General features: G+C 32.4%; 3 protein-coding genes and 1 long non-coding RNA gene across 5 annotated transcripts; 1 reads left to right on the forward strand and 3 right to left on the reverse strand.

Annotated features, from left to right (window-relative positions):
* Positions 1 to 928: 928 nt before the first annotated feature.
* LOC132253667 (uncharacterized) lies at positions 929 to 3,545 on the forward strand. Its single transcript, XM_059736566.1, has 2 exons — positions 929 to 1,562; positions 1,658 to 3,545. The coding sequence occupies exons 1-2, from the start codon at positions 1,216 to 1,218 to the stop codon at positions 3,543 to 3,545; spliced, it is 2,235 nt and encodes a 744-aa protein (XP_059592549.1). The 5' UTR covers positions 929 to 1,215.
* Positions 3,546 to 19,167: 15,622 nt separating this feature from the next.
* LOC132253634 (uncharacterized) lies at positions 19,168 to 29,252 on the reverse strand. Its single transcript, XM_059736307.1, has 12 exons — positions 29,062 to 29,252; positions 23,981 to 24,560; positions 23,727 to 23,867; positions 23,542 to 23,637; positions 22,865 to 23,445; positions 22,668 to 22,752; positions 22,508 to 22,588; positions 22,313 to 22,405; positions 21,960 to 22,195; positions 21,791 to 21,866; positions 20,420 to 21,697; positions 19,168 to 19,502 (listed from the first exon to the last, which is right to left on the reverse strand). Exons 2-11 carry the CDS (start codon positions 24,551 to 24,553, stop codon positions 21,584 to 21,586), a joined length of 2,076 nt encoding a protein of 691 aa, XP_059592290.1. The 5' UTR covers positions 24,554 to 24,560; positions 29,062 to 29,252; the 3' UTR covers positions 19,168 to 19,502; positions 20,420 to 21,583.
* A 10,569-nt stretch (positions 29,253 to 39,821) lies between these two features.
* Positions 39,822 to 40,476, reverse strand: LOC104878278 (uncharacterized). Its single transcript, XR_785201.3, has 2 exons — positions 40,287 to 40,476; positions 39,822 to 40,131 (listed from the first exon to the last, which is right to left on the reverse strand). It is a non-coding gene; the product is annotated as an uncharacterized LOC104878278 (long non-coding RNA).
* A 23,455-nt stretch (positions 40,477 to 63,931) lies between these two features.
* LOC100246105 (uncharacterized) lies at positions 63,932 to 67,116 on the reverse strand. Of its 2 annotated transcripts, none has more exons than XM_010648390.2 (2): positions 66,696 to 67,116; positions 63,932 to 64,865 (listed from the first exon to the last, which is right to left on the reverse strand). In XM_010648390.2, exons 1-2 carry the CDS (start codon positions 66,787 to 66,789, stop codon positions 64,168 to 64,170), a joined length of 792 nt encoding a protein of 263 aa, XP_010646692.1. In that variant the 5' UTR covers positions 66,790 to 67,116; the 3' UTR covers positions 63,932 to 64,167. The 2 variants fall into 2 exon arrangements, with proteins under 2 accessions (XP_010646692.1, XP_010646693.1); XM_010648391.2 differs by having other exon boundaries at positions 63,932 to 64,943; positions 66,696 to 66,784.
* Positions 67,117 to 72,089: the final 4,973 nt, after the last annotated feature.

Raw genomic sequence — 72,089 nt, forward strand, 5'->3', positions numbered from 1 at the left:
TGTTGTTTAATGTTGTTTATATGGGATTCGAGATGTTTTGTTGTTTAATGTTGTTTATCTGGGATTCCAAAATGAGTAATTTGAGTGATCTTTTATAGTTGTTAATTGGTGAATCTAATGCATGGGAAAAGAATTCATGTTTAGTCATGAGTAGATGAGTATAAATTTTAAAAATGATTGGGATTAAAGTTTGAATAAATTTCTTAATAAAAGTTTTGAATTTGTAATGAATAAGGATTGAATTGAAGAAGAAAATAAAACAAATTTAGTAAAGCGGACATGAATTTATGTGGGAATTAGGGAAAATAGTATTGGAGCCTTAGGTTCAAAATTGATGGTCACAACCACAAATATGAAATTTGTTTTGTTTATGTGTGTAGTAGTCATAGTAAGGGTCTACCCTTAGATGAAGGGGTTGGCCGTAATCCAGTTAATGACATTTGGATGAAATTATTGTTTTCGTAAGAGGTTGCAGTAAGTGAATTAAAGGCTGACCCATTTGTTTGGAGGTAGGCCCTTAGTTGTAAATATTGTTGTGGTTTAATCTGGATAGTAGGCAAAATAAAGGCTGACCCATTTGTTTGGAGGTCGGCCCTTGGTTGTAAACATTGTTGTGGTTTAATTTGGGCAGTGGGCAAAATAAAGGTTGACCCATTTTTTTGGAGGTCGGCCCTTGGTTGTAAACATTATTGTGGTTTAAGTTGGGCAGTAGGCAAAATAAGGGCTGGCCCAATTGTTTGGAGGTCGGCCCTTGGTTGTAACATTGTTATGATTAAATTTGGGCAGTGGGCAAAATAAAGGTCGACCCATTGTTTGAGGGGGTGGCCCGAAGAGAGTGAAATTAGCACAATTTGGCTTGAAGAGTTACCAAAACAATGGTTAGCCCATGAATTAAGAGGTTCACTCCCTAACTTATATAACATAACAAATTACTACGAAGTAAAATAGAATAATTGCATTGCTTAATGTTAAGTATACACTATGCATGTCTATATTTACACCATTAATTGTAAACTATGAAATGTAAATGAAGCTCGTTTGTAAAGTTTCAAAGATAAATGATGTATTAATATATGATGGTCATAGGCATGATAATCAGTTTTGTTATAAGTAAGTTGGTTTATGCAGTGTTATTAAGAAATTAGTTAATTGTTTCAGCTTGACTAAAGGTTCATGCTTCTAAACAGGGGCTGCACATGATCGAGTAGCATTTAAATGGATCCAAATAATACAATTTATTGTTATCTGCACATTGGAGGAGAGCTAGTAAGGGATGAACATGGCAATGTGGAATATATGGGTGGGAGACGAGAGGGTCTAAGTTTAGAACGATCAATGACATATAATGATTTTGTTTCAAGGATTTGTGGGAAAATGAACATCAATATAGTGGGACCAACATTTTCATATACTCTCCCGTTTGATTTATATGCACTTCAACCATTGAAAAATGATGAAGACTTGACAAACATGTTTCAATTTAGTGACCGATGTGCACGTGTATATATATGTTTAGCATCAACAGTTGAAGACGATGAAACGATTGAGAATGGAGGACAAGGGTAAGTTATATCAAAAAAATATATAATCTTAAATGATTCCATGTATTTATTTATTTTGTAATATTTATGCTTATTCATTAGATGTTATAATGCAGCTTGAACGAAACAATCGTAGGGTCTAACTCACTGGTCCCATATTCAACAAGAGATGTTGATATTAGAATGCAATCACGAGGATTTCATCAAAGATGTGCTGAATCACATGTTGGTCCACTAGAGTCAAGCCGTTTTGAGAGTGCAATATTGGGTAGTGGGCATACCTTCTCAACTGCAAATGAATTTCGGGATGCAATATATCTCATGTCAGTAGGAGGCCGTTTTAGATATAAGTTTAAGAGGAATTGTCTTAAGCATATGACTGTAATATGTGTTGTTGAAGGATGCCCTTGGAAAGTAACTGCTCGTGCTGTTGGGAGAACAAAAATAGTTCAAGTGCATACATTTAGAAATGAACATAACCACTCTTTAGAAGATGTGTCAATTTCCGAACCAGTAGTTCGTTGTAATCGAGCCACAGCTATGATTGATGATGTTATTCGTTCAAATCCAGATTACTTACCCCGTCAAATATGTAAAGACTTTCGTCGACAATACGGAATGCAATTGAATTATTGTCAAGCATGGAACTTGAAAGAGAAGGCTAAAGAACGAATTCATGGTGTGCCGCAATGTTCGTATAAGTTGTTACCTTGGTTATGTACAAGGCTTATTGAAACAAATCCAGGGACGATTGCTGAATATAGATGTTCGGATGATGGTCATTTTATGCAATTGTTTGTTGCCCTTTCAGTGTCAATACATGGGTTTCAACTGGGATGTCGGCCTATTATATCAATAGATTCATCCCACATGAGTGGGCCATACAAGGGTGCTTTATTTTCAGCTTCTTCCTATGATGCTGACGATGGCATGTTTCCACTTGCTTATGGCTTATTTAGCTCTGAGAATTACGAGGATTGGCTTTGGTTTTTAGAGAAATTGAAGATGGTCATAGGTGAAAGAGATGTTATAATAATATCTGATAGGCACCAAGGGATTATCCGTAGTGTTTCAGAGGTATTTGGTAGTGAAAACCATGCACATTGCTATCGTCACATTAAAGAAAACTTCAGTAGCTTTCTAACAAAGCTAAACACTAAAGGGAGGAAAGGAAAGGAAAATGCTTTGCAAATGCTTGATTCTATCGCCTATGCTAGGTTAGATTGTGATTATGAGGTTGCAATGGATACTTTAAGGACATTTAATCATGATTTGGCGAAGTGGGTTGAAGAAAATAACCCTCAACATTGGGCAATCTCTAAATTTAAGAAGATGCGTTGGGATAAGATGACAAGTAATTTGGCCGAGTCTTTCAATTCTTGGTTAAGACATGAACGACACCATAACATTTGTGTTTTCTTCATCGAGCATATGGATAAGTTAGGATCTCTTTTAGTCGAGCATAAAAATGGACTTGTAAAATGGAATGGGTGTATTGGTCCTAAAACAGAAGAAAAGATTGCATTGAACATTGGAAAAGGTGAAAATTATATCACTTATTTACACTTGGGTAGTTCGATGAAAGTATCCAATGGAAAAGCATTCCTGGAAGTGAACTTAATGAAGCGAACTTGCACATGTAAAGCATGGCAAATGTCTGGAATCCCATGTGATCATGCTTGTGCAGCTATACGGCGAATGGGGTTTGATGTATCTGATTATGTTGATGACTGGTATAAGTACAATTTGCAAGAGAAGATATACTCTGGAAGCATGCGTACTTTGGTAACGCATGACATGCCAATGATTGATGAAGATGGAACCGTTCGTGATGCCTTGGGTCATACTTATCCCTTTCTTAATCCTCCAACCACAAAGCGACCTCCTGGAAGACCTAGGAAACGTCGAATCGAGTCTCAATTCATGTCAAAAAAAACAGTTCATTGTTCTCGTTGTAATCAGCCTGGGCATAATCGTGCGACATGTAACAACCCATTGCTGTAAGTTTTTTATTTATTAAACTTCATAATGTAAGATCGACTTTATATTAGTATGAAATAGTTTGGTAATCTTCGTTATTGTTTTCTTGATTATAAGCAATGAGTAATTTATTGGATTTGAAGTGTTTGGTGTATATATATTGTGATTGTATGTTGTTCTTCAATATTATGGGATATGTTACATGATAATGTAATTGTAATAGCAAAATATGTACCTTGGTCATTATTGTTCAAAGATGGCATTGAAGTGACATAGATTCATATGGCGTCCTTGGCAAAAAAACGAGATTGTTAACTAGTGGGCATAATCTTGGCGAACCTTTACATGTAGGGGTTGCTGCTTTTTGGCTGATGACCCTTAAGCATATTATTTAGTTTTGTGTGAAATGGGCAGTAGCCAAAATAAGGTTGTGCCTGTTAGATCATAGGCAACCCTATCGTTTTTCATCTTTAAAATTGGTTTCGTGTTATGTGAGGTGTCTGTAAAAGGGAGGTTGAACCATTAACACCATGGGAAGACATTTAAACATTAGTTTAGTATGTTATGTGCAGAAGGCAATCTAGGGGCGCACCTTCCATTTGAAAGGCATGCCTATGTGTTAATGATATTATATAACTATACTACATGCAGAAGGCAAAGCAGGGGTGCACCCTTGGTTGCATAGGTATGCCCATGGGTATGATAACTTTATTGGGAAATTCTATATGCAGTATGCAAAGTAGGGGCACACCCTGATTTTAGGGGCATGCCTATTGCTAAAACCATTATATTGGTAGGCTATGTGCAGTAGTCAACCTAAGAGCAAAAGCTTTATGGAAGACACATAAATGTGGGTAAAAAACTTCTTTTTGTTAAGCTACTTGCAGTAGGAAAAAGAAAGACATGACTCTCTGTCAGAGGCATGCCTTTAGGATGACTAGAGTTGAGGTGTGGGTTGGGCAGTAAGGCAAATGGAGGCATATTGATAGCTTAAAGGTTGGCCCTTGATGTTCATATGAAATAAACGTTGGAAATGATTCCTTGTTTATTCAAAATCATAGATTTTTTCTAAAAATTTAATTGTTCAATTTTTAATTTATTTTTTATTATCTTAATTTTTTTAACTACTTTTTTTATTTAGCTCATTAATAATTTTTTTTATTTATCCGTTTACTTTTATTTAATTTCAAAATTTTGTATTTTTAAATATTACAAAAATAGTTGTGCTTAGAATATGTTACAATATAACAAAAAATATAATGAAGTCCAAATATTTTATAACTAAAAATTAATTTGATTAGATAAATGATTAATAATTTTAATTATTTAAATAAATTAATTTTAATAGAAAAATTGCCACAACATATTTGTAATAAATTTTTAGAAATCATATCTCAAATCAAATATTTGATATAAATCAATTTAGTTTTTATTTAAAATTTAATAAAATATATTTTAATAAACGTATTTTTTAATTTTAAAATAAATAACTTAAATATATTAAATGTAATTATGACCCATCCATGCTCAGATGGGGGTCCCGGAATCACTAGACTTGGATGTACCAAATTTAATGAAGGATGTACCAAATTTAATTAAGCATGTACCAAATTTTGTTAAAGATGTACCAAGGGCTCCAAAGTGTGATCCGAAGTGGGGATCGGCTCCAAATCACTCTGTTATGGGTTTCTAAATAAAATAGTGGCTCATCCATGGTCAGAAAGGGGTCCCGGAATCACTAGGCTCGGATGTACCAAATTTAATGAAGGATGTACCAAATTTTGTGAAGGATGTACCAAGGGTTCGAAAATGCGTTCCGAAGTAGGGATTGACCCCCAATCACTTTTTTATGGGTTTCTTAAAGAAATTATAGACCATCCATGTTGAAATGGGGGTCTCGGAATCTGTCGGATCGGATGTACCAAATTTAATGAAGAATGTACCAAATTTTGTGAAGGATGTACCAAATTTTATGAATGATGTACCAAGGGTCCAAAAATGCTTTTCGAAGTGGGGATCGGACCCAAATCACTTTGTTATGGGTTTTTAAATGAAATTGTGACTCGTCCATGGTCAGAAGAGGCTCCCGGAATCACTAGTATCGGATGTACCAAATTTTGTGAAGGATGTACCAAGGATCCGAAAATGCGTTCCGAAGTGGGGATCGACCCCCAATCACTTTATTATGGGTTTCCTAAAGAAATTATGGACCTTCCATGTTGAAATGGGGGTCTCGGAATCTGTCGGATCGGATGTACCAAATTTAATGACGAATGTACCAAATTTTGTGAAGGATGTACCAAATTTTGTGAATGATGTACCAAGGGGCCAAAAATGCTTTTCGAAGTGGGGATCGGCCTCAAATAACTTTGTTATGGGTTTTTAAATGAAATAGTGGTCCATCCATGGTCAGAAGAGGGTCCCGGAATCACTAGGATCGGATGTACCAAATTTTGTGAAGGATGTACCAAGGGTCCGAAAATGCGTTCCGAAGTGGGGATCGACCCCCAATCACTTTGTTATGGGTTTCCTAAAGAAATTATGGACCTTCCATGTTGAAATGGGGGTCTCGGAATCTGTCGGATCGGATGTACCAAATTTAATGAAGGATGTACCAAATTTTGTGAAGGATGTACCAAATTTTGTGAATGATGTACCAAGGGTCCAAAAATGCTTTTCGAAGTGGGGATCGGCCCCAAATCACTTTGTTATGGGTTTTTAAATGAAATTGTGGCCCATCCATGGTCAGAAGAGGGTCCCGGAATCACTAGGATCGCATGTACCAAATTTTGTGAATGATGTACCAAGGGTCCGAAAATGCGTTCCGAAGTGGGGATCGACCCCCAATCACTTTGTTATGGGTTTCTAAATGAAATTATGGACCATCCATGTTGAAATGTGGGTCTCGGAATCTGTCGGATCGGATGTACCAAATTTAATGAAGGATGTACCAAATTTTGTGAAGGATGTACCAAATTTTGTGAATGATGTACCAAGGGTCCAAAAATGCTTTTCGAAGTGGGGATCGGCCCCAAATCACTTTGTTATGGGTTTTTAAATGAAATTGTGGCCCATCCATAGTCAGAAGAGGGTCCCGGAATCACTAGGATCGCATGTACCAAATTTTGTGAATGATGTACCAAGGGTCCGAAAATGCGTTCTGAAGTGGGGATCGACCCCCAATAACTTTGTTATGGGTTTCTAAATGAATTATGGACCATCCATGTTGAAATGTGGGTCTCGGAATCTGTCGGATCGGATGTACCAAATTTAATGAAGGATGTACCAAATTTTGTGAAGGATGTACCAAATTTTGTGAATGATGTACCAAGGGTCCAAAAATGCTTTTCGAAGTGGGGATCGACCCCCAATCACTTTGTTATGGGTTTCTAAATGAAATTATGGACCATCCATGTTGAAATGTGGGTCTCGGAATCTGTCGGATCGGATGTACCAAATTTAATGAAGGATGTACCAAATTTTGTGAAGGATGTACCAAATTTTGTGAATGATGTACCAAGGGTCCAAAAATGCTTTTCGAAGTGGGGATCGACCCCCAATCACTTTGTTATGGGTTTCTAAATGAAATTATGGACCATCCATGTTGAAATGTGGGTCTCGGAATCTGTCGGATCGGATGTACCAAATTTAATGAAGGATGTACCAAATTTTGTGAAGGATGTACCAAATTTTGTGAATGATGTACCAAGGGTCCAAAAATGCTTTTCGAAGTGGGGATCGGCCCCAAATCACTTTGTTATGGGTTTTTAAATGAAATAGTGGCCCATCCATGGTCAGAAGAGGGTCCCGGAATCACTAGGATCGGATGTACCAAATTTTGTGAATGATGTACCAAGGGTCCGAAAATGCGTTCCGAAGTGGGGATCGACCCCCAATCACTTTGTTATGGGTTTCTAAATGAAATTATGGACCTTCCATGTTGAAATGTGGGTCTCGGAATCTGTCGGATCGGATGTACCAAATTTAATGAAGGATGTACCAAATTTTGTGAAGGATGTACCAAATTTTGTGAATGATGTACCAAGGGTCCAAAAATGCTTTTCGAAGTGGGGATCGACCCCCAATCACTTTGTTATGGGTTTCTAAATGAAATTATGGACCATCCATGTTGAAATGTGGGTCTCGGAATCTGTCGGATCGGATGTACCAAATTTAATGAAGGATGTACCAAATTTTGTGAAGGATGTACCAAATTTTGTGAATGATGTACCAAGGGTCCAAAAATGCTTTTCGAAGTGGGGATCGGCCCCAAATCACTTTGTTATGGGTTTTTAAATGAAATAGTGGCCCATCCATGGTCAGAAGAGGGTCCCGGAATCACTAGGATCGGATGTACCAAATTTTGTGAATGATGTACCAAGGGTCCGAAAATGCGTTCCGAAGTGGGGATCGACCCCCAATCACTTTGTTATGGGTTTCTAAATGAAATTATGGACCTTCCATGTTGAAATGTGGGTCTCGGAATCTGTCGGATCGGATGTACCAAATTTAATGAAGGATGTACCAAATTTTGTGAAGGATGTACCAAATTTTGTGAATGATGTACCAAGGGTCCAAAAATGCTTTTCGAAGTGGGGATCGACCCCCAATCACTTTGTTATGGGTTTCTAAATGAAATTATGGACCATCCATGTTGAAATGTGGGTCTCGGAATCTGTCGGATCGGATGTACCAAATTTAATGAAGGATGTACCAAATTTTGTGAAGGATGTACCAAATTTTGTGAATGATGTACCAAGGGTCCAAAAATGCTTTTCGAAGTGGGGATCGACCCCCAATCACTTTGTTATGGGTTTCTAAATGAAATTATGGACCATCCATGTTGAAATGTGGGTCTCGGAATCTGTCGGATCGGATGTACCAAATTTAATGAAGGATGTACCAAATTTTGTGAAGGATGTACCAAATTTTGTGAATGATGTACCAAGGGTCCAAAAATGCTTTTCGAAGTGGGGATCGGCCCCAAATCACTTTGTTATGGGTTTTTAAATGAAATAGTGGCCCATCCATGGTCAGAAGAGGGTCCCGGAATCACTAGGATCGGATGTACCAAATTTTGTGAATGATGTACCAAGGGTCCGAAAATGCGTTCCGAAGTGGGGATCGACCCCCAATCACTTTGTTATGGGTTTCTAAATGAAATTATGGACCTTCCATGTTGAAATGTGGGTCTCGGAATCTGTCGGATCGGATGTACCAAATTTAATGAAGGATGTACCAAATTTTGTGAAGGATGTACCAAATTTTGTGAATGATGTACCAAGGGTCCAAAAATGCTTTTCGAAGTGGGGATCGACCCCCAATCACTTTGTTATGGGTTTCTAAATGAAATTATGGACCATCCATGTTGAAATGTGGGTCTCGGAATCTGTCGGATCGGATGTACCAAATTTAATGAAGGATGTACCAAATTTTGTGAAGGATGTACCAAATTTTGTGAATGATGTACCAAGGGTCCAAAAATGCTTTTCGAAGTGGGGATCGGCCCCAAATCACTTTGTTATGGGTTTTTAAATGAAATAGTGGCCCATCCATGGTCAGAAGAGGGTCCCGGAATCACTAGGATCGGATGTACCAAATTTTGTGAATGATGTACCAAGGGTCCGAAAATGCGTTCCGAAGTGGGGATCGACCCCCAATCACTTTGTTATGGGTTTCTAAATGAAATTATGGACCTTCCATGTTGAAATGTGGGTCTCGGAATCTGTCGGATCGGATGTACCAAATTTAATGAAGGATGTACCAAATTTTGTGAAGGATGTACCAAATTTTGTGAATGATGTACCAAGGGTCCAAAAATGCTTTTCGAAGTGGGGATCGACCCCCAATCACTTTGTTATGGTTTTCTAAATGAAATTATGGACCATCCATGTTGAAATGTGGGTCTCGGAATCTGTCGGATCGGATGTACCAAATTTAATGAAGGATGTACCAAATTTTGTGAAGGATGTACCAAATTTTGTGAATGATGTACCAAGGGTCCAAAAATGCTTTTCGAAGTGGGGATCGGCCCCAAATCACTTTGTTATGGGTTTTTAAATGAAATTGTGGCCCATCCATGGTCAGAAGAGGGTCCCGGAATCACTAGGATCGCATGTACCAAATTTTGTGAATGATGTACCAAGGGTCCGAAAATGCGTTCCGAAGTGGGGATCGACCCCCAATCACTTTGTTATGGGTTTCCTAAAGAAATTATGGACCTTCCATGTTGAAATGGGGGTCTCGGAATCTGTCGGATCGGATGTACCAAATTTAATGAAGGATGTACCAAATTTTGTGAAGGATGTACCAAATTTTGTGAATGATGTACCAAGGGTCCAAAAATGCTTTTCGAAGTGGGGATCGACCCCCAATCACTTTGTTATGGGTTTCTAAATGAAATTATGGACCATCCATGTTGAAATGTGGGTCTCGGAATCTGTCGGATCGGATGTACCAAATTTAATGAAGGATGTACCAAATTTTGTGAAGGATGTACCAAATTTTGTGAATGATGTACCAAGGGTCCAAAAATGCTTTTCGAAGTGGGGATCGACCCCCAATCACTTTGTTATGGGTTTCTAAATGAAATTATGGACCATCCATGTTGAAATGTGGGTCTTGGAATCTGTCGGATCGGATGTACCAAATTTAATGAAGAATGTACCAAATTTTGTGAAGGATGTACCAAATTTTATGAATGATGTACCAAGGGTCCAAAAATGCTTTTCGAAGTGGGGATCGGACCCAAATCACTTTGTTATGGGTTTTTAAATGAAATTGTGACTCGTCCATGGTCAGAAGAGGCTCCCGGAATCACTAGTATCGGATGTACCAAATTTTGTGATGGATGTACCAAGGATCCGAAAATGCGTTCCGAAGTGGGGATCGACCCCCAATCACTTTATTATGGGTTTCCTAAAGAAATTATGGACCTTCCATGTTGAAATGGGGGTCTCGGAATCTGTCGGATCGGATGTACCAAATTTAATGACGAATGTACCAAATTTTGTGAAGGATGTACCAAATTTTGTGAATGATGTACCAAGGGGCCAAAAATGCTTTTCGAAGTGGGGATCGGCCTCAAATAACTTTGTTATGGGTTTTTAAATGAAATAGTGGTCCATCCATGGTCAGAAGAGGGTCCCGGAATCACTAGGATCGGATGTACCTAATTTTGTGAAGGATGTACCAAGGGTCCGAAAATGCGTTCCGAAGTGGGGATCGACCCCCAATCACTTTGTTATGGGTTTCCTAAAGAAATTATGGACCTTCCATGTTGAAATGGGGGTCTCGGAATCTGTCGGATCGGATGTACCAAATTTAATGAAGGATGTACCAAATTTTGTGAAGGATGTACCAAATTTTGTGAATGATGTACCAAGGGTCCAAAAATGCTTTTCGAAGTGGGGATCGGCCCCAAATCACTTTGTTATGGGTTTTTAAATGAAATTGTGGCCCATCCATGGTCAGAAGAGGGTCCCGGAATCACTAGGATCGCATGTACCAAATTTTGTGAATGATGTACCAAGGGTCCGAAAATGCGTTCCGAAGTGGGGATCGACCCCCAATCACTTTGTTATGGGTTTCTAAATGAAATTATGGACCATCCATGTTGAAATGTGGGTCTCGGAATCTGTCGGATCGGATGTACCAAATTTAATGAAGGATGTACCAAATTTTGTGAAGGATGTACCAAATTTTGTGAATGATGTACCAAGGGTCCAAAAATGCTTTTCGAAGTGGGGATCGGCCCCAAATCACTTTGTTATGGGTTTTTAAATGAAATTGTGGCCCATCCATGGTCAGAAGAGGGTCCCGGAATCACTAGGATCGCATGTACCAAATTTTGTGAATGATGTACCAAGGGTCCGAAAATGCGTTCTGAAGTGGGGATCGACCCCCAATCACTTTGTTATGGGTTTCTAAATGAATTATGGACCATCCATGTTGAAATGTGGGTCTCGGAATCTGTCGGATCGGATGTACCAAATTTAATGAAGGATGTACCAAATTTTGTGAAGGATGTACCAAATTTTGTGAATGATGTACCAAGGGTCCAAAAATGCTTTTCGAAGTGGGGATCGACCCCCAATCACTTTGTTATGGGTTTCTAAATGAAATTATGGACCATCCATGTTGAAATGTGGGTCTCGGAATCTGTCGGATCGGATGTACCAAATTTAATGAAAGATGTACCAAATTTTGTGAAGGATGTACCAAATTTTGTGAATGATGTACCAAGGGTCCAAAAATGCTTTTCGAAGTGGGGATCGACCCCCAATCACTTTGTTATGGGTTTCTAAATGAAATTATGGACCATCCATGTTGAAATGTGGGTCTCGGAATCTGTCGGATCGGATGTACCAAATTTAATGAAGGATGTACCAAATTTTGTGAAGGATGTACCAAATTTTGTGAATGATGTACCAAGGGTCCAAAAATGCTTTTCGAAGTGGGGATCGGCCCCAAATCACTTTGTTATGGGTTTTTAAATGAAATAGTGGCCCATCCATGGTCAGAAGAGGGTCCCGGAATCACTAGGATCGGATGTACCAAATTTTGTGAATGATGTACCAAGGGTCCGAAAATGCGTTCCGAAGTGGGGATCGACCCCCAATCACTTTGTTATGGGTTTCTAAATGAAATTATGGACCTTCCATGTTGAAATGTGGGTCTCGGAATCTGTCGGATCGGATGTACCAAATTTAATGAAGGATGTACCAAATTTTGTGAAGGATGTACCAAATTTTGTGAATGATGTACCAAGGGTCCAAAAATGCTTTTCGAAGTGGGGATCGACCCCCAATCACTTTGTTATGGGTTTCTAAATGAAATTATGGACCATCCATGTTGAAATGTGGGTCTCGGAATCTGTCGGATCGGATGTACCAAATTTAATGAAGGATGTACCAAATTTTGTGAAAGATGTACCAAATTTTGTGAATGATGTACCAAGGGTCCAAAAATGCTTTTCGAAGTGGGGATCGGCCCCAAATCACTTTGTTATGGGTTTTTAAATGAAATAGTGGCCCATCCATGGTCAGAAGAGGGTCCCGGAATCACTAGGATCGGATGTACCAAATTTTGTGAATGATGTACCAAGGGTCCGAAAATGCGTTCCGAAGTGGGGATCGACCCCCAATCACTTTGTTATGGGTTTCTAAATGAAATTATGGACCTTCCATGTTGAAATGTGGGTCTCGGAATCTGTCGGATCGGATGTACCAAATTTAATGAAGGATGTACCAAATTTTGTGAAGGATGTACCAAATTTTGTGAATGATGTACCAAGGGTCCAAAAATGCTTTTCGAAGTGGGGATCGACCCCCAATCACTTTGTTATGGTTTTCTAAATGAAATTATGGACCATCCATGTTGAAATGTGGGTCTCGGAATCTGTCGGATCGGATGTACCAAATTTAATGAAGGATGTACCAAATTTTGTGAAGGATGTACCAAATTTTGTGAATGATGTACCAAGGGTCCAAAAATGCTTTTCGAAGTGGGGATCGGCCCCAAATCACTTTGTTATGGGTTTTTAAATGAAATTGTGGCCCATCCATGGTCAGAAGAGGGTCCCGGAATCACTAGGATCGCATGTACCAAATTTTGTGAATGATGTACCAAGGGTCCGAAAATGCGTTCCGAAGTGGGGATCGACCCCCAATCACTTTGTTATGGGTTTCCTAAAGAAATTATGGACCTTCCATGTTGAAATGGGGGTCTCGGAATCTGTCGGATCGGATGTACCAAATTTAATGAAGGATGTACCAAATTTTGTGAAGGATGTACCAAATTTTGTGAATGATGTACCAAGGGTCCAAAAATGCTTTTCGAAGTGGGGATCGACCCCCAATCACTTTGTTATGGGTTTCTAAATGAAATTATGGACCATCCATGTTGAAATGTGGGTCTCGGAATCTGTCGGATCGGATGTACCAAATTTAATGAAGGATGTACCAAATTTTGTGAAGGATGTACCAAATTTTGTGAATGATGTACCAAGGGTCCAAAAATGCTTTTCGAAGTGGGGATCGACCCCCAATCACTTTGTTATGGGTTTCTAAATGAAATTATGGACCATCCATGTTGAAATGTGGGTCTTGGAATCTGTCGGATCGGATGTACCAAATTTAATGAAGGATGTACCAAATTTTGTGAATGATGTACCAAGTGTCCAAAAATGCTGTCCGAAGCGGGGATCGGCTGCAAATCACTTTTTTTGGGGTTTCCGAGTCGCTCCCCACTTCGGAACGCATTTTAGGACCCTTGGTACATATTTCACAAAATTTGGTACATCCGATCCTAGTGATTCCGGGACCCTCTTCTGACCATGGATGGGCCACTATTTCATTTAAAAACCCATAACAAAGTGATTTGGGGCCGATCCCCACTTCGAAAAGCATTTTTGGACCCTTGGTACATCATTCACAAAATTTGGTACATCCTTCACAAAATTTGGTACATCCTTCATTAAATTTGGTACATCCGATCCGACAGATTCCGAGACCCACATTTCAACATGGATGGTCCATAATTTCATTTAGAAACCCATAACAAAGTGATTGGGGGTCGATCCCCACTTCGGAACGCATTTTCGGACCCTTGGTACATCATTCACAAAATTTGGTACATGCGATCCTAGTGATTCCGGGACCCTCTTCTGACCATGGATGGGCCACAATTTCATTTAAAAACCCATAACAAAGTGATTTGGGGCCGATCCCCACTTCGAAAAGCATTTTTGGACCCTTGGTACATCATTCACAAAATTTGGTACATCCTTCACAAAATTTGGTACATCCTTCATTAAATTTGGTACATCCGATCCGACAGATTCCGAGACCCACATTTCAACATGGATGGTCCATAATTTCATTTAGAAACCCATAACAAAGTGATTGGGGGTCGATCCCTACTTCGAAAAGCATTTTTGGACCCTTGGTACATCATTCACAAAATTTGGTACATCCTTCACAAAATTTGGTACATCCTTCATTAAATTTGGTACGTCCGATCCGACAGATTCTGAGACCCCCATTTCAACATGGAAGGTCCATAATTTCTTTAGGAAACCCATAACAAAGTGATTGGGGGTCGATCCCCACTTCGGAACGCATTTTCGGACCCTTGGTACATCCTTCACAAAATTTGGTACATCCGATCCTAGTGATTCCAGGACCCTCTTCTGACCATGGATGGGCCACAATTTCATTTAAAAACCCATAACAAAGTGATTTGGGGCCGATCCCCACTTCGAAAAGCATTTTTGGACCCTTGGTACATCATTCACAAAATTTGGTACATCCTTCACAAAATTTGGTACATCCTTCATTAAATTTGGTACATCCGATCCGACAGATTCCGAGACCCACATTTCAACATGGATGGTCCATAATTTCATTTAGAAACCCATAACAAAGTGATTGGGGGTCGATCCCCACTTTGAAAAGCATTTTTGGACCCTTGGTACATCATTCACAAAATTTGGTACATCCTTCACAAAATTTGGTACATCCTTCATTAAATTTGGTACATCCGATCCGACAGATTCTGAGACCCCCATTTCAACATGGAAGGTCCATAATTTCTTTAGGAAACCCATAACAAAGTGATTGGGGGTCGATCCCCACTTCGGAACGCATTTTCGGACCCTTGGTACATCCTTCACAAAATTTGGTACATCCGATCCTAGTGATTCCAGGACCCTCTTCTGACCATGGATGGGCCACAATTTCATTTAAAAACCCATAACAAAGTGATTTGGGGCCGATCCCCACTTCGAAAAGCATTTTTGGACCCTTGGTACATCATTCACAAAATTTGGTACATCCTTCACAAAATTTGGTACATCCTTCATTAAATTTGGTACATCCGATCCGACAGATTCCGAGACCCACATTTCAACATGAATGGTCCATAATTTCATTTAGAAACCCATAACAAAGTGATTGGGGGTCGATCCCCACTTCGGAACGCATTTTCGGACCATTGGTACATCCTTTACAAAATTTGGTACATCCTTCATTAAATTTGGTACATCTGACCCTAGTCATTCCGGTACCCCCTTAGTGCCATGGATGGACCATAATTTAATTTGGCAACCCATAAGTGATTTATTTCAAAATTTAAAAAATACTTTTATTAAAACATATTTTATTACATTTTAAATAAAAAGTAAATTGATTTATATCAAATATTTGATTTGAAATATGATTTCTAAAAATATATTACAAATATGTGGTGACAATTTTTCAATTAACATTCATGTATTTAAATAATTAAAATTATTAATCATTTATCTAATCAAATTAATTTTAAGTTATAAAATATTAGGACTTCATCATTTTTTTTTGTAGCAAATTATGAGTAGAACTATTTTTCTAATATTTAAAAATACAAAATTTTGAAATTAAATAAAAGTAAATGGGTAAATAAAAATAAAGTAATAATGAGCTAAATAAAAAAAGTAGTTAAAAAAATAAAGATAATGTAAAATAGAATGATAATATAATTTTGAAATAAAGTATTAGGTAATGACAACGTTTTTTTTTGTAGGAATGAGCATGAAGGAAAACTATGGCCACCGCCTTCATGTCATACACATCCCCAATGGTATTATAAACTTTGGAATCTTATGTTATATGCAATACACAAAATAAGGGCCCACCCTTTATTTCACAGGCATGCCTATGTGTCGAAGATGCCATGTGCAGTAGCCAAATTAGGGGCAGACCTTTCATATGACATGCATGCAAGTGGGTGAAAACCTAATCGTAGTTATTATTTGTGCACTATCAAAAAGAGAAGCATGCCCTTGTGCAGGTGGCATGCCTTCATAGTGACTTTATCTTACTTGTTGATTGGACAGTGTGGTCATGGGAGGCAGACCCAACACATGAAGGGTTGGCCCTACACATTCACATTAAAATAAAATGTATGGATAATTGATTCATATGTGTTAAAGCCTAAAATATAGAGTCAATACATACTAAGATTGGAAAATAGGCAAAATGTCATTCAGACATTCAAAATAACTTAAACCAACCTCATAACTAGCATCACATTTACACATAAATATTGCATAGAGTGTTGACAATTGGTGCAAGAGAGTATAAAGTTTACTGATGATTAATGAAAGCATGCATATTGATAAGCATTGGAAAGCGTTAAAGTAAAAGGAGTTAAGAAGTTGTTTGAGAACGAGATTTTATAAACTTATTACAAAATCCATGAAAATGTTGTGCGCACACATACGCATTCGGTTGTAAGACGGATAGAAAGTAAGGTTATTCCTCTCCATCAGTCGGTGCATCTTCGTCTTCTTCATCTCCACCATCATCATCACCATCTTCCTCGTCATCTGTCTGTGATGGCGTAGGAGGTAGAGCATCAGGGTGCAATGCTTTCCATGCTGCAATGGAACGATCGCATTGTTGACGCACAATCTTCAATTGATTGTTCATTGATTTGCACATTGCGTAAATATCCCCAAGCTGAGAACTTTTAGTTGACCTACGCGACGAAGAGGATGATGTTTGTTTGTCTATCGACATTTTCATGCGCATAGGTTGCATGCGCGGGATTGACTCATAAGGCAGTGTCTTGAAATCCAACCCTGCCTTTTGTAAAAGCAAGCAAACAGTTGAACCATATGGTAATGCACGTGTGCTCACATTACTACGCCGTGCCTCTATCATGTTATGGCAAATAAGTGCGGGCAAATTAATTTTACTGCGACGTGCCATGTGAAACAGAATATGCAGAACATATAGTGTAAGCTCATTAAGATGACCCTTCTTATTCAAGACAGTATGAAACAATATCAGACTTAGAATCCTGTATTTTGGAAGTAGAGATCTACGTTCAACGCTTGTACCCAACTGAAAAGAATGGCCGCATAATTCCTTTGTTATTGTGTCTGACATTGCCTTGATATCAATCTCTGGAATACAAAAGTTAATAGCTTTCTTGGGTGTTTCCAGAGAGAAGGTGCGTCCAATAAGGGATGGGGAAACCCGCACAGCAACTCCCTTGAATGAAGTGTGAAATGAATATTTCTCCTCATCAACATTTCTGATATTGCTGTAGAATGCTCGCACAGGAGTTGGATAACATTCTTGCGTTAGCTGTATAAATGGTCTCAATTTGTAAAAATCTAGTAACTCAGCAACGCCATGTTCTTCAAACCCAGCAATTAGTATGACACGCTCAACGGCAATTGGTCGTTTTGCTATGAGCTTATCACATTCGTGCTCATCAGGTGGGTGGCGAGGCATGAAAGGGTCATGTTGGACTTCCTCAGGTACAGTTGACGTTGAGCCATGTCTAACCTTCTTTTTAGGCGGCATGATGTTTGGTCCTTGTAATGGCACTACATATTGTTAAAAATTCAGTGATGGAAGTTAGAGATGAAAAGTTTCAATTCATTGCATCCAAGCCAACCACAAATAGCTTAAAAAGGTTGCCACAACCAAGAGAAAATATGTGCAGAAAACAATGAAAAACAAACCTTATTGTTGTTGTTATTGTAGCAAATTGTTGACGATTATGCCAGTGAAAATCTTACAGTGAAATGGTAGAGTAGCTAAAATGGAGGAATGGGTGGGTGGAAGAGGGAGGTTGTGATGTGCAACGTGTATAGTAGAAAATGAGGTGTAAATGGGAATGAATATGAGTTGTTGAGGATGTGATGTCAACCAAACTGAGTAAATGGTTGAAGTTGGAATGGAGGTCTGCCTGTGCACGAGATGTGGCTAGTACATACATGCATTTAATGTTCCATAATGAGTGCATAGTTACAAGTCACTAAAAAAGGATAGGATGAAACAACGTGAATGAAGTCTTCTACAAGCCTACAATTGGAGACTATCATTATGTGGAGTGAATGTGAAGTTATTATGTGGTAGGTGCATCATAAATATTGGTAATATGAAGTCTTCTACAAGCCTACAATTGAAGACTACCATTATGTGGAGTGAATGTGAAGTTATTATGTGGTAGGTGCATCATAAATATTGGTAATATGTTGACCTCTAGTTATTAAATGTCCACTGTGGTACAATCAAATCAAATACAACAAAAGGATGTACCAAGTTTTTGTTCTCGTTGACATAAAATGGCCAAATATTTATCAAATAAGTGTAATGTAGTTGATATAAGTATGAATAAATATAATATTTATTAAATTTTTATAAGAAAAGTAGCATTAATTGATTTAATATATTTAAGAGATTTATTTTAAAATTAAAAAATACGTATATTAAAACATATTTTATGACATTTTAAATACTTTAACAAATGTATCATTAAATTATTAAAAATGCTAAAAAAAACTTTCACAATTGACAAAAAATGTGCATGGACTCCAATTTTTTCCCATAAAAACAGTAGTAGAAGTTTATTTAATTCAATTTGGAAAAAAATGACCCATATCATTAAAAATAATTATTTTTAAAAATCATCCGTAAATATAAAATTCTATGACTTTATTAATCTGATAGCTACACATAGAAGCTAATCACCTTGCTAAACAAAGATTTATTACCAGTATGATATTTTCCATCATGCCAAACGCTGCACGAGTATGCAATTTCGTTTTGTAAATGCTTATATCATCCACAATCATTTAAACCTCCATAAATGATCAATAACTATTTGTATTTCATGGCATTGGCAGAATTGAACCTTTTGGGAATACAAGAAATAATGTTGATGGGACAAAATTAGAACTTCTAACAAAGTACATAAATTGGAAAGGTAAGACAAATTGAGAAACCAAGAAAGAACCACTAGATTTAGCACACATTTAGGGTTCCATTATGAACTTTCATCATGAAACATTTCCTTGAATCAATAGCTAACTATTGTCCCCAATGCAAACCAATTGGCATCTTTTGCAATAGAAATACTTGTGGTTGATGAGCCCAATCACAGAACTTCATGAGCTTTCCCATAATACGTGTTTATAAACAGTGCCTGAAAGGCAGTCCAAACAACAATAATTACTATTTAAAGATTAATGAGTCATACTTATTTCCTGAAAAAAAATGTAGAGAGGGCACAAATAAGATAATGCAATTAGCATTCATTAACAAGTGTTTGCTCTAATAGAAGAGGCCAAATTCATTGATATGCTACAACCAATCAACTATTTTTTGTACTTATTCACAGAATGGATGGCAAAACATACCCTCAATAAACCATGGCCAAGTGAAAACAAGGTGACTAAACAGAAAAAAACTCAACTTAATTAGCTAAGTAAAAGTCAAACCATTTAGAAATAGTGTCATATTGATCCATTTGGATACCAAGGAAAAAAATGGCCACATAATGACAAAGCTTTTGGGCGATCAGTTAGTTGATATTAAAAATAGCAGACATGTTATGTTAGCATGGAACAGATAAATAAATTAAACATATATTCCATCAAGAGATTATTTTTTTACTATTTATGTAGGGAACGACTTATAGCAATACACCATGATCTTGAATATCGCATTAAGGCCAGCTTCAAAATGCACAAGATTCATAGGCTATCAATAGTCTCATATGGAGAAACAAAAATAGTGGTGTCGAAGATATTCTGTTCTTTCAATAGAAGAAATGTTCAAAATTGTACCTTAACATTGTAGAGTTTTTGTCAATGAAGAATAATCGGAACAAACTCTAACAAATTATATCTTATGCTCTCTCTAGCTTTTAACATGACTGTCCATATTAGATTGTGTTGATTGGTTGGGCTCTTGATGATTATAGAGAGGTGTTTTTGTTAATCTCTCAAGCTAATTGCCTTTATGTCTTATTTCTAAACTTCTTGTGTACATTTGTGCACATTCTTTTAATTAGGTGGTGTTAATAATATTAGCTATTGCAAAAGAAAAAATAAATTGTACCTTAACATTTGATATGCCAGGATTATCATCGGTCTGGACTGAGTAGAACTTGTTAAACTTCATGTTTTCAAATGCTGCTTTAGTCTATTAACTCATTTCTGCAAGGCCTTTTTCTAGGCTTCTCTAGCCTACAAGAAAAGGAATTGACAAGTACTCAACATATTTGAAATTTATGTGCAAGACCAAAACTATTGTAACGATTGGTATCTGTTATAAAATACCTGTCTATTGGCTTTTTTTGCATCTCGAACATTGTCTTTGACAAAATTATGAGCAACCAAAACAATTTAAGTTCATGGTATGGTTAATTACATGCAAGAGCAAGCAATTACATGCATATCATCAATTACAGATCACCTTAAATGCATCCTTTTGATCTGCATCAAATTCATTCTCCTCAATCAGCTTATCAGTGACCTCCTAAAGATAAGAGAAGTACAGTTAACCACAAGATGTAAATAAAACATAATAAAAACCTATAAAGCTTATGAGTAATGAAGGAACTTATTCTTTTTTAGGGTTCCTTCCACAACACTCCCCTAGGAAATATTAAAGCAGGAACAAGTCGTCTTTTGTCTTATTAAATGTCTAACCATCAAAAATCACTCTAAACTAAGTTTAGTATCAATTGATTTATAGATGCGAGACAGCTAAACCCACAATAAGATGGTAACAAGGATTCTTTCAGCTAAACAGAAAATACAGCCATTTGACCAAATTGGTTTACAGGGTTGTTGAATTATCTAATAATTAGCTCATGATTATACATAAACATAGAAAATTGGGGATAAGTTTAAGCAACCAGACCATGTCATTACAATATTATCAAATGATTTAAACAGGTTATATGGAATAACACAAACGATTTATGGAAGCATTAAGAAATTGTCAATAATATAACCTTATAAAATAAAAATGTCATTTACTATAGTTTTATATATATAGGGAGGAGATAGCACCTAACCTGGTAGTCAAATGAACCATGCATGCATTGGAAGCAGTCTTGATAACTTATCCCTTCTATTGTACCATAAAAAAGACATGACATAGCCTCAAAATCTATTATTCACTATCGATGACCAAGTTGAAGTATAAATTTGAATGTATAGTTAAAAAATTGAATGAAATAAAACAAAAGAAATTAATTGTGAAGGTTACCCAATACTATTCTGCATCGTTGGTTGACCAAATATTTGCTGTAACCATTTCACCAATTTCGTTTTCGCTATCAAGAACCATATGAGTTGCAAATTTCAATCTTTCAAGGCTCATGCGTTCCTACACATTAAACTTATGTTAGACCCTACATCCCGGTAACATTTAACATGTACATTTGAAAATAAAACCATAACATCATATTTAACAACTTACAGAATTAATGGTTCTATTAAGACCACTTCCATCCCAATGTTGCATATAGAGAATAGCATACATCCCAGTATGACATCTGCAATAACAAGTATGATTTGTGACATGTTATTAACATAGGACCCAATTAGGATTGAAAATGAATACATGAAAAAAAAAAAATGTAACTAACAATTTTGGATCGCCATCGATATCTGCATACTGTGGATGTAAATTATTTATATTCACATCATTCCGTTTGAAGGAATTTCTTAATAACTGTGACATAAATCCAACTACTTTGAAAGCTTCATTAACAAAGTGAACACGTTGAATGCTATTATATGATGAAAGTAGATCCACCCTTTTAGCCTCCAAATTGATTACCATGATGACCCATTCATTAAATTGGAATAAGGGGATATAAAACTACAAAACAGACAATCATCATAACAACAATGAAGGCTTAAATATTTGAAATATAAAATCGAAATTATTAAAAAATTGTCATCAATCTATGTAATCAATACAATAGTCAAGCATTACCTGGTTGCAACATTCAAGATTAACACAATAGCTACCTAATCTTTTCTTGAGTGTTGATTTTGAGGTAGACTTGCTCATTGAACCACATATTTCCTGTAAAAAGTTGTTGAGAGCATAGTAACAATGTATGACTAAAGCTATACATGCATCTTATATTAGGGACAAGATTTGGTGTACTCGAGGAAAAAACCTCACCCCAAAGTATGGATTAAAAAAGTGTCTGCGATAAGGATTCTCTTCTTTTGCATTCATGTATCGGCAAAACATGGAAATCACCTACATAATGCCTCTTCATTAGTTAAAATGATCAATGGAAAGATGAAGGTATTTTTTTCTTATTTATCATAAACCTTACCGGAATATCAATGAAGCTCTCCCCTACTAAGCATTGAAATTGTTCCCGTGTCACGCCATAGCCACCATATGCACAAAGCATCTCACTATTAATCACATGAAACACAAGACGTGAGTAATTTTTTTTGTTTTCTAGATAAATCCATAATCATAGTCTTTTAAGAACAATACTTGCTAAACGTGTGATTTGGGACTAACCTTGGATCTTTTGACTCGTCAAATACATAGTCGGCAACATGTGTCTCTTCCTCCGTCAACCTTTTATATTTTGATACACATAATTGTACAAAAGGTGACTTACACGCAGCTGCTCGTTGCCTATGACGACGTACTTTCATTTTTACTCTTTGTGGTCGTATTTCTTCTGAGGCTTGTGGTGCTACATCCACATTGTTGTTCATGCACGATTGCACTAACACCAACATATTGTGTGGCCCAGGGTGAAGGGGATCCTCGTTTGAAAAGAACACACCATCTTCTACGTTGGGTCTTTCTGACACCCCTTCATTTGTACATCCAACGTCATCTTCAAAAGATCTTCTTTGACCACCAGAATGAACAGGTGAATGTTGTGGATTATTTGTATAAAATGGTGCACCACTTTCATTAACATGTTCATGAAAATTTGACGGTTGGCCTTCATCTGTGCGATAATGTGAAGAGGTGAAACGAGTCCTCAACACTTTCACGTCACGGTTGTATGATGCAATAAGACTATTAAGATGACTTTGTGCATCGGTGATTTGACGTTGTGTTGCCTCCATGCGAGCACAAATAACCTAAGTCAAACATAATGAAGGAACATTAAATGACATATATTTAAACTAAGCCTTAATATAAGTTACTATTCATAGTCATTAGGTATGAAGGATTACATCAAAGTCTTCATTCTCATCTGGGTCAACTGGGTCATCAACTGTAGGAGCCTTATTTTTTTCTGTTTCATCTTGCTCCGCCGATGTGCTAACCAACTATCATTGCAAAACATGTAAATTGTCATCCCAATAATATAATTACAATGGTAATCAACTATCTTAATATAACTAAAAGCTAATTATACCTCAACTTTGCCAAATCCTCCAAGCATTTCTAACTCCAACTTGATGCGTTGCTTGACCAAAAAATCATTCCATGCAGCAATGCGAGGAGTGGTAAGTTCCACATACATGGCTGGAAAATTAGATATTGAAAAGTAGAATATCTGTTGCATTATATAAGACATAATTAGTGGTAACATCATGGCCAACATAGTGTATAACCATTATTGAATATCTAATACATGGACATATACTTATAAATAAGACAAAAAGTTACCTGTAGAAACATCAAACACCCTTTAATCCAAACACTTTCCTTCCTCCTATGTTCATGTATAGCTTGAATAAAAAATTCTAAGACATATTCTCCCCAATTTATGTTCCCAAGTAACTGCTCTCGGGGTGTATACCATAACGAGTGACTACCTTCCAAACGAGAAGTGGGTGCCAATAAGGTTGCACAAGCGAAAATCAAGAAGACCCGCTTAAATTCCTCCATATCATCGATGCCAACCATCATTGACTCTATATCTTGCAAACTCGGCATTTGACTAGCTTTAACACTTCCCTTCTCAACAATTAACTTTCTTCCACTATGTGGAATGCCCATCGTCATCCCAACATCATGACATGTCAAAGAAACCTTCTTACCCCCAAATAACTCGAGTTGGGAATAAGCAATGTTTGTGTTTTTTATCAACCAAAAACATAAATCTAAATTAACCTCCTTACAACCTAATTGCAATAGCCCACCAAAACCAAGTTCTCGTATTACATCCTTCTTCACTTCTGAGAGCAAATGGATTCCAGAGAGGAATCTACGGCCAGAACAACGACACCGTATGTTCATATTATCACTGCATTAAACAACCATAATTCATTAATAAATTAATCAAATGTTAAAGACATGTGAACATGAATATAGTGTTCCTATATACATTCATCATAATTATTACACAAATATAACATATATTAACAAAGAAATGGGAAACATTTTGTTACATCATGTAAATGATAATCATTGAGATCGGTTTCCTTTAGCCTTTCAATAATATGGTTATCAATAAGGGTGAAATTGTTATATATAGGCTCACCCACTATGATACCCACTGCAAAAAAAAAAAAAAAAAAAAACAGACAATGTGCATTTTAGTGGGGCAGCCAATAAAAACAAATGGTACGCCTCAAAGTTACATACTCATCTAACCAAATCAATATAGTTTAGGGAAAAGTGGGATTTGATTCACTAATAAGAAAATATATGGTAAAAAGAATCCCAAATATTTTAAATTAGTATTATCTTCATCTATTTAAAAATAATTTGAAATACATGCAATGAGTTATCCAATTATTCCAAAAAATGTCATTTTATTTTTTATGTTATTCAAATCAATTGAGAACTACACTCCTCCATATAAATGTTTCCTTATTATTTTAGATTTTTATTTTATTTTTTTATTTTTTTATTTAAGATTTTTTTTCCTCTAGAAACAAACACCTTATAGGATTCTTATTTTAGTTTTCTAAAAGTTTAGGAAATATTGTCAAACAAATCATATTTAATCATAATTATCAATTCAAGAAGTAATAAGATTGTTTATTAAATAATAAAGAATAAACTTCGTAATATATAATTATTTTAATATTATAACAAATTTATTATTGAAAAACTCTAATAACAAATTTTATTCATTATTATATTAAACAATTATTAATATTATATAATAAATAGAAATTTATTATTGGTTTATTTATTATCAAGAATACAAATCTATTTTTAACTTATTAATACTATAATAAATTCTGTTTTTTTTTTCAAATTATTACTTTATAATGTTTTTAGAGAAAAAAAATTCCCAAATAATAAAATAATAAAATAATAAAGTAATAATAATAATAATAATAATAATAATAATAATAATAATAATAATAATTTAAGATTATTGACAACTACACTCCTCCATATAAATGTTTCCTTATTATTTTAGATTTTTATTTTATTTTATTATTTTATTATTTAAGATTTTTTTTCCTCTAGAAACAAACACCTTATAGGATTCTTATTTTAGTTTTCTAAAAGTTTAGGAAATATTGTCAAACAAATCATATTTAATCATAATTACCAATTCAAGAAGTAATAAGATTGTTTATTAAATAATAAAGAATAAACTTCGTAATATATAATTATTTTAATATTATAACAAATTTATTATTGAAAAACTCTAATAACAAATTTTGTTCATTATTATATTAAACAATTATTAATATTATATAATAAATAGAAATTTATTATTGGTTTATTTATTATCAAGAATACAAATCTATTTTTAACTTATTAATACTATAATAAATTCTGTTTTTTTTTCAAATTATTACTTTATAATGTTTTTAGAGAAAAAAAATTCCCAAATAATAAAATAATAAAATAATAAAGTAATAATAATAATAATAATAATAATAATAATAATTTAAGATTATTGACAACTACACTCCTCCATATAAATGTTTCCTTATTATTTTAGATTTTTATTTTATTTTATTATTTTATTATTTAAGATTTTTTTTCCTCTAGAAACAAACACCTTATAGGATTCTTATTTTAGTTTTCTAAAAGTTTAGGAAATATTGTCAAATAAATCATATTTAATCATAATTACGAATTCAAAAAGTAATAAGATTGTTTATTAAATAATAAAGAATAAACTTCGTAATATATAATTCTTTTAATATTATAACAAATTTATTATTGAAAAACTCTAATAACAAATTTTATTCATTATTATATTAAACAATTATTAATATTATATAATAAATAGAAATTTATTATTGGTTTATTTATTATCAAGAATACGAATCTATTTTTAACTTATTAATACTATAATAAATTCTGTATTTTTTTTTCAAATTCTTACTTTATAATGTTTCTAGAGAAAAAAAATTCCCAAATAATAAAATAATAAAATAATAAAGTAATAATAATAATAATAATAATAATAATAATAATAATTTATGATTATTGACAACTACATTCCTCCATATAAATGTTTCCTTATTATTTTAGATTTTTATTTTATTTTTTTATTTTTTTATTTAAGATTTTTTTTCCTCTAGAAACAAACACCTTATAGGATTCTTATTTTAATTTTCTAAAAGTTTAGGAAATATTGTCAAACAAATCATATTTAATCATAATTATGAATTCAAAAAGTAATAAGATTGTTTATTAAATAATAAAGAATAAACTTCGTAATATATAATTATTTTAATATTATAACAAATTTATTATTGAAAAACTCTAATAACAAATTTTATTCATTATTATATTAAACAATTATTAATATTATATAATAAATAGAAATTTATTATTGGTTTATTTATTATCAAGAATACAAATCTATTTTTAACTTATTAATACTATAATAAATTCTGTTTTTTTTTTTCAAATTCTTACTTTATAATGTTTCTAGAGAACAAAAATTCCCAAATAATAAAATAATAAAATAATAAAGTAATAATAATAATAAAATATCTAAAAAGAATGGAAATATTTATACAAAGGATTCTAATTGTCAATGGATTAGGATGACATGACAAGTAAAGGGCTATTTTTGGGAATAATTAAATCATAAATTAAAAAGTGCATGCATTTTAAATTATTTCTTAGCAAATTATGGTTCTTAAAGTCTTCCAGCTTCTTTTCTAATTCCTAAGACCGTGTTTAGTTTTTCTACAGATTTTATTTGTCTTTTCTGGATTTCTTTTAAAATATCTATATTGTTTTGGTTTTCTTTCTGAATTTGTTCTTGTAATACTTCGTTTGTTATTTTTAATTGTGTCTCTACTAAAAATTTTAACTGCTTTACCTCTTGGGTTTGTAGATGAGGGTTCATTATGTTTTAATTAGATGAGCTAGCATATAAATTATCAATATAATATTTTATAATTTCTCTTCTAATTATGGTTTCTGTAGCAAAAAGTTCATCAAAAGCTTCTTGTATAGCTACTTCGTATTCATTCAAATATTTAAGAGAAGTTAAGTTTTTAATATCTGTGGTTAAATCTTTTACAGTAGTTCTTAAATTATGTAATTTATCACAAGTTTCTCTAAATTCTTTACGTTGAGAATACAACCTATTATTAAGTTCTTTTACACGATCATAATCTATATTATATATACCAGGAGGATAAGGAATAAAAGACATTAATTCCTAATTCATGTTAAGTAAGCAAAGCAAATAAAGATTCAGAATAAATTAAGCAAAATTAATCAGACTTTATATGGGATAAGGTAAAGTTCGGTACTCTGAAAATCAATTTGAATCTACAGTCTCCTTTCCTAATTAATATACTGCAATACACAGAGAGAAGCTCTGATACCAACTTTTCTCATCACATCACCAGTTTCAACAACAGTTTGTTTTCAACATCAGTTTGTTTGAAATCTCCGTTAGCAATGAGGGTTTGATTAAAGTTTTTTATTGAATTTAAGTGTGAACACATTTATTACTAGTATTAAAATAATATAAAATTTTACAAAGACTTATTAAAATAACATAAATTTTTCAAACACCTAATAAAATAATATAATAACATAAATTTTTCAAACACCTAATAAAATAATATAAAATTTTACAAAGACTATAATAAAATTTTCCCGGAGGTTGATTTTGAGCACAGGAGATTGGTTTCAACCTCTGGAACTCAGTCTGTGGTTCTAATGGTCGTTGATGCTTCAGATTTTGATGGGTCCGGCCACCACGCGTGAGGCATCAAGAAACCCCTTTGTTGAATTCTTCTCCAGGCAAGCATCATGCCTTATTTTCCTCTGCCACTCTCAATCCTCGCAGGTGCTAATCTAATCATTTTATTAATATTTATTTTCAACCCCAATTTGCTTCCCAAGAAAATCCATCCCCCATTCGATTTCCGGGAAAATTCATCCATGTTTGATTTCCGAGAGAAATCCATCAAAACTCCCAAGGAAAACAAAAAAAAAAAATTTGCTTTTATTTTGTTGCTCCCTGTGTTTTCTGCATATGTTCTAAGGTTTTATTTGTTTTTGTGCCATTGGATTTAAATTCTACAAACCCTAAATCCACGATTTTTGAGCCACGTTGAAAACCACAACCTTTGCCCTCAATTTGTGGAGCTGTGTGCGTGTGCGGCGGGTTGGATTTAAATTCTACAAACCCTAAATCCATGATTTTTTAGCCACGCTGAAAACCACAACCTTTGCCCTCAAATTGTGGATCTGTGTGCGTGTGTGATATTTTTAAAAAATTACCGAATTTTCTGTTAAAGATCTCAACAAGCATCAATACCAACCCAAATTAACTCATAAATCCATTACATTCGTACCTGGGAAAGCTCCTCTCAGCTCGGACCACTTCTCTCTATTTTCACTGCAAGCTCCTCTCGCGAATTGTGGCTGTGAAAGAAAGTGAAAAAATATGGGTTTTTGGAGTTAGGGTTTGGTTCAGGAGAGAAAAAGGGATTTGGGGGGTTTGGTTGAATGAGAGAAGAAGGGATTTAGGGTTTTGATTCAACACAGAAGAAATGATTTCGGGTAACTCACTATTATATTTTAGTAAATATTTTTAAAAAAATATTGCCACATGGAGTGTCTACATGTCATATGAGCCATGTCACTGGCTTAAGTGGAACAAGACTTTGTTGAGTAATTGATTATGTCAAAGTGTATGAGGGTATTTTTGGAAGGCTCCTCAATATCACTATTACAGTGTATGAAATGTGATTTATTTTTCACAAAATCCATTGAATTTGAAAAGTAAAAAGTTAAGTTTCCAAAAGGCAAAATTTTGTCCTTTGGTGTATGGTTACATAAATTCCCCTTAATTTTTTCCAGCAACCTGAGCTAAGGATGTTACCGCTCCCTGAAAATGAGGTAATTAAATTAAGGTTTTGTTTGGTCAGGTTTTTTTTATATTGTTTTTAAAAATTATTTTTAAATTAAAGAACAAAACTAATTTTTTTAGTATTTTATAAAATAAAGATGTTTGGCAAGTTGGTTTAAAAACAAAAAAAAAAATTTGAATAAATTGTTTTTAAAAATAATATTTCTATTTATAATTTTGTGAAAATATTGTAAATTCAATTTATATAGTATTAATTAAATTTAATTCAAGTCTTAATAAAATTAAAATGGTTTCAAAACTACACATAAATTCAAAAATAAATAATTTTTAGTAAAACATGAATAGTAATATTATAATAAAATCATAAATTATATTTTAGCATACATTAAAGCCATACGGATATTAGCATGTTCATTTTTTTTTTGTTAAAATGAATAATAATAATAATTGTTAATAATATTTTATTTAAAATGAATAACTAATGAATTCTAGCTTTTTGATATGTAAATAAGTGAAATTTCTCATTACATAAGTACACTCAGTATTCAATTATTAACATAATATTTCTAGAACATTTTGATTTAATCGGTAGCTAGTTGGTTTGATTTTTTGAATTCAAAATTATGCTTATAGATTAAAAGATTTATTAAAGAATTTAAATTATTAATTATATTTTGCTTAATTTATAATCTATTTATTTAATAAGAAATTTCAAAAAATATAGTTATGTGGATAGGAGAAATAAGAAAGCCATAATTAATAATATATCATTTTTAATCTATTTTTTAAGGGATTATATTTTTTGAGTTCCAAAACCTATTAATAAATTTAATACAAAGTATCACTTAATTTGAAGTTCATTTTTCGAATGAAAAATTTATAAAAATATATTTATTAGCAAAAAAGAAATAATAATCATTATTAACCAATTTTTATTTATAAATTTATGATATTAATAGATTTATTCTTTAAGTTTTAAATTATTTTTGAACATTATTAAACTTGTTAATGAATCCAATGTATCAAGTCTTGTTTAATTTGGAGTTTATTTGTTTATTAAAAAATAATAATAATAATAATGATTTCATGTAAAAGAAAAATAATAGGGTTATGCTAAACCAATTTTTATCAATAAATTTTTAGTATTAATTGCATTGTTTTAAAAGTCAAACCAGACCGATTGGTCACCAATCCTGGTTGAACCGCCATTTGAGTCAATAAGCCTTTGAACCGATGTCGAACCGTTAAAACTAACGGTCTGACCGATGAACCAGATGACCCAGTTGGTTTTAGGTGAACCAAACGGTTTTCCCTCGTCCCAGCCCCCTCATGGCGTCCCCATCATTTTCCTCTTCCTTTCCAACTTTTTTCCTTTTTCGCTTCCGATTGCCTCCCTAGAATTTTTTCCCTTTCCCTTGCCCCCAACCCCCCACCTGTCGGGCAATCCTTCCTTTTTCCCCGCCACTCCTTTTTTGTTTTTCCTTTTTGGCCACCACTCTCCTCCCTCCCTTTCCAAATTTTATTGTAATTTTTTAAAATTTTTACCTCATCTCATTATTATTTATTTTCTTTTATATTTATTAATTTTTTACTTTATGATTTCTAAACTTGTGATTTTAATTTAAATTAATGAAAACGTTACAATTTTAAATAAAATTTCTCATTTAAAAATAAGTTTTTGATTTAAAAATAAATTTTAAATTAAAATTATGATTTTAATTTAAATTTCTAATTTGAAACTAATTTTCTGATTTTCAAACAAAATTTTAATTTTTAAATAATATATAAATTATAATTTTTATTTTTATAATTATTTTTAATTTTAATAATATACAAATTATATATTTATGACATCATTTGTTCAACCGCGATTCAACCGCTGGTCTGACCAGTGAACCATGAATTAATAACTTTTTTTATTCAATGATCATCTGATTCTGAAAACATTAATTAATTGGATTACTATTTGTGTTTTAAGTTATTTCTAAAAGTTATTAAACTTGTTAATGAATTCAATGTAATAAGTCTAGTATAATTTGGACTCTATTTACTTAATAAAAAAAATTAGAAAATAATAATTCTATGTAGAAGAAAAACAATATATAAATAGTTTTAAACTGGTTTTTGTCCATAAATTTATGGCATTAATTGAATCACTATTTAAGTTTTAAGTTATTTTTAAAAATTACTAGACTCGTTAACGAATCCAATACATTAAGTCTTGTTTAATTTAGAATTTATTTACCTAGTGAAAAAAAAATTGAAAATTAATGATTATGTGTAGAAAAGAAACACTAGAGTTGTTCTAAACCAATTTTTATCCACAAATTTCTTGTATTAATTGGGTCATTATTTGAGTTTTAATTCATTTTTAAATATTATTAGACTCATTAATGAATTCAATACATTAAATCTTATTTAATTTATAGATTATTTGTCTAGTGAAAAAATTCAAAAAATAATGATTTTATGTAGAAGAGAAACAATAGAATTGTTCTAAATTAATTTTTATCCACAAATTTCTTATATTAATTGACTCATTATGTCACGCCCCAAGACCCACTCCAAGGGCATGACGATCATTTCACATTTTAAACCCGAAGGCTTATAGTGTAACATGACCCAAACAATTATCTTGTAATCGGAAGTTACCAATTACCAAACACATGTTCAAAGTAACGGAACAAAATCTAAAATCCTCAAAATTCGATTTCAACACTAAAACATCCACTATCTAAAATCCATTGTCCAAATATTTGCAAACTTAAATAATTCAAGTACTAAAACAAATTTCAAAATCTCCAAAACTCAACTTTGAACTAACATAAAATTTAAAGGATCAATATTCAAATAGCTTCCAAATACCAAAAGATTCAAATGAACATAACTAACAGTTAAACAAAATCCAACATAAAATCCTAAGTCAAATCCTAATGATGACCATTCCTCAGCCTAGCCATCACTCCTCACCCGAACTAAGGGTACCTGAAAAGTAGTCAACAAATAGGAATGAGTTCATAGCCCAATAAGGAACATTAATGCAGTCCATGGATCAAATATTTCAAACTCACTTGCAAAATAAGAGATATTGTAATCAATCATTTTCATAAACCTATATGCATTTATTTCTGATTCAAACAATTTCATATCAAATTCAGTCAAAACATTCCAATAATTTATTTACTCTGGTCATCAAACATCAAAGGGTGCCCAGTTAGGTGGGACTTTTCAAATGGGTGGCTAGCCTAAAATTGTTCCTTTAAGGTGGACGGAACCAAACACTACTAGTACTAGTAACCTCTAACCGAAACCCTTAGAGGTTGGTGTTCAAATCAATTACATTCCCCACCAAGAAATGTAAAGGTCAACTATTATATCTCATTGACAAGGGCCAAAAGTCAAAAGTCAACTATTATATCCCGTTGACAAGGGCCAAACAAACCAGAGTCAAATATTTATTTCATTTATTCAAATTTACAACATATAATATCTCCACATTTATTTGTCAAAAATAAAATATAAAATTCTAACATACTTTTTATGCAAAACAGGTTTGATCCATGCATAAAACGGAATATAACTCAAACATTTTATATATATAATTATTTCAAAAAAATTTAACAACTGCATTAATTTCCCTTACCTCAAAAGAAGTCCTCAAAAACTTTGGAGAGAAATAATCTTGAAAATCTACTATTCACCTAACCAAATATAAGAGGAATAATTATTACTATTTATCTAAAATTATAGGTTTGACAATCCTAAAATTTTAGGTATTCAAATTAATATTTTTTTTAATTATGAAAGGTAATTTAATCTATTCATATTTTAAAAATTAATAAATTTCTAATTCATATAAAACTGAATTTATTTATATATTTTTAAAAAAAATTTATTTCCTGGGACAACTTAATTAAACTATAATTTATTTCAATAATTAATTTCTATGTTATTTATTAACTTACCCTCATAATTATAATATCAAAAAAACTTTACTTCCTTTTTATTTAAAACTTCTATTCTCTCTTTTTTTTTTTTAAACATAAACTTTATTCCCAACAATACTCCATTATTACCAACAAAATAATAGACATATATATATTGTTTTTCCATTCTTGCACACGCGTCCTCCATGTTTTTTTTTTTTAATCCTTAAGTCATTCTCCAATTTCACAGTGTGCACATGCATCCTCGAGGTTTTTTTTTCCTTAAGCCATTCTCCAATTCCACTAGTGTGCACACGTGTCCTACATGTTTTTTTTTTTTTTGAATTAACCCTAGTCTAAAGCGAAATATTCCAAAGAGTCATTTTTTTTTTCTAAAAACTTAAGAATTTCCAATTTCCAACAATAAATCAAAATCTTAAATTTTCACTATTTTGATATTAAAACGAATTAAAAAAAAAAAAAATAACCCTAATCTAGATTTGGGGTTTTCCAAAAAAAATATATCTAATGTGCTTGAAATTAACTAATAAATCTAAAATAATAATCTAGGGGTTAGAATCTTACCTATAGAGGTTCGTTCTTCAAACCTTGATATCTGATCTTAACTTCACGTTCTCTGGAAACTCTCTACAAACAGGAACGTGATTAAAAAAAGAACAGAAAGAAGATAATTTTCAATTTATACCTAGGGTATTATTCGTAAAATTACCTTTTCACCCCTCTTCCATTTTATTAAATTAATTAATTAATTAATTTAATATCATTATTATGAATTTCCTAAATTACCCTTTAAAAAAAAAAAAAACTTGGGCGTTACACATTATTTGTGAGTTTTATTTTTATTTTTAAAAATTACTAAACTTGTTAATGAATCCAACTCATTAAGTTTTGTTTAATTTGGAGTTCATTTGTCTAGTGAAAAACAATTCGAAAAATAATGATTTTACATAGAAAAGAAACAATATTGTCGTTCTAAACTAATTTTTCTCTATAAATTTCTTGCATTAATTGGATCACTATTAGAGTTTTAAGTTATTTTAAAAAATCATTGTACTCGTTAATAAATCTAACACATTAAATGTTTGATTTCAAATTTATTTGTCTAGTGACAAAATTTTTTTAAAAAATATATCATATACACACACGCAAAAGAAACTAACGAAATCATTTATAATAAATTTTGGTCCATAACTTTCTAATGTTATTGAGTATCATGACTTTTAACACTAACTAAATCAGTATTTGGGTTTCAAATTATTTTTGAAAATTAATAAATTTATGCATGAAATATAGTTTGATTTGGAATTTATTTACTTAATGAAAAAAGTTAGAGAAGATAAAAAAGAAAAAAAAAAGCATGTATAATTTAAATAAATAACTTATTTAAAGATTTTTAATATTGGTATTAGATTGTGGAGAATGAAAAAGAATGATATTATGTTCAATTTTATTTATTTATTTTATATTTTTAAATTTCTCTATATATATATTTTTTCTAAAAGCTAATGAAGAAAACTTTTACTTGTTCTCTAAGAATTATTCTTTGTTTCATTTTGTTTTTAAAACCTTGAAAAAGAGAATAACGGTCAAACAATGTTATGAATCTTTAAAAATAGTTTGCACTTTTTAAAGACAGACAACTATTTTTTCAATTACACAACCAATCAGACTCTAAGTTTCCTAATGAACAAATGAAAAATCAGGGAAAAATGTGTAATGTTGAGTGACAGTCTGCTATAGAGTTACTTTTTTATGGTCTGAGGGCACTCTCAAAGGGATTTCCAAATAAGAATTCTCTTTTAGGATTTGGATCCATTGTTGTGTTTGTCACAGGTGTGGTAAGGCCCTTCCTAAAGCCTAAGATTGAGTTTTCCACTAGATGGTTTAGTTTCCCTTTGTTGGTGGATATTTTGTCTGATTCATAAATTCTCCTCTCTTGTAGTTCTCACTTCTTAAACTCAATCTTGAATGGGATGGATCATTTTTTGATGGATTGGTGGCTTGTTTTATAATCATTCTTTTGGAATACTACCCCTCAACGAAGCTTTTTGATACTATTTGTATGACCTGCTACAGTAAAGCCCATGAAAAATATTGTATCATAATAGTGGTGTTTCCAAGTATAGTATTTTTATGCTTTTAAAATTCTTTGGTGCTCTGTAGAAATAATGTTTGTCCATGAATCACTCATATTATCATGGTACGCAACATTATTCTTCCTTGAGTTAGTGAAAATTTCTATCCATTTGAAATTATTTGGTTGATACTAAACTGCCTCAATAGAGCTATTGTGTTTTAGTATGTACGTAGGTCATGCTTCTTGGTTGTGTGCTCATTGGATGTTCTCTGGAAGAGAAGATGTGGATCAACGCATCTAGCAATATGAATGAACTTTTAGTAAGTTAGATTACTGCTCATATAAGTAATATGAAGATATAGACATATTGCCTACTTGACTTCCTTAATTTCCTATAAAAGTAGGTCTGACGGTAGTTTCTTTGGAAAATTCATATTGGAAATGTGGTCTCTTTGATTCACTGTCCAAGTACGCAAGCACATGATATGTGGTATAACTCATATCTAACCAGAATGTCCTATAAATTGCTAGAATAGGGGCATTGCGTATATGTTTAAACTCTAGTGGGGTTTTCTAATCATCTCTAGTTTCCAAGTGCAATTTACTGAATTAATGGGACACAAAACAACTTATATTTAGCTCATAAAGGATGACCTTTGGCCAAATTACCAATGGATTAAACTTCTTTACATGAATGTGGCACCTACAAAAGGCAAGGCCAACGCTTCCATAAAGAACTTTGTTATTAGAATCTTCGAAGTAAATTGTATATGGGATTGCTAGAATTCAGCATATTGATGAATGTAAACATACCAAGTTAGATATAATTTCAGGTAGTTTATCTAAGAGGCATGACTTGGTGCTGCCAATGAGGCTTCTAGTATTACACATTTTTATGACAAGTTTGTTTTAGAGAGAATTATTCTATACGTATGCTTCATTTTTGGAATCACCATCCAGATAGAGAGAGAGATTATTCAATGTAAACATGGAATGCTCATGATGGTTATTCTTTCCTATGGCTTCTAGTTTCATATACTCTTCCTTTAAGCCTTTATCTTTTGTTCCTTCAACTATATTTTCATTTGTAATGATATAGAAACTTAAAGGGTGTTTAGTAAAACTTAATATTTATTACTTAACAACTTAAGTTAACTTTAAGTTAAATTATTCTTAAGTTAAATTATCTGAATAGGATGCAAGATCTTGTTCATTAGTGCATAGAACATAGTTGGTGCTTTCGTGAGTCTGAAAGGTATCATTAAGAATTCATAAGAACCATACTGAGTCACACATGTAGCCTTTGTCTCGCTCCCTGCTACTATCCTGATTTAATAGTAGCATAATCTCAAGTCTAGTTTTGTGAAGTACCTTATCTTACCAAGCTGATCAAATAAGTCTATAATGAGCAGAATAGGGTACTTGCTCTTCACCACCATGTTGTTAAGTGTTTGATAGTCTATACACATCCTTAAGGGTTCATCATGTTTTTTCTTAAATAACATTGGAATGTCATATAGAGCCCTAGATGGTTGGATCAACCCACCATCCAATAGCTCTTTAAGTTGTCTCCTTAGCTCCTCTAACTCAAGCCTAGCCATCCAGTATGGCCCCATGGCAGGGGGCTTAACTCCCAACTCTAGCTTAATCTTATTATTTTCTTGTCTCTTAGGAAGGAGTTGTTGGGAACCCTAGATTACTCTGTTTTCATGCCTTAAATCTCGTAGGGTGTATGCCTCTATTCTTAAGGATCCCTAAATCTATCGCAATGTAATAAAATGACCATAAAAATCATTATTAACTATTAATCTAGAGGTATAGTACTCATACATGAATTTGGATGTTCCCAAACCAATTCTTGGTGGTGAAGAACATGCCTAAAGGTCTCATACACCCACAATTTTCCATCCGATGACTTGAACCATGATCTTGGAACCCTAAAGTAAAGGCTTTGGAAGGGTCAAAACCTATGCATTATCTCTCTCTCTCTCTCTCTCTCTCTCTCTCTCTTTAAAGGTGGAAGATAACTATCTAAAAGTCATTAGGAAACCTTGACCCCATAAAGGGGTATTTATAGGATTCCCTTACTAGGCTTAAGTAACTTGAGCCACCAAGGGTTGGGTTACTTAATCTAGCTCAAAATGGGTCATAATTGATTAATTAACTACATGGGGTTATTTGATTAATCAATTAGCCTAATCCAAAGACCTTATTCACTATCCCCTATGTTGGGATTGAGCCTTAGAAAGAATGACATGATGTAGTAGATAGAAATTAATTTATAAATTTATTTATTTATTTATGTTTATTGGTTTTTCATTTAGTATTCTTTTTATATTAATTGGTTATTTGAGCATACGGGCCCCACATCACTTACATTGTACCAAACTTAGGTGCATTAGGAGTTGCCAAGAAGATCCAAGTCATCGATTCCTTATAAAGTGATGAGTTATTTATAATGTTGGGATTGAGCCTCTAAAAACAAGACATGATATGACAAAGTTAGACTTAACTATCTCTTTGTTATCTTTTTGGTGTATTGATAGTAACCTTTAATGATAAATTATTTCTAATGAAAATTTCCATAAGATATTTATCATTAAAATTGGAAACTTAGTGTAATAAGGAAACCTCCAATTTATAAAATTTTGAAAACTTGAGAGCACCTTATCCAATTAGGAAAGATTTAATTCTTCAAGGATTCTTAAAAAAAGAATTTTAAATCCTTAATAATAAATTTAGAAAGGAACTTTAGCTCTCATACTCAAAATTCCTCACAAATTTAATTTCCTTATTCTTACACCTTTCCAATTTAATAAATATTTTTAAATATGAAATCTAATTTTCATAATAATCTATTCCATTAAAATTAACAAAAATAAAACTTTTAGTAATTCCCTTAATGATAAATTATCCATCTTGAAAATTTTCAAAAACCAATATTTACTTTCCAAATTAAGGATTAGTGTAATAAGAAAGTTTCCAAAAACTTAAAAAATAAAAACTAGTGAGCACTTTATCCAAAAGGGAAACTTTTATTCTATATGGATTCTTATCATAATAATTTTAAAGAAAATAATTTATAATCCTTTAGAATAATTTAGAAAAGGAAACTTTGTTGTCTAATTTATTTTCACAAGTTTTATTTTCTTAATCTACACTATTCCAAAATTAAGTAAATAACATTCTTTTGAATCTAATTTTCAAGAAAAATTATATTCATTAAAATTATTAAGAGTTTCATGCAATTTTCATAAGAAGCTTTCAATAATGTTGGTGACCTTCTTAAAATAAATTATCTATCATGAGAATTGCCAAAAACTTTATTTATTCACTAAATTGGAATACTTGTGCTTAAAAGGAATATCCAATTTTATAAAGATTTTAAAATAAGAGAATCTTCCCTTAATATAGAAACTCAAGTTCTTGAAGATATTAAAATTATAAACTTCGAAAAAAATGGATCTTCTAAGGATTTTTAGAAAAGGAAACTAAATTCTCTCACAAATTTAAAAAAATCTTTCCATATAAAAAAATTCCTTAATAGTAGCATCATTCCAATTTTGAATAAAACTTTAATTTGGAAATAACCTTCTCATGAAAATTTATTTTCCATAAGAAAATCCAAAATTAGTAACTTTGAAAGCACTTCTCAACACATACAATATAACAATATGCATACAAAAAGAAATATTCAAAAAGAGATCTCATGACCAAGGGATATTTTTCACAACTTTCCAATTGTTAACAAGAGCCATTTGTCTTCAACTTGAGATTGACATTTGGCATCAAAACTTGCCAAAAGAAGTTCATGTATGGCTGCCAAACAATTAAACAACTTTCAAGCCCAACAAGTGGCCTAAACAAGAAAAATGAATTGGACCTGAATGTAATCCTATAACACCATACCATTTGCGCAACTTTGCTTCAAACAACAATATCTCCCTTGCTTAAACTCTGAATCGCAAACCATTTGTGGGTTGGATTCTTGAATTCGTAAGCTTCAAAACCATATGTAGCTTGTCCTAATAAACTCATAGGAGGCAGCCCTGATTTTGAGTTAAAGAGAACATTTTTGTTTAGCCATGGATCTAAAAACAAAAAAAAAAAAAAAATCTTTCTCATTCTCACATTTTTTTTTTATTATTATTATTCAATCAAAGGAAAGATTCAACCTTTCTTTTGTAACCATTAAAATCCTTAAATTTTCATAGAAGATGGACCAATAAATATCCAATCTTTATTGACATAATTGAGAAAATCTTCTTTTGTAGCCCTCCATAGATAATAAAAAACAAGACTTTACATCATAAAAGAAATCATATCCTTCTATAATGGAACTTACAATCCAATCTATGGAAAACATTAAAAATTTATAAGAGAAAACGAAAACATATGCTTCTTTAATGGAGCTTACAACCAAATCTATGAAGAAATAAAGAAAGAAAACAAATTATCACATTCAATCATCACAAGCAATAATAAAAGAAACACACATGCGTCCCTTGGCCATGGGATAATATCAAGACTACAAAAAAAAAAAAAATGTTAGCACACCCTAAATAAATATCTAAGCATGCTTATAACATTATGCTTTAATACTAATTGTTGGCATCATAGATCTAAGCAATAGAAGTAATACTAATTGTTTAAAAATTGATCTTTTAGGGTTAAATTACTAACCTTTAGGTTTGAATGTTCCCAAACTTTAAATTCCAAGTGTTGAAGATGGCCTTGAAGTTGATGGAAGTCTCGTAAACCCATGATCTTTCGCTCAAAGACTTAACCTTCTTCTTGGCATACTCCTGATGGGGATGAAAGAAGGGTGGAGCCTATGGCTCTGTTTCTTTCTGGATGGTGGAAGACAAAAGATGTGGAAACTTTAACTCCTATGGGGTATTTATAGGGATCATAATTGGGCTTAAGTGACTTGAGCCCATATAGGTTTGGGTCATTTAATTTAGCCTAAAATGGGTCTTAATTGATTAATTAACCTAATAGAGCCTACCAATTAATCAATTAGCCCAATCCAAAGACTTTGTTCACTCACCCTTGTGCAACCTTACATAATTATCAAAAGGCCCTTATGCACAAAAGTGAACCTAGAGCCAATCCGACCCTCATAATCCATGCCAACAAGGTATATGAGCTTAGAGCGAAGACCACTAGGACCCATAGGAGTATTGGCTCCCTCAGAATCCAATTCAAAAGTTTATTCAACATCTCACTATAGAGAATCAATCGAACTTTAGTATCTTATATAAATAACAACGAGACACTAAGTCCTCGGGGTCTATGATCTACTATCCACTACATGCAAACTCCCCATGAACTGCTGTAAGTAATCTAACAAGGTAGGGTTATCACCTATTAAGATTACCTCTCAAATCCTTGAGTTACAGATCCCACTTATTATGTGATCAATTGACATACTCTAGCTCCAAGAAGCATATGTCAAATTCCACTTAAGGAATTATTGTGACCACATATTTCGTGATCACATATCCTTTGAATCACCTAAAGGGACACACTATCTCAATCCCATGAGATATCATGGTGCCTCTATTCAGAATACTCATTGCCACCTACCTCCATCAATAATGACTTAATCCATAGGAATATACAACCACTTTAGGGTCTCACTTATAGGTTAAAGTCTCCTATTGATTTTGGCACAAACTCAATATCTTCTCAAGGTTGAGAGTCCATGCAGTGTAATAGCTTGGTGAATCATGACAATTGATATCATTGCGTCATGACGATTCATCATAGGTCCTGTCTAATGTGCATCACATACACTAGTGCACTCACCATGGAACACTCATCCCAATGACTAAGACAAGTCATCCTTCCAATTAGGAGGTGGTACATTATAGTCTCTACTGGATTGCCCAAACCATGAATCAATTATGGACAAAGTATTTTTTGTGCAACTCTTAATGCACCCAAGTTATGTATAACATAAAAGACATAAGTTGAATGTTCAAATCAATGTCAATGCACCAAAAAGATAACAAGGGGATAATTAAGTCTAACTTTGTTACATCATGTCTTTTTTTTAGGGGTTCAATCCCAAAAAACTCCCACTAGCCTCAAAAGTAAACTAGTCACCACAAAAATATTTTGCTCCATAATCACATCACATTTTTATAATATCTCACAATAAAGCAACACTTCCTTTTTATATGTTTCCTTTTCTAGTGATACTTCTCTTCTTTTGACCATGCCATCATCCCATTGTTATCACATAATAAGATCTTAGATGATATAGCCAAGGGAACTACCCATAAGCCAAAAAGCTTCCTTTGTTGTTATAGAAGCCATAAAAACCATTTAGAGTGTATACATACCCAAAGTTAGACCTATGAAAGTCCTTATCAGACTGAAAAACCAATTTCCCGATACAAAAGGAGTACCAAATCATCACAAAAACTCACAAAAATATAATTCATCGTTCACCAAAGATACTTGTGTTGGGAACCTCATATCACTTCATTCATATGCCCTGGATGGCGTAGGATGCATGCAAATCTATCATAGGTCCTTGATGCGACTCTTGGCAGCTTAGCTTTAAAGGCGTATCAACAAAATTTATACCTTAAATACTATTACTAAAGTAGCCAAGCTACTATAGCATAGTGGTTCTAGGATCGTTCACTGGGAAGGGTTTTCACGAACACTAGTGATATTCAAATTAGGAAAATAGGTGATTTTCTTATGGATGTTAGCTTTAAAAGAAGATGTAAATGTTTTAGAAAGATTTAAACTAATCTAAGCTAACATTAAAGACTAAAATGAAAGGGTGTAAAAACAAGTTTCTCAAAGATAGGATAGCTATGCTCTAGCTCTTATGCAAATTGGAAATCTCAGGATAGGCTCCTCGCGTTGGGGTTGCAACTATGGTGATGCTTGCTTCCCGAACCGGTATGGATTTAGCAAATCAAGTTTTAATCCTTTAAAATGGCAAAACAGATGGTAGTGAATTTTATCAATGGTTATTCACCTTAGACTTCCTTTGAATGGCTCGTAAGAGATAACTAATGTTCTAAAGCCAAAAGCTTACCAAATATTGGCAACTCAAAGTCATTCCAGGTGATAAACTCACCTTTCAATGGCCATTGAAATTGGTTCTAACGGATTAATGCAAAACTTGGAATTGAAACCCTCACCTTCCAATAGCTCGTAGGAGATAACTAATGGATAGAAATCCAAAAGCTTATTAAGTATTGGCCGTTGGAAGTTGTCCAAAGGAAATAAAAACCAAACTTTGCATTAATGAACCATTAATGAAAAACGACTACCTTACCTTCCAGGTGCGAGAAATTTCCATGGGATTGCATCCAAGCCATCACATAACATCCATACTTTGAGAAACTAAAAGTTTTAGCCAATCATCCTCTAAGGAAAAGTCCTCAGAGGCTGTTTGGCTACTAAGAAAATAGAAATGGGGAAGAACAGGAGAAGAGAGAAAACAGAGCTTTATATATTTCTAAGTTAATGTACAGAGGATCGATCCCTAATATCCAATATCTTGTGGAGGTGTTGTGCACCTCTATATATAGCAAAATTACAAGATAAAGCCTTATGTCGGCTGAATACAAGGTTACAAAAGGAATTTACACGAGAAAATATCAAGCTAAAAATATCTGGGAAGTCGGTGGTGCGTGCGTGGAGAAACAGAGGATTTCAAAGGCATTTTCGAAAGGGGAAAGATGAAGGGTCCAAATTTCGCAAGGTGGTTCTTCATGGTGCGAAGTGGCCAAATTTCGCACCATGAAGAAAATCTCCTTGCGAAATGGTGTTCCCATGGCTTGATGCAGTTGTCTTCCGAAGGCCATATCTTCCTGATTTCAGCTCCAAATCGTACACGGTTTGAAGCGTTGGATTCTTGACTTCCTAAGCTTTGAAATGGTATATAGCATATAGAAAATGGACTTCGGGAAGTGCTCCAAAAGTGCGAAGGAAGACTGCAGTTGATGTCCTCTGTTTTCTTCACTTTGCTTGTTTTTCCTCTTTGCTTCTCTCCTTTACTTGGCTTGTCTTAATGATCCAAAAAGCTGTCAAAACACTAAAACTAGCCACAAATATGATTAGAAGTCATTGCTAAGTCCTTAATATGCCAATTGGAATAAAGATGGAGAACTACTACACAAAAGTGCTTAAAACATAATGAATTAAAGGTGTAAAATAGCACTTTTTGGGTAGTAATCAGTCCTCTAAATCTATTGCATTAAAAAAATATTCAAAAACAATATGGATACCACAAAAATAATAGATTTGGAGAATAAAGTCACATGCCTTTGATCCGAATGTTCCTGAATTGATTCCAATCGATGTAGCTAACTTCAAAGTCATAATGGATCTCGAAAACACCATCACCTTTCACTTGAAAACCTCTCCTTGTGTCTAGGCACTAAGATGGTGGATATCTCAAATGTGGAGGGTAGGGTGAGAAAATGGCAAGACATGAAAACCCTAACCCTTAAAGGGTTATTTATAAATTTCCTACTAGGCTTAAGTGACTTAAGCCCACTATGGGCTTGGGTCACTTAATCTAACCTAAAAAGGTTGTTAATTGATTAATTAACCATACAAGGTCCTAATTAATCAATTAGCCCAGTCTAGAGATACCACTCACTTATCCCTATGCAACCTTACATAATTACCAAAATGCCCTTATGCACAAAAGTGAACTAAAAACCTATTCAACCCTTATAAACTATGTCATCAAGGAATATGAGCTCAAAGTGGGGACCATTGAGACCCATAGAAGTACTAGCTCCCTCAAAATCAAATTCTAAAATTGACTTAACATCCAACTATAGAGAGTCAACTACACTATAATACCTTATGTATATTACAACAAAACACCGAGTGTTAGAGTCTATGACCTACTATTCATTGCATGCAGACTCTCCATGAACCAGTGTCTATAATCTAATAAAGTAATGTTATCACCTATTAAGATTACCTCTCAAATCCTTGAGTTACAAATCCCATTTTTTATGTGATCAAATGACATACTTTAACTCCAAGGAGCATATGTCAAATTCCACTAAAGGAATTACTATGGCCACAGATTTCATGATTACATTTCTTTTGGATTACCTAAGGGGACATACTGTCTCAATCCCATGAGATATCATCATAGTGCCTCTATTGAGAATACATGTTGCTACCAACCTCCATCAACAGTGACCCAATCCACAAGGATATATGACCATTTTAAGGTCTCACCCAAAAGTCAAAGCCTCCCATTTATTTTGGCACAGGCTCAATATCCTCTCAAGGTTGAGAGACCATCCAGTATAGTAGCTTGGTGAATCATGATAATTGATAGCCTTGTGTCATGATTCACCGTAGGTCCTATCTAGTGTGCATCACATACAGTAGTGCACTCACCATGGGAAACCCATCTTGATGACTAAGATAAGTCATCCCTCCAATTAGAAGGTGATGGACTATAGTCTCTATTGGATTGCCTAAATCCATGAACCAAACGTGGACAACTTATCTACTTACAAAGAACCCATGACTTGTATCTTCTATACAACTCCTAATGCACACAAGTCATGTACAATGTAAGAGACATAGGCCGAATGCTCAAATTAATGTTAATACACTAAAGAGATAACAAGGGGATAGTTAAGTCTAACTTCTTACATCATGTCTTGTTTTTAGTGGCTTAATCCCAACAACTTGAGTAAATGTTTGACATTTGCCCAAAGCTTTAATTAGGAAATGGACTAATATCCACTCATTGTTCCTACAACAAAGCAAATATTTAATCAAGCGCATAACATCACATACTTAAGGCTATCCATTGTAGAGGCATAGGATACCTCATTAATACAATCTCTTTCCATAGATGTCTAAGGACATTGATCTTGAGAGAGACAACTCCAAACCCCAAGGGTACTAGACCCTTCTTGGAGTTTTGCGTCATGTACTTGACCAAATTCTCATCAATGTAAGTGACATGGCACAATTTTCCAATTCTTGCAGTCCTAAAGGACCTTAAATCCAAGAATATATTGCACATTCATCTAGATTTTTATCTAGAACTGAGTAAACTACTAGATCTTAATTGATGACAATATCCCCACATCATATCCAATGAGTAAATTGTGATCTACCTACAAAATCTTAGAGCATCGCCATGCTTGCCTGTGCCTTCTTATACACACAAGGGCCTATGCTAGGAAAATATTTGGTTGCTATATCTCATAAATGAGACACACTATAATAGATAGGAGTGATTTGATGGATTTTAGTATAACCAATGCTGAAAAGGTTCTCCTTTGATGAAACAAAGTTTCAAACTATAACCTTTAGTTACAATCTTAGCCACATAAAGCTCAAGTTTTCCATCTACTCCTATGTTCCTCTTGTAGACCAACTTACACCTATGGGTTTTATCCATTTAGGTACTTCTACAGGAACCCAAACTACATTAGAATACAAAGATTCTAACTACCTCTTCATAGCTTCTTACCATAAGTGAGCACAAACATTGCTCATTACTTCATCATAATTTGTGGGTTATAAACTTCCCACTATGATTAGGTACTGGTGTACTGGAAATCATAGCAATGGTATATTTCTTACCCTCTGGATCCATAGAATCCTTGATCTAATCGAAGTGACTTGGTTTGTATACCTAATAAGGTATTTGATCCCGTCTTAAATTCAATGAATGTGTCCAAGGCATCAGATTTCCTATGTACATATCCAAACCTAGAGTAATCATCACTAAAAGTGATGAAATACCCATACCCTCTCTATGCATAGACACTAAAATTTCCATACAAATTAGTATGCACCAACTCCAAACGTTCCTTGGCTCTAGTCCTCTTGATCATTTTACCATCTATTTAAGATTCGCAAACTGAAAAATCTTCTAGAATCAAAGAGAAAAAACTTTACCAAACTTTGGGTCCTATTTAAATTAATATGACCTAGGTCTAGATGCCAAATGTTTAATTAATGCTAGGTTCAATCCTGATATCTAACTATTCTCATCACCTGGCAAAGTGATAATGGAATACATATAAAAGAAAAAGATATTACGTCCAACTAACCTTGCATATGAAGCTAAGGTAAGTATGATCCAATTATTTAACTTTCTCACTTGTTGAATATCCTATAAGGACTTACAAACAGTGGACCTAGAATCTATCCACCATAAATGGTAAAATCCACCACTAAATATTCAACAACGAGAAAATAATGTACACTTTCCTTTTTTTCCTTTAGGTAAACTAGACATTTCTTTTCTAGTGTCCTAAAATGTCACAAAGGAATCACTTGCCCCTGAGCTTGCTATCTTATTCCTTATGTTAAACTTTCCTTATCTGGTGTTGTTGTTCTTCTTCTTAGCTGAAGAACCTAAAGAACCTTTGACTTCCATATGAACACCTTATAATATTTTAGAATCCCCTTAGCTATCTCGAAGAAAAATGGCAAGGTCTTTAAGATCATATGAATACTAGTGTTTATAACAGTCCTAAGAGTAGCTTATCAAAGATGAATTACTTTTATCACCAAATAACTGTTGCAAACTAGAAAGAGAATATTAAAGTCTCTAGTAATAGACATATGTTGCTATTGCAACACATTATCCAAAAATCCAAGTATTAGACACTTGGTTCTCTACTCCGTCTAATACCACCTTGATATACCACTCTTTTCTTTTGCTAGTTTAGTTCACAAGGAATAGGTACCTCTTCCTAAAATAGCTTATATGCAATTAGTTATTATATCCAAAATAAAATTAAGTCTAAATGATTAGTTGGGCTTGGTCCAAAATGAGAAAGAGAGTGATAATAAATAACTAACATATATTTGTAACAAAGAATATAACCAAGCATATGTTATAATTAAGCAATCAAGGAAATTGGTAATTAATTTAGCAAAAATGTAATGCACTCAAACTATATGTCCTTTTGTAAGATATCCTAGTATCATAAGAGTCAAGCCTACGATGGGCAGGTCATGACCTTATTACTAGTTAGAGACCCTCTTTGATTGATCTCCCTGTCTTAACCATGAAAGGTTTCTAAAGGCAAAATCAACATACCTTTTATTTGGCCCATGGACTATGCAAGTAGGACTATGGTAGGTGATTCGACCACTTCATATCCAATGATAAATGTATAACCATTGTCCTTGAACTATCAATGTCACAAAGTAAGGAACCCCACCGGTGGGGTGGCTGCTCCCATTACAGACATGTCTAGTCTTGTCTTAACGGAGAGTTTATATCCCTTGATTTCTATGGTCTAACCTATCGGTGGGGTGGTGATGAACCCAAATCAAGATGGACTTGACAATGTAGGTAGTGGGCTTACCTAAGGTCCTCTGCCACTTAATCTTTTAAGATAAATAAGAGCATTTTAAAACCATTAGTAATTTTCCTAATGAATAAATTATCTACTTTGAAATTTTGTAAAAATATTTATTTCATAATTGGATACCTAGTGTAATATGAACATGAAAATTTTAAAATTTCCATGAGAGTAATTTTCAAAAAGAATTTTGATAAAATATCCACAGTCAAAATTTTAAAATCTATTTCCATAAAATTCTCTTTTTGTACACAATTTCAATTAATAAATATTTTATTGAGGAAAAGTTTCGAAGAAATTTATTTTCATCAAATTACTAAGTTGTTTGGTAATAATCTTTTAATGGTAAATTATCTCTAATGAATATTTCCAAAATATTTATTTTTCAAATTGGAAACTCCAGCATAATAAGGAAATTACCGATTTATGAGATTTTGAAAATCTTGAGAGCACTTTATCCAATAATGAAACTTTTGCTTCTCATATTCAAAATTCCTCTTAAATTGACTTTCCATATCCCTACACCTTTCCAACTTAATAAAAATTTATATGAAAATTTCATAATAATTTATCCCAGTAAATACTACCAAAAACAAAACATTTTAGTAACTCCTTAATGAATAAAATATTTTCTATGAAAAACTCCTAGAATGTTTATTTCCAAAAAAGAATTAAACAATTCATTTTGTAAAGTATTTTCAAAATATTTTATAACTCCATTAAATTACTAAAAGTTTCAAAAATATTTTGGCAACCCTTCTTATAATAAATTCTCTATCATTAGATTTTCTAAATCTATTATTTATCTTTTAAACCGAGACTCCTATGCTCGAAGAATTGCTCTCTTATTTCTTACCCTTGAAGTATCCATATCCAAACTAAACAGTTTCTTCTTTCTCTTAGGGGAATAGAGTCTGGAATACCTTAAGGGGAGGGAAAGCCTAGAGAACCACCTATCCTAAAACCAATTGGACAGTTTTAAAAAGAATAATATTTTTATTAGCAACAACCAGTTTAAATAAATAATGTTGGAAAAATATTCTCATAAAAATTTACTAAGAATACCAAAATATTGTTCTCTAGGTTTTAACACTTATTTTGGTAACTTTCTTAATTATAAACTATCTATCTTGAATTTGAAAAATTAAATTATTTTCTTTAAATCAAAATATTATGTAAAATACGAAAAACATTATTTTATAAGAATTTGGAAAAACAAGAGTTTTTCCTTAAAAGAAATATTTTATTCTTAGAAATCTCAAAGATTTAAAAAGATTTTAAATAAAATTAAACTCTCTAAGAATTAATTTTAAAAATAAAAGAAAACTCTTAATCCTTTTCCAACTTATCTTTTTTTTAAATAAAATTTCCTAACCATGCACGTTCCAACTTAAATAAGTTTTACAATTTTAAAAAATGCATGAAAATTTATTTCCAAATAAGAATACAAAAGTATCTTAAGGTCACATATGCAATTAATCAAGATAGCATATAATAAAAACTAAGGAATAATTTTAAAAAATATTTCCCATGGCCTTTTGGGATCTTATTGCATATTTGATAATTAAAAATGGATAAAATTCAAATTACCAAAATAACCCTACAACCAAAGATTAGGGTTAGTAAAAATTAAAAAAAAAAACCCTAAAATGTCTAATTGCCACCAAAAAATGAGCCCAAACAACAAAAAGCAATTGGACCCATATGCAATCCCATAACAACATGTATGTTGTTTTTTGCGCAAACGTGCATCAATTGGTCATATCTTCCTCATTTCAACTTCGAATTGCAACAGGTTGAAGTGTTGGATTCCTGACTTTTTAACCTTCAAAACCATTTGTGATTTACTCCAAGAAACTTACTAGAGATAGTCCCGATTTAGACTCAAAGTCGATGTCACTGTGTTGTTATGCTCTTTACACAGCCTCACTTCAATCAACCATATCTCCATCATTTCAACTCTAAATTGCTATCCCTTTGAAACATTGAATTCTTGACTTCCTAAGCTTTGAAACCATATGTATCTTGCCCCAAGAAAAATCATAGGAGTAACTCCTGATTTTGAGTTAAAATTGACATCATTGTGCTGCAATGGATCTCAAATCAAGAACTTCTAAGAATCCTTATTTTTTCTTTAACCACAATAGAATCTCTAAAAGAAACTTCAAGATTCCTTCTTTTCTCTTAGGTTACCATAGATAGATATAAAAAAATGGAATTTTTTACAATAATAAAAATTCCTATGCTCCTATAATGAAGCTTACAACCCATCTATTAAAATGAAAATATTTTTACAACCAAATAAAAATCTTATTCCCCTTATGAGGTGTATAACCCAATCTAGAGAATTAAAAGGAAAAATTCATATCTATTCATATTCATTCATTCAATTAAATCAATAAAAACATTTCATTTATTCATTCCTAAGGGCGATGAGATGAATGAAATACCTTGCAAAAAAAAAATAATAACTTAGAACATATTTAGCATACAAGAACATACCCTAGGGTTCTAATACTAGTTGCTGAGAATCCTAGATTACTTTATTCCCATGCCCTGGATCTCGTAGGGTGAATGCATCTATCCCTAGGGATCTCTGATCTAATGTAGCGAAAAATAATGGCTTCAATACCATTTTAGAATAAAGATATAAAGATTTGAAACTCATACTTGTAATCTAGATGTTCTCAAATTAAAATCTATTCGATGAAGAACATGTCTAAAAAATCTAGATGTCTCATACACCCAAGATCTTCCGTCAGATGACTCGAACCACGATCTTAGCACTCTAAAGTTTGGGCAATGGAAGAGATGAAGATTTTGCTCTCTTTCTCTCTCTCTCTCTCTCTAGAAGTAGAAGACGACTAACTAAAAGTCATTAGGAAACCCTAACCTATAAGGAGGTATTAATAGGGTTGCCCACTAGGTTTAAGTGATTTGAACCCATCAAGGCTTGGGTCACTTAATCTTGCCCAAAACAAGTCTTAATTGATTAATTAACCATATAGGGTCATCCAATTAATCAATAAGCTCAATCCAAAAACCTTGTTCATTATCCCTTATGCAATCTTATGTAATTACCAAAATGCCCTTATCACAAGAATGAACCTAGAGTTAATCCAACCTTGATAAACCATGTCATCATGGTATACAAGCTCAATGCAAAGACAACTTGGACCCATGGGAGTATTGGCTCCCTTATAATCTAATTCTAAAGTTGATTCAACATTCCACTAAAGATAATCAACTACACTCTAGTATATTATGTAAATAACGAGATGAAGTTCGGGGTCCTTAACTAACTATCCACTACATGCAAACTCCTCGTGAACTAGTATCCAAAATCTAATAAGGTAGTGCTATCACCTATCAAGATTACCTCTCGATTCCTTAAGTTACATATCTCACTTATTATGTGATCAACTAACATACTCTAATTTCGAAGAGCATATGTCAAATTTCATTAAAGGAATTACTATGACCACATATTTCATGATCACATGTCCTTTGGATTACCCAATGGGACACACTATCTCAATCCTATGAGATTTCTTGGTACCTCTATTGAGAATACTTGTTATCACCAATCTCCATCAATAGTGACCCAATCCATATATGACCACTTTAGGATCTCACCCATAAGTCAAAGCCTCCTATTGATTTTGACACAGGCTCAATATCGAATCAAAGTTGAGAGTCCATGTAGTATAGTAGCTTAATGAATCATGAAAAATGATAGTCTTGCATCATGATTCACCATAGGTCTTGCCTAGTGTGCATCATACAATAGTGCACTCACCATAGGAAACTCATTATTATGGCTATGACAAGTCATTCCTCTAATTAGAAGACGGTGCACTACAATTTTACTAGATTGCCCAAATCCATGAATTGACTCTGGGCAACTTGTCAAATTATAAGACACCTATAACTTACATCTTCTGTGCAATTCCTAATGCATCCATTTCATATATAATGTAAGAGACATGGATTAAATGGTTAAATCAATGTCAATACACCAAAAAGATAGCAAGAGGGCATTTAAGTCTAACTTTGTTACAACATATCTTGCTTTTAGGGGCTCAATCCCAACAAAATCAATACCTATAGAATAGAACCAAAAACTAACCCTAAAGCCACTACTCAAATTAGTTTGCTTCTTTTGTGTGATAATCATTATTCCTTTATCACTTCTTTGTTCAATTACAATATAAATGATTTAATTCTTTTTTTACTTTACAATTTTATTAGATATTTAAGGATGTGAGTAATACAACATTAGAGGGTTTAAAAATTAACTATTATTTTTTAAAGATACACAATAAATTATATCATTTAATTAACATGGTATTTGTATTGTAATATAATTTATTAATTTTAATATTTGAAGCATATGGTACTAATGGACTTAAAAAGGCTTTTTTGAAATTTGAGCATGTATATGATGTCTATTCCCATACTAACCAATCATGGAAGGTAAAAGGAAATGAGTCTTTAGATTTACATTAAGAAAAACTAACACATTTCTATTACCTTATTTTGTCAACCAAACATGACTTAATTTTAACAAACATTAAAAGGAAATTCACAATGATTCAAATTTCTAGATGTCAATAAGTAAAATATTATATTTTTCTTTTGACTTTCTTAGAGATATCAAAATTTATAGAAATAACTTATCATGATGATGAAGTAGTTAGTGTTCAAGGAGAAACAAATGAAAAAAATGAAGATGTCTTGCCAAAGAGGACTTTCCGAATCCTATTTTGTTACAATGTAAGAGGTCAAAAAAATTATTTAATTTAAAACTTATTATGCAAAAAGGAGTTTTGTATTTTTCTTGTAGTAAAAAACAAATTTTTATCTTTATCTTCAATTTTTATGTAATCAAGTGTCATATCATCATTAGACAAAAAAAAAAAGGAAAAAAATCTATACAAATATCCTTCCTAAAATTACTTTTTTATCATATCATATGTTATTAACATAAATGTACTTTTTACATTTGAATAATAATTAATAGATTTTCTCCTAATTATCTCTCATTTGTGGGTACATTACATTATATAGAAACCCAAATCCAAAAGGATTACTTACGATTCTTTAGGATTTAAAATTTAAGTACAACAAAATAATAGAAGAATAAATAAAATGCTTAGCTTGATGTTTAGCATCTAATTTTGAAATATAAAAATCTAAACTTATATTCTCAAGAAAATGCCTTTAGTGTCCTTTAAATTTGACTTATAAATAGAAACGCTTGTTACCATTCCACTCAAACCCAAATTTAGTTAGTCTTCAACAATACCATGGGGGAAGTTTCAAAACCATTGATCATTGTCCTCTTAATACTCTTCATGTGTTCGTATTCACAAGCTCTTCAAAATCTTCGACACTCACTTAGAGGTCCTAACCCAATATATCATGATATGGAGAATCCAGTAAGAAAGAATACTTATAATCCCTATCGACAAGTTCCAGATGGACCAGATCCAATACACAACAAAATGGAGGGTCAAGGAGGAACGAACACTTATGGAATTTATCGACAAACTTCAGATACTTATAATCCCTATTGACAAGTTCCAGATGGACCAGATCCAATACACAACAAAATGGAGGGTCAAGGAGGAACGAACACTTATGGAATTTATCGACAAACTTCAGATACTTATAATCCCTATCGACAAGTTCCAGATGGACCAGATCCAATACACAACAAAATGGGGCGTCAAGGAGGAACGAAAACTTATGGAATTTATTGACAAACTTCAGATACTTATAATCCCTATCGACAAGTTCCAGATGGACCAGATCCAATACACAACAAAATGGGGAGTCAAGGAGGACCGAACACTTATGGAATTTATCGACAAACTTCAGATACTTATAATCCATATCGGCAAGTTCCAGATGGACCAGATCCAATACACAACAAAATGGAGGGTCAAGGAGGAGCAAACACTTATGGAATTTATCGAAAAAATTCAGATACTTATAATCCCTATCGATAAGTTCCAGATGGGCCAGATCCAATACATAACAAAATTAAAGGTCATATGGGAAAAAAGGCTTAGGACATCTATCTAGAATCAACAGGAGGTACGGACCCAATACATCACAAAATAAAGGGACATATGGGAATGAATAGTTATAAAATATATGGTGAGTAACTTGAAGCTCCAAATCCAATACATAAGTAGAATGACAAGTCAATTCAAGATCTAAGGAATAACCAATCATTTACATTACTCTTTGCATATTTGTCTATTCCTATATAAAATAAATAAATAAATAAATAAATGCTTCATGTGATTCTTTAGAAAGCTTATTAAGAGTAAATTTTGAATTGATATATGTGGTAAATATGTGTTCCTAATACTATGGGTTATATCAATTTAAAAGTACAAATATAGATTCCAAGTAAAAAATGTACATAAATGATGTCGTTATTAAAATAAATCATTAGATGATAGTTGTGGAAGGTTTTCCATTCAAAGATCTCTCCATGTCTCTCTTGCATCTAACATAATTGATTCTTTAAAATCACTTTGAATGTTTTCCTTATGGTTAGATAATTCATTTTGATCCAATATGTGTGGAAATTTGACTGGGGTAGGGATCATCAAAGTTGCAAATTTAGTATAGAACTTGAATTCTATATGTGCAATTGAGCTATGCTGAGAATTAATCATATTCAAATTTATATTTAAACCTAGGCAAGACTCTCTATATATATTTAAATAATGTTTAATCCATTGTCATATCCATTTTTTTTCTTTTCATCCAAGTCCTCATCATTATTTCAATAATGAATTCTACACATTATTATACAAGTTTGCATCTAATTAATCTAAGGTCATTTCTAAGTACTTCGTCTATAAAATTTTCATCAATTGAATTCAATATCATAATCTCACATGATCAATCCAAGATAAGGCGATTGGACACCATTCTATAGTTTCTAGTTCATTTTCAAAATAAAATACTTTTTTTTCTTAAGAAGTGAATAATAGAAAAATCAAACATTGATGTTGATTATCATTTGGAAACACATAATATATATATATATATATATATATATCATAAATCAAATCAATGCCTATACAATAGAGCAAAAGCAAACCCTAAAGCCACTGCTTCAAATTAGCTTGCTTCTTTCGACTAATAATCATAATTTCCATATCACTTCTTTGTTCATTTATAATATAAATGATTTAATTATTTTTTTACTTTACAATTTTATTAAATAATTAAGAATGTTATTAATACAACATTAAAGGGTTTTAAAATTAACTATTATTTTTTAAAGATACACATACTAAATGATATCCTTTAATTAACTTGGTATTTGTATTGTAATATAATATATTGATTTTAATATTTGATGCATATGGTATTGATGGACTTAAACAGACATCTTGGAAATTTGAGCATGTATATAACTTCAATTCCCATACTAGCCAATCATGATAGGCAGAAGGAAATGAGTCCTTTAGGTTTACAATAAGAAATACTGACACATTTCTATTACCTTATTTTTTCAACCAAACATGACCTAATTTTAACCAAAATTTAAATAAAATTCTTCCTGATTCAAATTTTGAGACATCAATTAGTAAAATATTATACTTTTCCTTTGACTTTCTCATAGATATCTAAATTCATAGAAATAACTTATCATGATGATGAAGTAATTAGTATTTGAGGAAAAACAAATGAAAAAATGAGGATATCTTGCCAAAGAAGACTCCCAATCCTATTTTGTTACAATGTAAGAGGTTAAAAAACATTATTTAATTTAAAACTTATTATGCAAAAAAGAGTTTTGTATTTTTCTTATAGTAAAAAACATATTTTTATCTTTATCTTTGATTTTTCTATAACCAAGTGTCATATCATCATTAGACTAAAAAAAAAGGAAAAAAATCTACACAAATATCCTTCCTATAATTATTTTTTAATCATATCATATGTCAGTAATGTAAAAGTATCTTTTACATTTTGAATAATAATTAATAGATTTTCTCCAAAATTATCTCTCATATGTGAGTACATTATATTATATAGAAACCTAAATCCAAAAGGATTACTTACGATTCTTTGGGATTTAAAATTTACGTACAACAAAATAATAGAAGAATAAACAAAATCCCTAGCTAAAGATGACATTACCAATGTTGTGACTAAGGAGGTATAGGATGCATTACTCTTATATGTTGATAGTACTATTGACCCTTGGGTGTTAGACTCATGAGCTACTTTTCATACACTACACACCATGAAACTATGGAAAAATTAAGTTATTGGAAAATATGGAAAGGTGTATTTGGCTAATAGAGAACATTTAAACATTGTTGGTGATGTTAGATTGAAGATGTCATACAAGGATAACACATGTAATAAAGTTAATATGTAACTTGGTCTTAATAGAACAACTTGATGATGAGGATCATAAGTGACATTTACTAGTGGTGTGTGGAAAGTCATTGAGGGAGCCATGGTTGTTGCTCAAGGAAATAAAACTAGAACACTATATATGACTTTTAGTTGCAAGGATACAATTGTTGTTGTTGATGATAATGTTAATTTAGATTTATGGAATTTTAGGTTTGGGCACATGAGCGAGAAGGGGATGAAAATGCTTTCATTAAAGGGAAAACTACTATGGTTGATATTTGTTGAGCATAGCTTGTGTAAAGATTGCATATTTAGGAAGCAGAAAAAGGTTAGTTTTTCTAAAGTCAAAATGGAACCCAAAGCAAAAAAAAAATTGAGTTGGTTCATATCAATGTGTAAGGACCTTTTCCTATTACACTCCTTATAGGCTCCAGTTACTATGTGACATTCATTGATGATTTGAGTAGAAAGTTATGAGTTTATTTTTTAAATAATAAATCTGATGATTTTTATGCCTTTGAAAGGTGGATAGTCATGGTTAAGAATGAGTCAATTTAAATGTGAAATGCTTATAGTCTAATAATGGTGGAGAATACATTGATCAAGAATTCAAGCAATATTATGCTAATTATATGATCAAGATGAGAAAAACCATCCCAAGAAAACCTCAACAAAATGGGGTGGAAAAAAGGATGAACATGACTAAATGAACGTGCTAGGAGTATGAGATTGTATACTAGGCTTTCGAAGATGTTCTAGGTTGAAGTAGTTAGCATTGCAACTTATCTCATCAATAAGGGACTTCAACACCATTGAATTGTAGAATCCTAGAGAAGGTTTAGAATATTAAAGAAGTAAACCTTTCTTTCTTGAAAGTGTTTGATCATATTTTTCATATTCATATTAACTCCATAGCTAAAAGTAAACTTGATCCAAAATCTAAGAAGTGTTTTTTTATTGGCTATAAGGATACCAAATTTGGTTATCGTTTCTAGGATGACCAAAATCACAAGATTATCAACAACAGGGATGTTATTTTCAATGAACAAGTAATGTACAAAGATAGGTTAAGCATAGAATATGAAAATGCATGTCTTGAAGTTAAAAAGTTAAAAATTGTTTGGTTGAAAGATTTTCCAATGAATGAGTTGTAGAAAAATGATTGAGAAGGTCAAGAAAATGTAATTCCAAAGGTGGACCCATATACTCTACTGATTGAACTTGGGAGATCTTACATGAACATAAAACAACCGTAAAAATACTCCCCTTCATTATACTACATGTTGTTGACATGATATGCATCTCCTATAATAGCATTTAGTAGTCAAAATAAACAAGAGAATCAGTCAATCCACAATCATGCACAAATTAAGCATCTAATCTATGTAAATGGCATAACAATAGCAATAACAAAAAACATGAAGCTAACACCATTTGGTTGACGAGAAAAAGAAGGAAAATGGAAAGAATAGAAGGTAGTTACAAACCATGATGTGCGTAGGTGTGGGCTATCAATAATCACAGATATATCGGTACTTCAATTTTATAGATATATCAGATATATTGACAGATATTTTGGAAAAAAATTCGGTAGGCCTAAAGTTGATCAAAACTTATGGAAATATAAGAAAAACCTCATAGTAATGTAATTAAAAGTATAATGAACATTTTAAAGTTGTTTTGTTGGAGAATTTGATACATGTATGATATGATTTGCAATATTAGATGTAATTATATCATGTCGGTCGATAAGAAATGTTAATTTTGTAATTGTACACTCATTATGAGGCTACATGAAATACTTTATTTCATTAAATATCAATAGTTTGTATATATTATATTATAATGACCCTTTAGTACCAAAATGAGGACTAATGTGGTTCAATGGAATTGGTACATGAAGGAACCCCATCTTACTGTTAGAGACAATATTGGTACCAACTCAATGAGCCTTGATAATATTGGTTAAAAATTCTAACATGTCATGCATATATCTCTTGAGTCTTGCTCATTGCCTTTACATGTATAGGATGCTCAAGGTGCACCCATGTGTTCATGTCAAATCCTCCTTCCATCTAATATGGAACTTGGTATGACATTTGTGTAAAAGGGTAGTAACTCGGCATACCATACTCTTAATCGGTTGAACTTGAAGGTTGACCATAATTCATCACATAAGGAAGGTAGACGTTAGTCTCATTTGAGGAGTCACTAAATTAGTCTCTATACTCATAGATTCAAAACTCCTTGAAAGTAACTCCTTGTTATATGGTGTCATCGTCCGCTCTCTTCCTCTATAAAGCTTCCCAATATCTCCTATGTTTGGACCAGCTCTTCTAGAGCCATGGTATTCATCCTATGTGTAGTGTGTGAAATCATTTTCATTGTTAAATTGGCTCATTGGATATTGACTTTGTTGGCATTCCCCAATATCTCATCTCACTTTATCACCTACATCATCAACTCCACCTTTTGAACCATCATAACCAAAAATAGAAATACCTATAGCGTTAGGTCTACTACTTTGGCTACCACTTGTGGGGTCAACCTCTTGGTGGGAATTCAATGTCGCCTTAAATGAATCCTCAATATATTTGCTAAAACTTTCAAAGTGAACTTCTTTTAATAACACACATTCAACATTAAGTCCAAATTCTTGAGCATGAGCAACAATTCATGGATCAAGATTTCCAACTTCATCATCCAAGTGTATAGGCCTAACCTATTGGAACAACTAATTATCTTCTTTTTCACCTACCTAGGCTAAAAAGTCAAGAAAATCAAAGTAATCTTTCTCAGCAACTCAATTATTTTCTGTCTCTGTATTGCGTAACTTTAGCATCATATTATAATAACAAAAAACTAATTGCTCCAGTCCGGGTTAAGCCAAATGATTTCGTTGCTTTATGTAGATGAGAGCGAACGTGCTCCAATTTCTCTCACAAATAGAAAATGATGCAATTTGTGAGAGAACTTTAATGACCAACTTCCTCAATGTAGATGCTTGATTCTCATACATGAACCACTATTCAACTGCAACCAAATTCATAATTATATAAATACTTATGTGGTGAATGATCGCTCGGATTTTTTGTCGTTTATTGGATCAAAACAAAATTTATAACCTAATTCACTCTTCTATAGCAATTTGTACCCAATCAAAAAGTGGTTTTAGTACAAACTACTGTAGCATAGTGGTTTTTAGGTATCGTCCACAAGGATGGATTATTCTTGGTGATTAAGGCTTGGATGAGATGATAAGAAATGATTGTGATAAAGTGAAATTGACTTGAAATTGCATGATAAAATTCCAAAATAACAATGTATTCAAATTGAGAGAAAAATGAATAAGAGGGGAGATTCTCGGAGTTAGGATTTTCTAGAGAGCAATTTCCATGGTGAATAGGTGTTGAGATCTAATTTTCATCAAGTTAGATTGAAAACCTAAATTTTCATCTAAACTGATTTTTTATTTAGCTTTAGGTTTAGATCTAATTTCTCTTCAAATTAGGTAATCTAATCCAAGAGATCAATTCAAATCATATATTCAATTCATCTTAAATTATCTTCCAATGATTCACACAATGCAACTATTCAATCTCATTAAATCTAGCATTAAGAATTTAATGAATCTACCTAGCTTGCATTGTAGTAATCATCCAAGACAATTTGAAGAGAAAAATCCCCAAATTTCAGTTAATCAATCAATTGGATCAAATTACCTTTGCAATTCAAGCTCAATTCTCTAATTCACCATAGATCTTACCTCTAGATCCTCCCTCCTCCAAGAAAAACGAGATTTAGCCACTCATGCTTGGAGATTTGATCTCACAAGACATGTTTGGCTACCGAGAAAATAAGAGAAACTGAAAGAAAGTGGAGAATTGTATATAGAGGGAAGAAGTATGAAAAGTTATCACAATTAGAAAATGAATCCAAAGTCTTTAAATGAGAAAATCTCGTTTCTATTTATAGGCCAAGGTAAAAAGGACACTTGGCAACCTTTTAGAGGTCTTCCGGATGCTTCTTCATCAAGGAATCTGGAGAGGATGCACTTTCGCACGAGCCCCTAGTGATCTCGCATGATGGTGCGAAGTGGAGAACCAATCAGTTGGAATTTCGTTCTTCTGGAGCGTTTCGCATGACTGTGCGAAAATTTCGCATGGTCATGCGAAATCACTTCTTCACAATTTCCTCATGTGCTGCAGCCACACCCTCTCTGTTTCATTTCGCATGACTGTGCGAAAATTTCGCATGGTCATGCGAAATCGAAAATCATGCTATTTCGGCTCCTCTTTGCAAATTCTCTCATTTGCTCATGTTTAATCCATCTCCACCACCTTCAATTAAGCTCCAAAGCCCAATCTAAACTGATTGCATTGCTTCTTTCATTATGCATTTGGATCATCATCAACTTTATTTGTTTTCTTCAATTTGATTAATCTCTTTTGTCACCAATTTATCAAAATTATACCTTGAAATGACTCCAAAACTTCATAAAACTTGTTAGTAACTCTTGCAAGGGAAAAAACATGTTAATTGAGTGTTTTAGGCATAATTACTACTCAAAAGATGTGAAAATCATGAGAATTATTATCTAAAATATGCTCTTTTTGAGTAGTAATCAGTGAATTTACAATAATGATAATCAAATTTTTTTCTATAAATACTCACCGGGCACCATGGTTGACCTTATTACAACCGCCGCTTGATCACCAAATCCTCTCTTTACATCTCGAAAAAGTACAAGTTATGTATTCAACATTTAATTTGTTAATATCATATTGTTAGTAAACGTTTAAATAAATTGATGAATGAAATTATTGTTTTATTAAATTGAGTAAAATAACAGTTTTTTATTTACCTCATTTCCAAATTGACCAAGCAATTCAGTAGTTAGGTTTAATCTCCAACTCCTTAACAAATGAGGTTATCTTTCATCATGTCCATAAGCTTGTACACAAACGGCATTGTGGGAACAACTTCAGAATCTATAAGTTGTAGCACCACGTATAATGGTTCATATAATGAAACTATATTTGTCACTTTGTCCCAATTCGAATGGTCAAACATTAATTGCTCCAAATCTCATCCAACTTTTGTCCAACTAAGATTGTGTTGTACCCATGCATCACTCGTAAACAATCTTTTCAAATATGCCCCTTCTTTAAGAAGACTGACAAGAGCAATATAATTGGTTACAGACCTTGTAGCTCCCGATCAAACAATGTCTCTACCATAATACTTTCTCATTTGTGCAAGTAACCAACCATAGTTGTAAATGAAGTTGGTTATGTTGCGAGCATTGTTTATCACATCTGCAACACTAGGTCTTTTGTCAATGTCTTCAAAGATTAAGTTGATGTAGTGTGTTGCATATGGAGTCCAATATAAATTAAACTTCTTCATCAATAGTTTCTCTACCTTCATGAACGCCTACTCGTTATCTGTGACAATTTGGACCACATTTTCTTGGTCGACTTCTTTGATAATAGTCTTCAATAACTTATATATATACTTGTGGTCTTTGATATTGTTTGATGAATCGACTAACTTAAGGAACACTGTGGTCCCTTTTGAATAGACCCTGAAATTAATAATACTTAATTTCATGGGCCTTATCCATCCATCTGACATTATTGTGCATCCATATGTCTTCCATTTTTCTCTTTATTAGTTCACATAAGCTTCCATTTTTTTGTACTCCATTTCTAAGTACTTATTCTTTGTTTCACATGGAGATGAAGGTTTGATTCTCATTCCTGCAATTCATATATAAGAAATATTTAAAACGTATCACAAAAAACTATACTTACTAAAAGTCTAAAACAATATAACAATTAAAAAATTAGTAATTACATGCTTGTTGTGCATTGATAATCATATTCTTGAAGTGACGAGAGTTTGCTTTTTGGAGTATAACACTCTCATAAATGAAGAATTTGCTTATTAAGCATCCTATTGTTTCTTTAATTGAATCACCCTTGAATATATCTTTGATATTTTTTTTGTTTTGCTGCAAAAGACTTATAAAGCAAAAGGGCAATAGGCACTGATTGGTCTGAATCACAATATATCATCGAAATATTGGGATATTTTCATCCCTAGGTGTGGGTAGTCCTCCATAAGTATATGTGATCCCCAGGCTTGAGTTGCCCTATGTTGATCTTGTTTGAAAGCACCCCCATCTCTTTTTCTATAATCGGGGATGGTGAAATCCCTCTCAAATCTCAGTCAAGTGAATGAATTGAAACCTATGAGTGTTTATCTAGGTTGGCAATTCCGAACAAAATAAATGAATTGAAAATAACACCCTTTTACATAATTTAAAATATTTAAAAAAAAAACATCATTTAAAAGTTTTCTTTAGAACTAAATAATAAGATTAAAAAATTATATTTACTTAATAAATAAAAATTAATCTTCAAGAGACCAAAAAAATTAATGAAAATATAAGGATAAAAAAATATTATAATATTATTTCCTATACCAAGTAAATCAAAATATCTCCTTTTGGATCAATTGAAATCCCACGTAATTCATTCCTTCCAAAATCATTTTTTATTCCACTTCCATTATTGTCATTAAATGAATGACAACAAAATAGAAAGAATGAGACGTTGATTTCTAGACTTGGTTACCGCGTACCAAACATTGCTCAATAAAAGAAGATAGGTCAAAGGTGGTTAGAAAATGGGATGGGAAGATGGAGTTGGGATGGTTTTCTTTCCATTATCTTCACGAACAACAGCGCAAGTCACGTAGAAGTTTCTAGGAAATCATGGCGTCAATAATTATATTCTAAACGTTCTAATAATAAGGTTGACTACAATCTACAGACACCTCTGACACGTACAAAACCTTCTCAAAACAAAAATACTTTAATCCATTCAAATAGATTCCTGGAGGGGATTTAGGAGCTTAGGACAAAAAAGGTTGCCACGCCCCCTCCCTTACTCCAGGAAACATTGCCCACCTCCTCTCTTCATGACTGCTACAAAAACTACTGTAAACCTTCAAAGGTTAGGGCAGAAAGTCAAGTAGAATCCCCCTCTGCTCAAGAAGGAAAACGTCTCACTTCTAAACAAAAAATAAGTTCAATTACACATCCAAAAACATAGACTACTACAATTTTGAGTTATCCTCCGGCTTTTCTTCTTCCCTTTCTGGTGAAGTTGTATGTTGCAGTAATGGAGGTCTCTCCTAGGTGTTGTAAGGTGAAAAGGGTTGAACTTGGCATGCCTCTTCTGTTCCAAACTTGTCCCGTTCCTTAGATCTTAGCTCATGTAGGCATCATTCAAGTTTTTGCAATCTAGGCATGTCCCATCCAATTGTAACTCTAGCTCCTGTCATGAGATTGGAGGTTCCCTCCTCAACTGCCCACTGCAGCCGAACAAGGATGGCCGTGAGCTACTGAATAGCTCCTCAGGCTTCGTCTAGCACAGCGATTTATTGACTCTGAAGAGACAGTAAGTCCTATACAAGAATGGTGGTTACTTTAAAGCAAACTGATAAACCATGGAGGAGAAGAATATTTTCTTAATTGAATAAATCATCATACTTTTGTATGCCCAAATATAAAAAGAGATAAGAGGACGCCCTAACATCTCCACAATAGACACAGAATAATCGATCTATATTGTAAGAAATTGAGCACTATTCAAGACCTGTAAAAAACATATATCCCTTTGAAGGATTTGTAAAGGCACATGTGATCAAGGACAGTTTTCCAATTAATCTTGACAGCTTTTGACAGGAACAATCCACATTACAATGAGGACCAGATTTTCCACATCTATGAAACAACAGGACAAACATTAGTCTTCCATCGCCATCTCAGTTATGGAGTCTTCCTTGGTCGTATTAGTTATACCCTGCTCATCTAAGCCAGAATAGGTGACAAGTCTCTCAACAGACACTTTAATCACATCTCGTCGCACTGCAACATCAGAAACTAACCGACTAACAGAAAACATAGCCCAACCTATTACTGCTAGACCAGTAAAGCCTGTAGTTAGAAATCTAAGCGGCGAAGAAATGATAGCGCTGGCAATAGCAAACAAGGCCACTGCCTGCCCACTCAGGCCCACACTGGTGTTAGTGAACACAAGCAAACCTGTCTTACAGTAGACTGCAAAATCCTCGCAGTTGTTTTTGAAAATCTGATAGACACCAAATCCATGCTGGAGGAGGAAGGAGGCACGGTGAATGACATCTGCTGGTGGGTCAGATGCGGCAAGGGTACAGGTTCCTCCTCGAAACTTGGCAATAAAAAATGCCAGTGAGACATCATATCGAAAGAGGTAGAGATCGCCATCAGCAAGGAAACAGTCAAGACAGGTAGAGATGACACCACCTCTAAGCCTTAAATGATAGCCACATCTTGGGCATGGAGTGTCCGAAGAATGAGAAGGAACTGATACGAAAAAGGCACGATCTAACTCAGTTCCAGTACCAATCTCCTGACCTGATGCTCGAGTGAAGTGGATCACCATTCCTTCACCGGTGTATATCCCTGTTCTCATGTGGCAGATGCAGTGTGGTCAAGTATTCAGTTGAAAATTCTTGAGCCTATCAAGATATTCAAGGGGACCTTGAAAAGAATAATAAAGAGAGAGAATAAGAAAAAGGATGCCAATTGGCTAGGCCTAAATTCAAACTCATTATCTCCAAATAACTAGGGCTCGGATATAATGTCAAGTTAACAATTTGATCCAAAAGCTTATATTGTAAGGAATGGCGGGGCAAGTTGATTTAAGTTAAAATTCTGACATGTAATGATTGGCATTCATTTAACATTGTGAAATTGTGACCCTTGTATACTTTTCCATCGGTATTTCTTCCAAGATCTCATGAATGCATTTGTTCATATACACAAAGTTTCTAATCCACACACTCATTTATGTCAATTATTATCTTACCCATATGTAAATCATGGGCATGTTACCTTCTCACTAGAAAACAATTTGTGCCAATTAACTTGGTAGGACAGATAATAGCCTCATGGCACAGGTTAGGCCTCATGGTAGTTTATGCAACAATGAACATCCCCATTGTTCTTGCAAAGCATGAAAAGGCAAACTAGCTCATTCATAGAATCCATTAGAGACATCAAAAGGCATTCCAGATAAAAGGGCATAAATTGCAAAAAGAAGAAGAATGCCAAAACACAGTATTTAAGATGACTCAGCTGATGATATAATCATTCAAAGTGCCCAGATTAAAAGCATCATTTTCACCAAAAAAAAAAAAATTCTGAATGAGTCCCTTGAGGAAAACTTGTTCAAATGGAACACCACAGGGTGACCCAAAAAAAAATATTGTTTGTTTCTAGGAAAAATGTCAAGCTGCAAAGCTTGCTAGAGAAGTATAGGTAAGGTTGGATTTATGATCCTATCAATTGCATCTTTCTCCATATCTCTAACAAAGAGCAAAGATTAGGTAAAAACAGTGGGTTACCAAGGCAAAAATCATGACAAAAAATTGTCTTAGCTGGAGAAAAACTCTCTGGGACATTGATGAAACAAACACAATCCAAGGTTTCCTTTGAGATATCAGAACTGTAAGGCAAGGGATGAGATAAAGGAAAAAGGATATCATTTTAGCAGCATCAAAAAATGATTCCTCCTATCCCTGGCATTTTTTAATATTTTTGTTCCTTAAGCAACCATCAGGAGAAGCAAAATACACCTGTAAACTGATTAATAAATTTGATGAAATAGCAAATAATGAAGAAAAAACAATTGGAAAGCAATAGTCATACTTCTAATCCTCAAATCTATAAACAAAAGAAGAACACCATTTGATCCATCCATCAGCTGAAAAAAAACAAATATATTGTAATAAATTGCATCATAGAGGGATTTTACCACGAATCATTTGATTCTGATTTGAGTCCCAAATGAAACATAAAAGATTTTATTTATGAATTCTTTTAAACAAACAATGCATTGAATCCAGAAAATTCTGGCTCCTTTCCAAAAGGAAGAGAATAAGTAATGGGCCCACTTCAATGTCTCAAATAAACAGGGGAGACTTGATAGCTATGGTGTAATAATCAAGCAAATATAGAATTACTAAAACCTAATCCAGAAAATATGAACTGGGTTTCTCTGACAAGCCCACAATAGTTAAGCAGAAGGAAGATTCATGATATGGATCTCCCATAAGAGTGTTTGGCGGTCAGAATAAACCAGAGAATCAGTCAATCCACACTCACCCACAAATTAAACATCTAATCTATGTATGTTGCTGAATAATAGCAAAAACAGAAAGCATGAATCAAGCACCGTTTGGTTGCCGAGAAAGAGAAGGAAAATGAAAAGAAAAGGAGGTTGTCACACACCATGATGCGCATAGATGTGAGCAGTCCGCCATGAGTATATGTGATCCCCAGGCTTGAGTTGCTCTCTGCTGATCTTGTCTGAAAGCACCCCCATCTCTCTTTCTGTAAGTGGGGATGATGAAATCTCTCTCAAATCTCAGTCAAGTGAATGAATTGAAACAACTGAAACCCAAAGTTGTGAATGCACTCCTCCCTTGCCCTTGAGGCTTTCTTACACTCTCCCAGATAAAATTTGAATATAAAGCACTTTGAGAAGTATAAAATGTCCGTTGGAACTAGCAATGGGAAAATGCTCAATGTATAGGATGATGGGCAAGTTGTGAACGCAATCCTTTTCCAGCTTTTTCCCCTATATTTAAGTGTTTTTGACCCACTGAATCGGACTTGCAATGGAAGATTCTTTCTCTTTGGTGTAAATATTAAAAGCTCTGTTTTGAGTAGATTCACAAAGTCCTCATACCCATTTATAAAAAAAAATAAATACATAATACACTGAATATTAAAATGAAAAATTATTGTAATATTAAAGGCATTTTTGAATAGAACCACGAGCTCCTCACGTCCACTTAGGAAAAAGCACTTCTGATAGTAAAAGCATTTTTGAAAAGCCATTCTCCAACCCTAACTAAAGCTATTAGTCAAATCAAACTTGGCTGTCCTCGTAAATAAATAAGATGTCGGTGAACATGAAGAAAGGAAAATAAATATATATTTGAAAGTAATTTTAAGAATATTAGAAATATTTTTAAAAAGTTTTTTAGTTAACACTTGACCTGAAGCTTTTTTTTTTTTTTTTTGAAAATATTAAATAAAAGTATGATTAAGAATTATATGATTTATATTCAAATATTAAAATGGTGTTTGATTTTTTTATTGAATTGAAATAAACAATAAAAGAAATTAAAGTATTTAACTTTTTCCATTTAATTAAACCATATTGATTTTAACTTATATATTTAAAATAAATTTGTTATTAATTGGTTCAATTTAATTATCTTGATATCAATAAATTATTTTTAATTAAATAAAAAATTAAATATTTTAATTTTTTTATTCAACAAAAACACAAATACCATCAAACTAGTTTTGATAAAGCTTTACATATTTTTATAATCATTCTCAAATGGGTACTATTTATTTTTAAAAAATAATTAGAGTTTTATGATAAGATCATATACATGATAAATTTTTAGTATCTTATGAAAAATATAAAAGAAAAATATTTTGAAGGAATTTTTAGTAGTGATAATAAGGGATAACAACGTTGTGGTTTCAAGGAGTGTCACCCGGTCCCAATTATTAAACCATAGTCTCATCCATGTTTCAAAAGAATAATTAAACAAGATAAGGTGGAGCACGTGGGTGTATAAGAAATGGCTATCCCACCTCGTTTAGTTTTTTTCTAATATTTAAAATTTAAATTTTTTTCAAAAATATATCATATTTATAATTTATTGTTGTGGCAAATAAAGAGGAAGAAGAAGAATGAAGAAAAACTAATTGATTGTTTGGTAATTATTTTTAAAAATATTTTTTTATTCTTCGAAAAATATATATATATATATATATATATGATAATCAAAAACTATTTTTTATTTTTTGTACTAAAAAAAATAGAAAATATGACATTTTCAAATAACATCTTTTAATTATTTTCTAGAAGTTGTTTAAAAAAATAATTATATAAGTATGTAGAATGATTAAAAATAAAACATTAAATATAAAAATTATTTTTAAAACATATTTAAAAATATTAAAAACATGTTAAAAATATTTTAAATTTCTAAATAGACTTTTGTTTTTACAAAATATCATAAAATACTTTTCAAAAACTATTCTCAAAAACTATTTTTTAGAACTATTTTCGAAAATAATTACCAAATAATGCCTAAGATATTTTAAAAGGTTTGTAGGGAAGACAAAAAAACAAAAAAACAAAAAAAAACTCATAATTAATTAAAAATAACCCTTGAGAAAATGGGTAAGAAAATGAAAACAGTGAGAAATAAATTGTAAAAGAAAATTAGTTGGACAAAGATGACTGTGTTTATTTTTTTATTATATTCCATAAAATTTTCAAAATAATGAGATATTTGATCTAAAACTTTCAAGAAAATAATTTAATAGGCACAAGAATTTACTTAACATAAAAAATAATTTAAAAAAAAAAAAAGCTTTTCTTCTTTGTAAGTTAAACCAAATAAAGCTTCAGGATTGAAATATTTTTCTTCTATTTATTTTTTTAACTAGATAAATTCATGGCTATTTTCTTGATTGGCTTTTCATTCATCTAGTTTTTCATCAAATTACTTAGTAAAAACTTCATCAATTTTATATGGCAATTAAAAATAACAATTATATTTTAAATTTCATACATATAAGACATTTTCATATCAATTTTATATTTTAAGTTGAGAATAAAAACCATATAAGACATTTTATTAAAATTTGAATTAACAAAAATGACTTCTCCTAAACTCATTCAAATGAAGCCAAAATATTTGTTATGTCAAGTTTGTTCTCTCCCTCTTAAGATAGAAGCTTTATGGAAGTATATCTTGTGTCACCTCGTACACCACCTCATCTTTTCATTTATCTCTAACAACAATTATTGAATGAAATTGTAAAGAATTCACCAAAATGATTTAATGATTTAAATAAATGGAGTTCCCAAGAGAATGAACTCTGGGAAGGTAGATTATAAATTAGTATAATAAAATATGATAAAGTCGTCAAAATGAAGGAATATGTTAAAAAAAAAAAAAAAAGATTTCTACTTCTCCCAAATTATTTTTGTTTTTTACAATACAACAATCAAATCTCGATTCTTAGATTTTTCGAACAAAACATTAAGGTGATGTTTGTTTTTTTACTTAATTCTAAATAGAACCTTAATACTTAATAGTATTAAATATTAAATTGTTTGTTTTTGTTATATTTTATTTCTATTAAGTATTAAAAAGTAAAAAAAAAAAAAACCATTGTGTTATTTTTTCTATTTAGAAAAAATCACATATTTTGGTTTTTTCTCTTTAGTAAAAAGTTTATAATAAGTCATGAAAAAGTAAAAAAACAAACAACCTAAATTCTAAAACTAAATGGTTTTCAGCAAAAAACCAAAAAAACAAACACCACCTAAATCCGCGTTTGAGTTCATATTGGAATATCGATTCAACTGAAGAGTAAACCTATTTATTTATGGTTCTAAGACTAGTAGTTCTAATGGTCAACTCAGTTCTTTCAAATTGTTTCTCATTATTAAGAAAAGATAACAAAGATAAAATACAAACTTGTTTTATAGTAATAGTAATTAATCGTTGTTGTTTCAAAGTTAATCTATTCACTCGTCTAGATAATATTTTTCCTTGTTCACTAATTAAACTCATGTTTCTATAATCAATTTGATCCCTGATCCAATGGGGGCAAAAGCCTACGAAAAGATCGCTTGGATTTACTGAAGCGGAATTAATCGAGTGAAAATAAATCCAGCCTCAGGGGCTGTTTTCCATGTCCTATTTTCACATCATTGTAATATTTTCATAAAAACCGGCCTTTTTCAATCATAAATTTTTTGTATCTCCTGCCTCATTTTTTCTGACATGACAACCACGTGAAGGAGAGGGGTCTCTGCTCTATCTCAATGTCTCGTCAATTAGAACATGTCTTTTCTTCTGCTTTTTTCTGTTTTTGTTTTAATTTTTTTTTCTTGTTGGTGTTTTTTTTTTAAATACTTTTTTCTCAGTGTTTTTGGTTACTTTTCATCTGTCTAATTTCAATCAAATTGCTTGATAAAAACTTTGTTCTAAATTACTTGATAATCTAAAGCCAAATAAATAAAGAAGTTTCAAGGTTTGCATGGTAATCACATTCAAAAACAGTTTTTTATTCTTCAAAATAAAAAAATAAAGAAAAGGAAAAGATGATGGGTAACAAAAAAAAACCATAATGTTTTTATATAATATTTTTTAATTATCCTTAATTATTTTTATTTATTAAAAATAAAACACTACATATAAAAATTATTTTTAAAAATATATATATATAAAAAAAAAAACAAGTTAATAATATTCCAAAAATTCTCAATTAGACATTTATTATATAAAATATTAATAAAACTGTTTTTTAAAAATTATATTTTAGAATTATTTTAAAAAATAGTTATCAACCATAACTTTAATTTTTCTAACAATTTGTTGTTAGATTTTAATTTCAATTTATCTCTCCATAGCATCCCATATTAGTTTTATTTTTTACATGCCACATTTTTTTTACCTATTATTAATTTAGTGTATGATTGGCTAGCTTTTATTTAAAAAAAAATTATAACTGAAATTTAAAAATAATTTTAAAAGTCATATTTAATAATGATAATGTGTTTTAACCTTTTTTATTGTAAGATTGTGATAGTAGAACTTAAAAAAATAAAGGTATAATTTTTTTTAAATTCTCAATTTTTTTAAATTTGGAAAATTAACACTCACACCCACTAACATCTTATTCTTATTTACAAAACCAACTTTCTATAAATATCAAAGAATTGTCTAGACTTGTTAAAAATCAATAAAAAAAATTATAAAAAAAAAAGGTTTTTTCTCTAACTATTCTCATGCACATATCAAATTGTAAGTGTATTTATATATTGGTAATTCCGAATCAAAATTATCATTGTGTTTTTTAGCTCATACTCTTCAAATCCTCTTTTGGACTCTTGCCTTTTCCAAATTTTTCGTATTTGAAGATGAGTAGAGGAGATAGTAAGTGTTCTTGAGATGTTGGTCAATGGCAAATATGAATCAATCATGTTTTAACCTTTTGTCATTTTATTGAAAAATTGAGTGGTTACTTAAGAAGTGTAAAATATAATGTTCAAATCATTTGAATCGATTTCTCATCGATCGAACTTAAGGGTAATAGTCTTTACTATATACAGTTCTTTTAATTCTTACCTAATTGATCAAACTTCAATTACACTTGCATTCCTTCAATTTTTGCAAATCATTATTAATTGTTGGATGGGTTTTAAAACTCTAATACTTAAGTCCTCTTTCCATTAGAGGAGACGATTGGGAGAGTGAGAGAGCCCTATTTTGAGCTTCAAGTTTTCTTACCAAATTGGTGAAAGTGTTTGCCTTGAGAGAAAATCATTTGGGTTTAAGATGAAAATCAACTTTTGAGTGACAAATTTTTGTTTCAAATGGGTTGATTCATTGTGTTATTCATCCTTGCTTTCATATTCAACATATTTAGGGTAAAACTCAAGTTTCTTTTCATGTGGATTCAATAAGAGACTGAGATCAAAGCTTGGAATAGATTCCAAGTACTCTTCGAAAAAAGAAAGTCAGTAGTTGAAGCTTGAAGGTTCTAGGTTAGTGGTCTTGGAGAGGATGGAAGGCT

This window comes from Vitis vinifera, chromosome 4 (assembly GCF_030704535.1).
Source record: "Vitis vinifera cultivar Pinot Noir 40024 chromosome 4, ASM3070453v1".
Taxonomy (NCBI): domain Eukaryota; kingdom Viridiplantae; phylum Streptophyta; class Magnoliopsida; order Vitales; family Vitaceae; genus Vitis; species Vitis vinifera.

Excerpts from the sequence above, each read along its gene's own strand:
- LOC100246105 (XM_010648390.2), bottom strand. The coding sequence starts at position 66,789 with ATGGGGGTGCTTTCAGACAAGATCAGCAGAGAGCAACTCAAGCCTGGG. Across the intron at positions 64,866-66,695 it reads TCACATCTATGCGCATCATG|GGATATACACCGGTGAAGGA; the intron begins GTGTGTGACAAC and ends ACATGAGAACAG.
- LOC132253667 (XM_059736566.1), top strand. The coding sequence starts at position 1,216 with ATGGATCCAAATAATACAATTTATTGTTATCTGCACATTGGAGGAGAG. Across the intron at positions 1,563-1,657 it reads ATTGAGAATGGAGGACAAGG|CTTGAACGAAACAATCGTAG; the intron begins GTAAGTTATATC and ends GTTATAATGCAG.
- LOC132253634 (XM_059736307.1), bottom strand. The coding sequence starts at position 24,553 with ATGAACATACGGTGTCGTTGTTCTGGCCGTAGATTCCTCTCTGGAATC. Across the intron at positions 23,446-23,541 it reads ATGAGAATGAAGACTTTGAT|GTTATTTGTGCTCGCATGGA; the intron begins GTAATCCTTCAT and ends TGTTTGACTTAG. Across the intron at positions 22,406-22,507 it reads TTTTTAATCCATACTTTGGG|GAAATATGTGGTTCAATGAG; the intron begins GTGAGGTTTTTT and ends AACTTTTTACAG.